Source organism: Mobula birostris, unplaced genomic scaffold (genome assembly GCF_030028105.1).
Source record: "Mobula birostris isolate sMobBir1 unplaced genomic scaffold, sMobBir1.hap1 scaffold_1677, whole genome shotgun sequence".
NCBI lineage: Eukaryota > Metazoa > Chordata > Chondrichthyes > Myliobatiformes > Myliobatidae > Mobula > Mobula birostris.
The window spans coordinates 14,654-84,761 of NW_027274722.1; the positions used below are offsets into that span (position 1 = coordinate 14,654).

The window sequence follows — 70,108 nt, forward strand, 5'->3', positions numbered from 1 at the left end:
GCCTTCCCTGTCTCCGTTTCCCATTCCCCCATCCCTTCACTGTCTCCGTTTCCCATTCCCCCAACCCTTCCCTGTCTCCTTGTCCCATTCCCCTCCACCCTTCCCTCTCTCCGTGTCCCAGTCCCCTCCACCCTTCCCAGTCTCCGTGCCCCATTCCCCTCCACCCTTCCATGTCTCCATGTCCCATTCCCCTCCACCCTTCTCAGTGTCCGTGTCACATTCCCCTCCACCCTTCCCTGTCTCCGTGTCCCAATCCCCTCCACCCTTCCCTGTCTCCGTGTCCCATTCCCCCACCCCTTCCCTGTCTCCGTGTTCCATTCCCCCACCCCTTCCCTGTCTTCGTGTCCCATTCCCCTCCACCCTGCCATGTCTCCGTGTCCCATCCCCTCCACCCTTCCCTGTCTCCGTGTCCCATCCCCGACACCCTTCCCTGTCTCCGTGTCCCATTCCCCCACGCCTTCCCTGTCTCCGTTTCCCATTCCCCCATCCCTTCCCTGTCTCCGTTTCCCATTCCCCCAACCCTTCCCTGTCTCCTTGTCCCATTCCCCTCCACCCTTCCCTCTCTCCGTGTCCCAGTCCCCTCCACCCTTCCCAGTCTCCGTGCCCCATTCCCCTCCACCCTTCCATGTCTCCATGTCCCATTCCCCTCCACCCTTCTCTGTGTCCGTGTCACATTCCCCTCCACCCTTCCCTGTCTCCGTGTCCCAATCCCCTCCACCCTTCCCTGTCTCTGTGTCCCATTCCCCGCCACCCTTCCCTGTCTCCGTGTCCCAATCCCATACACCCTTCTCTGTCTCCATGTCCCATTCCCCCACCCCTTCCCTGTCTCCGTTTCCCATTCCTGATACCCTTCGCTGTCTCCGTGTCCCATTCCCCCACCCCTTCCCTGTCTTCGTGTCCCATTCCTATCCACTCTTCCCTGTCTCCGTGTCCCATCCCCTCCACCCTTCCAAGTCTCCGTGTCCCATTCCGCTCCACCCTTCCCTGTCTCCATGTCCCATTCCTGACACCCTTCCCTGTCTCTGTGTCCCATTCCCCTCCACCGTTCCCTTTCTCCGTGTCCCATTCCCCTCCACCCTTTCTCCGTGTCCCATTCCCACACCCCTTCCCTGTCTCCGTTTCCCCATCCCCCACCCCTTCCCTGTCTCCGTTTCCCTATCCCCCACCCCTTCCCTGTCTCCGTTTCCCCATCCCCCACCCCTTCCCTGTCTCCGTTTCCCTATCCCCCACCCCTTCCCTGTCTTCGTGTCCCATTCCCCTACACCCTTCCCTGTCACCGTGTCCCATTCCCCCACCCCTTCCCTGTCTCCGTGTCCCATCCCACTAGACCCTTCCCTGTCTCTGTGTCGCATACCCCTCCACCCTGCCCTGTCTCCGTGTCCCATTCCTATCCACCCTTCCCTGTCTCCGTGTCCCATCCCCTCCGCCCTTCCCTGTCTCCGTGTCCTATTCCCCTCCGCCCTTCCCTGTCTCCGTATCCCATTCTCCTCCGCCCTTCCCTGTGTCCGTGTCCCATTCCCCTCCGCCCATCCCTGTCTACGTGCCCCATTCCCCTCCACCCTTCCCTGTCTCCGTGCCCCAATCCCCTCCACCCTTCCATGTATCCATGTCCCATTCCCCTCCACCCTTCTCTGTGTCCGTGTCACATTCCCCTCCACCCTTCCCTGTCTCTGTGTCCCAATCCCCTACACCCTTCCCTGTCTCCGTCTCCCATTTTCCCAACCCTTCCCTGTTTCCGTTTCCCATTCCCCCAACCCTTCCCTGTCTCCGTTTCCCATTCCCCCACCCCTTCCCTGTCTCCGTTTCCCATTCCCCCACTCCTTCCCTGTCTCCGTTTCCCATTCCCCCACTCCTTCCCTGTCTCCGTGTCCCATTCCTGACACCCTTCGCTGTCTCTGTGTCCCATTCCCCCACCCCTTCCCTGTCTCCGTGTGCTATTCCCCATACCCTTCCCTGTCTCTATATCCCATTCTCCTATACCATTCCCCGTCTCCGTGTCCCATTCCCCTCCACCCTTCCCTATCTCCGTGTCCCATTCCCCTCCACCCTTCCCTGTCTCCGTGTCCCATCCCCCTCCACCCTTCCCTGTCTCCGTGTCCCATCCCCCTCCACCCTTCCCTGTCTCCGTGTCCCATTCCCCTCCACCCTTCCCTGTCTCCGTGTCCCATTCGCCCTCCACCCTTCCCTGTCTCTGTGTCCCATTCCCCTCCACCCTTCCCTGTCTCTGTGTCCCATTCCCCTCCACCCTTCCCTGTCTCCGTGTCCCAATCCCCTACACCCTTCCCTGTCTCTGTGTCCCATTCCCTTCCATCCTTCCCTGTCTCCGTGTCCCATTCCCCTCCATCCTTCACTGTCTCCGTGTCCCATTCCCCATACCCTTCCCTGTCTCTATACCCCTTTCTCCTATACCATTCCCCGTCTCCGTGCCCCATTCCCCCACCCCTTCCCTGTCTCTGTGTCCCATTCCCCTCCACGCTTCCCTGTCTCCATGTCCCAATCCCCTACACCCTTCCCTGTCTCCGTGTCCCATTCCCCCACCCCTTCCCTGTCTCCGTGTTCCATTCCCCCACCCCTTCCCTGTCTCCGTGTCCCACTCCCCTCCACCCTGCCCTGTCTCCGTGTCCCATCCCCTCCACCCTTCCCTGTCTCCGTGTCCCATCCCCTCCACCCTTCCCTGTCTCCGTGTCCCATCCCACTAGACCCTTCCCTGTCTCTGTGTCGCATACCCCTCCACCCTGCCCTGTCTCCGTGTCCCATTCCTATCCACCCTTCCCTGTCTCCGTGTCCCATCCCCTCCGCCCTTCCCTGTCTCCGTGTCCTATTCCCCTCCGCCCTTCCCTGTCTCCGTGTCCCATTCCCCTCCGCCCTTCCCTGTCTCCGTGTCCCATTCCCCTCCGCCCATCCCTGTCTACGTGCCCCATTCCCCTCCGCCCTTCCCTGTCTCCGTGCCCCAATCCCCTCCACCCTTCCATGTATCCATGTCCCATTCCCCTCCACCCTTCTCTGTGTCCGTGTCACATTCCCCTCCACCCTTCCCTGTCTCTGTGTCCCAATCCCCTACACCCTTCCCTGTCTCCGTCTCCCATTCTCCCAACCCTTCCCTGTTTCCGTTTCCCATTCCCCCAACCCTTCCCTGTCTCCGTTTCCCATTCCCCCACCCCTTCCCTGTCTCCGTTTCCCATTCCCCCACTCCTTCCCTGTCTCCGTTTCCCATTCCCCCACTCCTTCCCTGTCTCCGTGTCCCATTCCTGACACCCTTCGCTGTCTCTGTGTCCCATTCCCCCACCCCTTCCCTGTCTCCGTGTGCTATTCCCCATACCCTTCCCTGTCTCTATATCCCATTCTCCTATACCATTCCCCGTCTCCGTGTCCCATTCCCCTCCACCCTTCCCTATCTCCGTGTCCCATTCCCCTCCACCCTTCCCTGTCTCCGTGTCCCATCCCCCTCCACCCTTCCCTGTCTCCGTGTCCCATCCCCCTCCACCCTTCCCTGTCTCCGTGTCCCATTCCCCTCCACCCTTCCCTGTCTCCGTGTCCCATTCGCCCTCCACCCTTCCCTGTCTCTGTGTCCCATTCCCCTCCACCCTTCCCTGTCTCTGTGTCCCATTCCCCTCCACCCTTCCCTGTCTCCGTGTCCCAATCCCCTACACCCTTCCCTGTCTCTGTGTCCCATTCCCTTCCATCCTTCCCTGTCTCCGTGTCCCATTCCCCTCCATCCTTCACTGTCTCCGTGTCCCATTCCCCATACCCTTCCCTGTCTCTATACCCCTTTCTCCTATACCATTCCCCGTCTCCGTGCCCCATTCCCCCACCCCTTCCCTGTCTCTGTGTCCCATTCCCCTCCACGCTTCCCTGTCTCCGTGTCCCAATCCCCTACACCCTTCCCTGTCTCCGTGTCCCATTCCCCCACCCCTTCCCTGTCTCCGTGTTCCATTCCCCCACCCCTTCCCTGTCTCCGTGTCCCACTCCCCTCCACCCTGCCCTATCTCCGTGTCCCATCCCCTCCACCCTTCCCTGTCTCCGATTCCCATCCCCTCCACCCTTCCCTGTCTCCGTGTCCCATTCCCCTCCGCCCTTCCCTGTCTCCATGTCCCATTCCCCTCCGCCCTTCCCTGTCTCCGTGTCCCATTCCCCTCCGCCGTTCCCTGTCTCCGTGTCCCAATCCCCTACACCCTTCCCTGTCTCCGTGTCCCATTCCCCGCCACCCTTCCCTGTCTCCGTGTCCCAGTCCCCTCCACCCTTCCCTGTCTCCGTGCCCCATTCCCCTCCACCCTTCCATGTCTCCATGTCCCATTCCCCTCCACCCTTCTCTGTGTCCGTATCACATTCCCCTCCACCCTTCCCTGTCTCCGAGTCCCATTCCTGACACCCTTCGCTGTCTCCGTGTCCCATTCCCCAACCCCTTCCCTGTCTCCGTGTCCCATTCCCCATACCCTTCCCTGTCTCTATATCCCTTTCTCCTATACCATTCCCCGTCTCCGTGCCCCATTCCCCCACCCCTTCCCTGTCTCCGTTTCCCTATCCCCCACCCCTTCCCTGTCTCTGTGTCCTGTTCCCCTCCACGCTTCCCTGTCTCCGTGTCCCATTCCCCCACCCCTTCCCTGTCTCCGTGCTCCATTCCCCCACCCCTTCCCTGTCTCCGTCTCCCATTCCCCTCCACCCTTCCCTGTCTCCGTGTCGCAGTCCCCTCCACCCTTCCCTGTCTCCGTGCCCCATTCCCCTCCACCCTTCCATGTCTCCATGTCCCATTCCCCTCCACCTTTCTCTGTGTCCGTGTCACATTCCCCTCCACCCTTCCCTGTCTCTGTGTCCCAATCCCCTACACCCTTCCCTGTCTCCGTTTCCCATTCGCCCAACCCTTCCCTGTCTCCGTTTCCCATTCCCCCACCCCTTCCCTGTCTCCGTTTCCCATTCCCCCACCCCTTCCCTGTCTCCGTGTCCCAATCCTGACACCCTTCGCTGTCTCTGTGTCCCATTCCCCCACCCCTTCCCTGTCTCCGTGTGCTATTCCCCATACCCTTCCCTGTCTCTATATCTCATTCTCCTATACCATTCCCCGTCTCCGTGTCCCATTCCCATCCACCCTTCCCTATCTCCGTGTCCCATTCCCCTCCACCCTTCCCTGTCTCCGTGTCCCATCCCCCTCCACCCTTCCCTGTCCCCGTGTCCCATCCCCCTCCACCCTTCCCTGTCCCCGTGTCCCATCCCGCTCCACCCTTCCCTGTCCCCGTGTCCCATCCCCCTCCACCCTTCCCTTTCCCCCTCCACCCTTCCCTGTCTCTGTGTCCCATTCCCCTCCACCCTTCCCTGTCTCCGTGTCCCATTCCCTTCCACCCTTCCATGTCTCCGTATCCCAATCCCCTACACCCTTCCCTGTCTCCGTGTCCCATCCCCCTCCACCCTTCCCTGTCCCCGTGTCCCATCCCCCTCCACCCTTCCCTGTCCCCGTGTCCCATCCCCCTCCACCCTTCCCTGTCTCCGTGCCCCATTCCCCTCCACCCTTCTCTGTGTCCGTGTCACATTCCCCTCCACCCTTCCTTGTCTCCGTGTCCCATTCCACTCCACCCTTCCCTGTCTCTGTGTCCCAATCCCCTACACCCTTCCCTGTTTCCGTGTCCCATTCCCCCAACCCTTCCCTGTTTCCGTTTCCCATTCCCCCAACCCTTCCCTGTCTCCGTTTCCCATTCCCCCACCCCTTCCCTGTCTCCGTTTCCCATTCCCCCACCCCTTCCCTGTCTCCGTGTCCCATTCCTGACACCCTTCGCTGTCTCTGTGTCCCATTCCCCCATACCCTTCCCTGTCTCTTTATCCCATTCTCTTATACCATTCCCCATCTCCGTGTCCCATTCCTGACACCCTTCCCTATCTCCATGTCCCACTCCCCTCCACCCTTCCCTGTCTCCGTGTCCCATCCCCCTCCACCCTTCCCTGTCTCCGTGTCCCATCCCCGTCCACACTTCCCTGTCTCCGTGTCCCATTCCCCCTCCACCCTTCCCTGTCTCTGTGTCCCATTCCCCTCCACCCTTCCCTGTCTCTGTGTCCCATTCCCCTCCACCCTTCCCTGTCTCTGTGTCCCATTCCCCTCCACCCTTCCCTGTCTCTGTGTCCCATTCCCCTCCACCCTTCCCTGTCTCTGTGTCCCATTCCCCTCCACCCCTCCCTGTCTCTGTGTCCCATTCCCCTCCACCCTTCCCTGTCTCTGTATCCTATTCCCTTCCACCCTTCCCTGTCTCCGTGTCCCAATACCATACACCCTTCTCTGTCTCCATGTCCCATTCCCCCACCCCTTCCCTGTCTCCGTTTCCCATTCCCCCACCCCTTCCTGTCTCCGTGTCCCATTCCTGATACCCTTCGCTGTCTCCGTGTCCCATTCCCCCACCCCTTCCCTGTCTTCGTGTCCCATTCCTATCCACTCTTCCCTGTCTCCGTGTCCCATCCCCTCCACCCTTCCAAGTCTCCGTGTCCCATTCCGCTCCACCCTTCCCTGTCTCCATGTCCCATTCCTGACACCCTTCCCTGTCTCTGTGTCCCATTCCCCTCCACCGTTCCCTTTCTCCGTGTCCCATTCCCCTACACCCTTCCCTGTCTCCGTTTCCCATTCTGCTCCACGCTTCCCTGTCTCCGTGTACCATTCCCCTCCACCCTTCACTGTCACCGTGTCCCATTCCCCAACCCCTTCCCTGTCTCCGTGTCCCATTCCCCTCCACCCTTCCCTGTCTCTGTGTCCCATTCCCCTCCACCCTTCCCTGTCTCCGTGTCCCAATCCCCTACACCCTTCCCTGTCTCCGTGTCCCATTCCCCTCCACCCTTCCCTATCTCCGTGTCCCATTCCCCTCCACCCTTCCCTGTCTCCGTGTCCCATTCCCCTCCACCCTTCCCTGTCTCCTTGTCCCATTCCCCTCCACCCTTCCCTGTCTCCTTGTCCCATTTCCCTCCACCCTTCCCTGTGTCCGTGTCCCGTCCCCTCCACCCTTCTCTGTGTCCGTGTCACATTCCCCTCCACCCTTCCCTGTCTCTGTGTCCCATTCCCCTCCACCCTTCCCTATCTCCGTGTCCCATTCCCCTCCACCCTTCCCTGTCTCTGTGTCCCATTCCCCTCCACCCTTCCCTATCTCCGTGTTCCATTCCCCTCCACCCTTCCCTGTCTCCATGTCCCATTCCCCTCCACCCTTCCCTGTCTCCTTGTCCCATTCCCCTCCACCCTTCCCTGTCTCCTTGTCCCATTTCCCTCCACCCTTCCCTGTGTCCGTGTCCCGTCCCCTCCACCCTTCTCTGTGTCCGTGTCACATTCCCCTCCACCCTTCCCTGTCTCCGTGTCCCATTCCCCTCCACCCTTCCCTATCTCTGTGTCCCATTCCCCTCCAGCCTTCCCTGTCTCCGTGTCCCAATCCCCTACACCCTTCCCTGTCTCCGTTTCCCATTCCCCCACCCCTTCCCTGTCTCCGTTTCCCATTCTGCTCCACGCTTCCCTGTCTCCGTGTACCATTCCCCTCCACCCTTCCCTGTCACCGTGTCCCATTCCCCTCCACCCTTCCCTGTCTCCGTGTCCCATCCCCTCCACCCTTCCCTGTCTCCGTGTCCCATTCCCCTCCACCCTTCCCTGTCTCCGTGTCCCATTCCCCTCCACCCTTCCCTGTCTCCGTGTCCCATTCCCCTACACCCTTCCCTGTCTCCATGTCCCATTCCCCCACGCCTTCCCTGTCTCCGTTTCCCATTCCCCCATCCCTTCCCTGTCTCCGTTTCCCATTCCCCCAACCCTTCCCTGTCTCCTTGTCCCATTCCCCTTCACCCTTCCCTGTCTCCGTGTCCCAGTCCCCTCCACCCTTCCCACTCTCCATGTCCCATTCCCCTCCACCTTTCTCTGTGTCCGTGTCACATTCCCCTCCACCCTTCCCTGTCTCCGTGTCCCATTCCACTCCACCCTTCCCTGTCTCCGTGTCCCATTCCCCTCCGCCCTTCCCTGTCTCCGTGTCCCAATCCCCTCCACCCTTCCCTGTCTCTGTGTCCCATTCCCCGCCACCCTTCCCTGTCTCCGTGTCCCAATCCCATACACCCTTCTCTGTCTCCGTGTCCCATTCCCCCACCCCTTCCCTGTCTCCGTTTCCCATTCCCCCACCCCTTCCTGTCTCCGTGTCCCATTCCTGATACCCTTCGCTGTCTCCGTGTCCCATTCCCCCACCCCTTCCCTGTCTTCGTGTCCCATTCCTGACACCCTTCGCTGTCTCCGTGTCCCATTCCCCCACCCCTTCCCTGTCTCCGTGTCCCATTCCCCATACCCTTCCCTGTCTCTATATCCCATTCTCCTATACCATTCCCTGTCTCCGTGTCCCATTCCCCTACACCCTTCACTGTCTCCGTTTCCCATTCCCCCACCCCTTTCCTGTCTCTGTTTCCCATTCCCCCACCCCTTTCCTGTCTCTGTTTCCCATTCCCCCAGCCCTTCCCTGTCTCCGTGTCCCATTCCCCCAGCCCTTCCCTGTCTCCTTGTCCCATTCCTTACACACTCCCCTGTCTCTGTGTCCCATTCCCCCACACCTTTCCCTGTCTCCGTGTCCCATCCCCTCCACCCTTCCAAGTCTCCGTGTCCCATTCCGCTCCACCCTTCCCTGTCTCCGTGTCCCATTCCCCTCCACCCTTCCCTGTCTCTGTGTCCCATTCCCATCCATCCTTCCCTGTCTCCGTGTCCCATTCCCCTACACCCTTCCCTGTCTCCGTTTCCCATTCTGCTCCACGCTTCCCTGTCTCCGTGTACCATTCCCCTCCACCCTTCCCTGTCACCGTGTCCCATTCCCCAACCCCTTCCCTGTCTCTGTGTCCCATTTCCCTCCACCCTTCCCTGTGTCCGTGTCCCGTCCCCTCCACCCTTCTCTGTGTCCGTGTCACATTCCCCTCCACCCTTCCCTGTCTCTGTGTCCCATTCCCCTCCACCCTTCCCTGTCTCCGTGTCCCAATCCCCTACACCCTTCTCTGTCTCCGTGTCCAATTCCCCTCCACCCTTCCCTGTCTCCGTGTCCCATTCCCCTCCACCCTTCCCTGTCTCCTTGTCCCATTCCCCTCCACCCTTCCCTGTCTCCTTGTCCCATTTCCCTCCACCCTTCCCTGTGTCCGTGTCCCGTCCCCTCCACCCTTCTCTGTGTCCGTGTCACATTCCCCTCCACCCTTCCCTGTCTCCGTGTCCCATTCCCCTCCACCCTTCCCTGTCTCCTTGTCCCATTCCCCTCCACCCTTCCCTGTCTCCTTGTCCCATTTCCCTCCACCCTTCCCTGTGTCCGTGTCCCGTCCCCTCCACCCTTCTCTGTGTCCGTGTCACATTCCCCTCCACCCTTCCCTATCTCTGTGTCCCATTCCCCTCCAGCCTTCCCTGTCTCCGTGTCCCAATCCCCTACACCCTTCCCTGTCTCCGTTTCCCATTCCCCCACCCCTTCCCTGTCTCCGTTTCCCATTCCCCCACCCCTTCCCTGTCTCCGTTTCCCATTCCCCCACCCCTTCCCTGTCTCCGTTTCCCATTCCCCCACCCCTTCCCTGTCTCCGTGTCTCATTCCTGACACCCTTCCCTATCTCCGTGTCCCATTCCCCTCCACCCTTCCCTGTCTCCTTGTCCCATTCCCCTCCACCCTTCCCTGTCTCCTTGTCCCATTTCCTTCCACCCTTCCCTGTGTCCGTGTCCCGTCCCCTCCACCCTTCTCTGTGTCCGTGTCACATTCCCCTCCACCCTTCCCTGTCTCCGTGTCCCATTCCCCTCCACCCTTCCCTGTCTCCGTGTCCCATTCCCCTCCACCCTTCCCTGTCTCCGTGTCCCATTCCCCTCCACCCTTCCCTGTCTCCGTGTCCCATTCCCCTCCACCCTTCCCTGTCTCCGTGTCCCATTCCCCTCCACCCTTCCCTGTCTCCTTGTCCCATTCCCCTCCACCCTTCCCTGTCTCCTTGTCCCATTTCCCTCCACCCTTCCCTGTGTCCGTGTCCCGTCCCCTGCACCCTTCTCTGTGTCCGTGTCACATTCCCCTCCACCCTTCCCTATTTCTGTGTCCCATTCCCCTCCAGCCTTCCCTGTCTCCGTGTCCCAATCCCCTACACCCTTCCCTGTCTCCATTTCCCATTCCCCCACCCCTTCCCTGTCTCCGTTTCCCATTCCCCCACCCCTTCCCTGTCTCCGTTTCCCATTCCCCCACCCCTTCCCTGTCTCCGTTTCCCATTCCCCCACCCCTTCCCTGTCTCCGTTTCCCATTCCCCCACCCCTTCCCTGTCTCCGTGTCTCATTCCTGACACCCTTCGCTGTCTCCGTGTCCCATTCCCCCACACCTTCCCTGTCTCCGTGTCCCATTCCCCATACCCTTCCCTGTCTCTATATCCCATTATCCTATACCATTCCCTGTCTCCGTGTCCCATTCCCCTCCACCCTTCCCTGTCACCGTGTCCCATTCCCCAACCCCTTCCCTGTCTCTGTGTCCCATACCCCCACCCCTTCCCTGTCTCCGTGTCCCATTCCCCTTGACCCTTCCCTGTCTCCGTGTCCCATTCCCCCACACCTTTCCCTGTCTCCGTGTCCCATTCCCCTCCACCCTTCCCTGTCTCCGTGTCCCATCCCCTCCACCCTTTCCTGTCTCCGTGTCCCATTCCCTCCACCCTTCCCTGTCTCCGTGTCCCATTCCCTCCACCCTGCCCTGTCTCCGTGTCCCATTCCCCTCCACCCTGCCCTGTCTCCGTGTCCCATTCCCCTCCAGCCTTCCCTGTCTCCGTGTCCCATTCCCCTACACCCTACCCTGTCTCCGTGTCTCATTCCCCTCCACCCTTCCCTGTCTCCGTGTCTCATTCCGCTCCACCCTTCCCTGTCTCCGTGTACCATTCCCCTCCACCCTTCCCTGTCGCCGTGTCCCATTCCCCCACCCCTTCCGTCTCCATGTCCCATTCCCCTCCACCCTTCCCTGTCTCTGTGTCCCATACCCCTCCACCCTTCCCTGTCTCCGTGTCCCAATCCCCTACACCCTTCCCTGTCTCCGTGTCCCATTCTCCTCCACCCTTCCCTGTCTCCGTGTCCCATTCCCCTCCACCCTTCCCTGTCTCCGTGTCCAATTCCGCCCCACCCTTCCCTGTCTCTGTGTCCCATTCCCCTCCACCCTTCCCTGTCTCCGTGTCCCAATCCCCTACACCCTTCCCTGTCTCCGTTTCCCATTCCCCCACCCCTTCCCTGTGTCCGTGTCCCAGCCCTGACACCCTTCGCTGTCTCCGTGTCCCATTCCCCAACCTCTTCCCTGTCTCCGTGTCCCATTCCCCATACCTTTCCCTGTCTCTATATCCCATTCTCCCATACCATTCCCCGTCTCCGTGTCCCATTCCCGGTCTCTGTGTCCCATTCCCCGTCTCCGTGTCCCATTCCCCCACCCCTTCCTTGTCTCCGTTTCCCTATCCCCCACACCTTCCCTGTCTCTGTGTCCCATTCCCCCACCCCTTCCCTGTCTCCGTGTCCCATTCCCCCAGCCCTTCCCTGTCTCTGTGTCCCATTCCCCCACCCCTTCCTGTCTCCGTGTCCCATTCCTGATACCCTTCGCTGTCTGCGTGTCCCATTCCACAACCCCTTCCCTGTCTCCGTGTCCCATTCCCCATACCCTTCCCATGTCTCTATATCCCATTCTCCTATAACATTCCCCATCTCCGTGTCCCATTCCCCCACCCCTTCCCTGTCTCCGTGTCCCATTTCCCTCCACCCTTCCCTGTTGCCATGTCCCATTCCCCCACCCCTTCCCTGTCTCCGTGTCCCATTCCCCTCCACCCTTCCCTGTCTCTGTGTCCCATACCCCTCCACCCTTCCCTGTCTCCGTGTCCCAATCCCCTACACCCTTCGCTGTCTCCGTGTCCCATTCCCCTCCACCCTTCCCTGTCTCCGTGTCCAATTCCGCCCCACCCTTCCCTGTCTCCGTGTCCCATACCCCTCCACCCTTCCCTGTCTCCGTGTCCCAATCCCCTACACCCTTCCCTGTCTCCGTGTCCCATTCCCCTCCACCCTTCCCTGTCTCCGTGTCCCATTCCCCTCCACCCTTCCCTGTCTCCGTGTCCAATTCCGCCCCACCCTTCCCTGTCTCCATGTCCTCCTCCCTCCACTGCACCCTGCCCCATCTCTATTTTCCTCTCTTTCCCCTACACCCTGCACTGTCTCTGTGACCCCCTCCAGCCCCTACATCCCTCACTGTCTCAGTAAACCCCTCCGGTCCCTTCACCACTCATTGTCTCTGTAACCCCCTCCAGCCCCCACACCTCTCCCCGTCTCTGTGACCTCTCTCTGAACAAGATCCCTCAGGAGAGGCTGACCCAATAGATTATTAAGCATCGTGAATTGCTTGTTTGGGTTGAGGGTTGGCTTGCCCATGGAAGGGCTCTGAGCTCTGTGATTGGGGTGTCCACAGGGATTGGGGCTGGGACCGTGGCTCTTTGTACGTACAGTACCGCGCAACAGTCACATCTATCGCTGGGGCGCCTTAGACTTTTGCACAGTGCGGTATTTGTCAACGTGGAGCAGAGAGTGAGTTTGCAAATACTTTATACTTTATTGTCGCCAAACGATACTAGAGCGTACAATCACCACAGCGATATTTGATTCTGCTCTTCATGCTCCCTGGAGTACAAATCGATAGTAAATATTAAAAATTTAAATTATAAATCATAAATAGAAAATAGAAAAGGGAAAGTAAAGTAGTGCAAAAAAACCGAGAGGCAGGTCCGGATATTTGGAGGGTACGGCCCAGATCCGGGTCAGGATCCGTTCAGCAGTCTTATCACAGTTGGAAAGAAGCTGTTCCCAATTCTGGCTGTACGAGTCTTCAAGCTCCCGAGCCTTCTCCCGGAAGGAAGAGGGACGAAAAGTGTGTTGGCTGGGTGGGTCGTGCCCTTGATTATCCTGGCAGCACTGCTCCGACAGCGTGCGGAGTAAAGTGAGTCCACGGACGGAAGATTGGTTTGTGTGATGTGCTGCGCCGTGTTCACGATCTTCTGCAGCTTCTTCCAGTCATGGACAGGACAACTTCCATACCAGGTTCTGATGCATCCTAGAAGAATGCTTTCTACGGTGCATCTATAAAAATTAGTGAGGGTTTTAGGGAACATGCCAAACTTCCTTAGCTTCCTCAGGAAGTAACGGCGCTGGTGGGCCGCCTTGGCAGTAGACTCTGCTTGGTTGGACCAAGTCAGGTCATTTGTGATATTGACCCCGAGGAACTTGCTTTTGACCTGTTCCACTTGTGCACCACCGATGTAAATGGGGTCGTGCAGTCCGCTGCTGCTTCTGAAGTCAACAACCAGTTCCTTCGTCTTGCTGACGTTGAGGGATAGGTTATTGTCCTCGCACCATGCCACCAGGTTCTTAATTTCCTCTCTGTACTCAAACTCATCAAAATCTGGCAAGAGCAAAGGGTGTTAGGAATGGTGAGGGTGGTGTGTGGGACAGGTGGCAGAGGAGGAGTGCCAGGGGTGTGTCAGATGCACCCAGTCCTGTTCACCAGACAAGGTCATTTGATTCCAAACAAGTGATTACAGAAGGTCTCTCCGGTGCTTCCCACTCCCTGCTCCCTTCCCCTTTTCCCAATCATTATTGCCTCTCCTTGCCCCCTTCTCACTCTCAGTCCACAATAGATACTCATATCAAAATTAGGTTTATCATCACTCGCACGTCATGAAATTTGCTTTTTTGCAACAGCAGCAGTACAGTGCAATACATAAAGTTACTACAGTACTGCAAAAGTCTTAGGCAGCCTAGCTATATATCGTTGCAAGAAAATGTTTGTGAAACCTTTGCAATTGCCTGGTTCTCTGCATTAATTACCCATAAAATGTGGTCTGATTTTCATCTAAATCACAATAATAGACAAACACAATCTGCCTAAACTAATAACACACAGACAATTGTACTTGTCAATACTGAGTCCCCCATTAAAACAATCACACTCGAGGTTCAAAACAGTTTGTGAACCTCTGGGGTCATGCCTTCTACAAAAGCTATTTGGAATCAAGTGTTGCAATCGATGAGATGAGATTGGAGGTGTGGGCTGTAGAGGTGCCCTGCCCTATAATTTAAAAAAGAGACACAGAAAGTCAGGTTACTGACAGGACCTGCTCTTCTTAAGAAAGATCTGTTTATGTTCACCATGCATCAATCAAAACAACTTTCAGAGGACCTTAGAAGAAAAACTGTAGAGATGTATGCTGGAAAAGGCAACAAGGACATTTCTAAGACCTGAGTGTTCATCAGTCCACGGTAAGAGAAACTGTCTACAAATGGAGGAAATTCAGTACTGTTCCTACCCTCCCTAGGAGTGGGCATCCTGCAAAGATCACACCAAGAGCACAGCGTGCAGTGCTGAAGGAGGTGAAAAAGAACCCATGGGTAACAGCCAAAAACCTGCAGAGGTCCCTAGAACTTCCTAAAGTCTCTGTTTACATGTCCACTACAAGAAAAACACTGAACTAGAATGGTGTTCATTGAAGGACACTACAGAGGAAACCAATGCTCCCCAAAAAAACAGGATTGCAAAAGAACACCTAGATGTTCTACAACGCTTCTGGGACAATGTTCTGTGGACGGCTGAGACAAAAGTTGAACTTTTTGGCGGAAATGCGCACTGCTACGCTTGGAGGAAAAAGGGCACTGCAGACCAAAAACCTGCTCCCAACCGGGAAGCCTGGTGGAAGGAGCATCATAGTTTGGGGCTGTGCTGCTGCTTCAGGGCCTGGGCCTTGAGACAACAATGAATTCATAACTGTATCAAGACATTTTGCAGAAGAATGTCAGGGTAGCAGTTCATCACCCGAAGCTTAATAGAAATCGTGTAATGCAACAAGACAATGATCTGAAAATCAGCAACAGATTGGTTTGAAAAGGGAACTCGTAAAATGAATAAAGGAATCCGGTTAGGCACCACACCCACTCATGAGACTAGACAGGTCAAGGTCGCTATGTACGGGAGGCAATATGACACCGAGCCAATAAGGGTCCCCATATTCTCTCAAATGTATTCTGTGTATTGGGTTTGTGCAGACACAGTCTTTCCATTTGTATAATAGACAACATCTGCTTGAGCCAGTGTGCGAAGGTGGATGGAGTAGTAGACTTCAAGGTCAGAAGAATAAGTTTCTTAACCACCACCATTCCGAGATGCAGAGCAATCTGCATGGCGTGTGGCAACTCAAGAGGCTCTGCAGAGCATCCAAAGATGGCGAGGTCATGATTGGGCTGAATGTCTCCAGAATAGAGGGAAAAAAAAGAGAGCTCGTGGTTTGGAATGGCCGAGTCAAAGTCCTGAGCTTAATCCTATAGAAATGCTGTGGAAGGACCTGTAGCAAACAGTTCATGCAAGGAAGTCCACCAACATCCCAGAGTTGAAGCAGTTTTGTGAGGAGGAATGGCCAAAAACTCCTCCAAGCTGATGTGCAGAACTGATCAACAGTTACTGGAAATGTCTGGTTGAAGTTATTGCTGTACAAGGGGGGGGTCACACCAGTGACTGAAAGCAAAGGTTCACACACTTTTTCCAACAAATAATGAAATATTGGATCATTTTTCTCAATAAATAAATGAAAAAGTATAATGTTTCTGTGTTATTTATTTAGGTGGTTTTAGGACATACATTTTCATCACATTTTAAGTCATATTTCTGCAGAAATAGAGAAAATTCCAAAGGGTTCACAAACTTTTTAGAACCACTGTATGTGCCTGAGACAATTGCATAGTGTCAGTGGTTTGGGTGAAAAAGTAGGTGGCTGGGTGATAAAGTCTGCAGATGACCCCAAAGTTGGGGTTGATGTGTACAGTGTCGAAGGATGTCAAAGGATACAGTGAGCTTTACCCTCTCTGCACCCATGACTCTGTGATTAGGTTCTTCCCCTCTGCAATCTTATATATAAAGCGACATATATATTTGCCCTACCAGTCATGAGATACCCAGCTGCAAAAGTGCACTGGTCAAGGAACCCGCTGACATTGAGACCCAGAAACCACTAACGATACATGGAGGATTCCATCCAAAGTCCAACTTTGAGCGACTGTACACCTGCTGGAATAAAGGAGGACGGGGACTTGGAAATGTCAAGGCTGGAATAAATGTGAAACATCCGTGAGTGTGTCAGGAAGATGGCCCCCTGGGATGACCTGCTCGAGAATACAGAGGCAGGGGACGTGGAAATGGAAGTGGGTGAAGCAGAGCCAGAGGACCAGAGGTCATGGCAGGACAAGCCACTGCACGGGACGTCCCATGGCCAGATATCAGAGGTGGCTGACGGAAGAAAGTCCTGGAAATGGCAGGGCTGAGGGACGGCACAGAGGCACTGCTCATGGCTGCACAAGATCAGGCGCTGACCACAACAGCAATAGAAGCAGGGGTCTGTCACACCAGACAAGACCCAAGATGCAGACTGTGCAAGGAATCTGCTGAAACCATCCAGCACATAGTAGCAGGGTGCAAGATGCAGGCAGGGACAGCACACACTGAATGGCACAACCAAGTTGCAGGAATTGTGTACAGGAACATCTGCGCTGAGTGTGGGTTGGACACTCCCCAGTCCGGATGGGAAACTCCCGAGAAGGTCGTGGAGAATGACAGAGCTAAGAGAGTGTGGGACTTCCACATACAGACTGATAATAAGGTACTAACCAACCAGACATCATAATACTGGACAAGGAACTGAAGAAAGCAATAGTAATAGATGTGGCAATCGCAAACGACAGGAACATCAGGAGGAAAGAATGAGAGAAGCTGGGGAAATACCAGGGCTTGGAAGAGCAGATAGACAGGATGTGGAGGGTTAAAGCCAGAGTAATCCCAGTGGTGATAGGAACACTTGGAGCTGTGACACCTAGACTGGGAGGTGAGTCGTCTGCACAGCAGTTCACTCCTCCATTCCTGCTAAGATAAGACTAATGACCTTATCATTACCTCTACGACTCTTAACAACCCTCATGTGACTGCTATACCTTTAAACAACTCCCAAAGTTCATTAGCCGGAAAGCTACCCACCATGGATCAGAAGCCTCTCGGATGAGTGGTGATACGGCTTCTAGACAACACAGCAAGCCCAGTGCCTTGATTTACTACTGCTTGACGCACAAGGGTTAAGACGATGCGCCGGCAGAACAGGGAGCAGCCACTTTTGACAGCCCGTGCTGAGTGGGGGCCACAGACAGGATGATAAGCTAGTGGAGACTGTGTGCAGACACCCAGGCTGGACACAGCCATCGAAAGCCTCACCCCACTTTATACAGCCTTTCAGTTCGAATCTGGGAACCAAGATCTGAGAGGATAGGGACAAGATAAAGATGCAAACATAAGATTCTAGGATAATACTTACTATTTACCAACTTTCTAGTATTATTCAGTTTAATTTGGCTATTAACACCTGAAATATGTCTTAATACTGGTACTTGAATATGCAAACGATGAGATTTATGGGCAGCAGGGTAGCGTAACACTATTACAATGCTAGCAACCTGAGTTCAATTCCCGCCGCTGTCTGTAAGGAATTTACACATTTATACATTCTCCCTGTGACTGCATGGGTTTCCTCCAGGATCTCCGGTTTCCTCTCCAAGGTTAAGTGGTCAAATTGGCTCATTGGGCCGGAAGGACCTGTCACATAGTCATAGTCATACTTTATTGATTCTGAGGGAAATTGGTTTTTGTTACAGTTGCACCATAAATAATTAAATAGTAATAAAATAGTCCAGGACCAGCCTGTTGGCTCAGGGTGTCTGACCCTCCAAGGGAGGAGTTGTAAAGTTTGTTGGCCACAGGCAGGAATGACTTCCTATGACGCTCTGTGCTGCATCTCGGTGGAATGAGTCTCCGGCTGAATGTACTCCTGTGCCCACCCAGTCCATTATGTGGTGGATGGGAGACATTGTCCAAGATGGCATGCAACTTGGACAGCATCCTCTTTTCAGACACCACCGTCAGAGAGTCCAGTTCCATACCCACAACATCACTGGCCTTACGAATGAGTTTGTTGATTCTGTTGGTGTCTGCTACCCTCAGCCTGCTGCCCCAGCACACAACAGCAAACATGATAGCACTGGCCACCACAGACTCGTAGAACATCCTCAGCATCATCCGGCAGATGTTAAAGGACCTCACTCTCCTCAGGAAATAGAGACGGCTCTGACCCTTCTTGTAGACAGCCTCAGTGTTCTTTGACCAGTCCAGTTTATTGTCAATTCGTATCCCCAGGTATTTGTAATCCTCCACCATGTCCACATTGATCCTGTTGTATTTCTATGTTGTATTATAATAATAATAATAATAATTCTGCACTCCACTGAGCATATGCGATTCTGATATGAAGTATACACCACTAAACTTGTGCACGACATCCTGGTACGAGAGGGAAAGCAGCCAGAGGTCGTGATACATGTTGGTACCAACGACATAGGCAGGAAGAGGGATGAGATCCTGAAGTGTCAGTTTCGGGAACTAGGCAGAAGGCTGAAGAACAGGACCTCAAGGGTGGCGTTCTCAGGATTGCTGCCAGTGCTACGTGACAGTGATGGTAAGAATTGGAGGAGATGGCAGTTGAATGCGTGGCTGAGGAGTTGGTGCAGGGGGCAGGGTTTTAGATTTTTAGATCATTGGGATCTCTTCTGGGAAAGGTGGGACCTGTACAGATTGGATGGGTTGCACCTGAACTCGAGGGGGAGCAATATCCTTGCAGGTAGGTTTGCTAGCATAGTCTGGGAGGGTTTAAACTAATTTGCAAGGGGGATGGGATCCGGAGCGATAGGGCAGTGAAAGAAGTGCACGGATTAAAGCCAGATCTAACATACAGAGAGGCTTTGAGGAAAGAGAAGCAGAATAAAGGGTGTAAAGGTAGTAAGGTAGAAGGGCTGAAATGTGTGTACCTCAATGCAAGAAGCATCAGGAACAAAGGTGATGAACTGAGAGCTTGGATACATACATGGAATTATGGTGTAGTGGCCATTACCGAGACTTGGCTGGCACGAGAGCAGGAATGGATTCTCAATATTCCTGGATTTCAGTGCTTTAAAAGGGATGGGGGGGGAGGGGAGGAGGGGTGGCATTACTGGTCAGGGATAATATTACAGCTACAGAAAGGGTGGGTAATGTAGCAGGATCCTCTTTTGAGTCAGTATGGGTGGAAGTCAGGAACAGGAAGGGAGCAGTTACTCTATTGGGGGTATTCTATAGGCCCCCTGGTAGCAGCAGAGATACAGAGGAGCAGAATGGGAAGCAGATTTTGGAAAGGTGCAAAAATAACAGGGTTGTTGTCATGGGTGACTTTAACTTCCCCAATATTAATTGGCACCTGATTAGTTCCAAGGATTTAGATGGGGCCGACTTTGTTAAGTGTATCCAGGATGGATTCCTGTCACAGTATGTGGACAGGCAGACCAGGGGGAATGCCATACTAGATCTAGTACTAGGTAACAAACCGGGTCAGGTCACAGATCTCTCAGTGGGTGAGCATCTGGGGGACAGTGACCACCACTCCCTGGCCTTTAGCATTATCACGGAAAAGGATAGAATCAGAGAGGACAGGAAAATTTTTAATTGGGGAAGGGCAAATTATGAGGCTAGAAGGCTAGAATTTGCAGGTGTGAATTGAGATGATGTTTTTGCAGGGAAATATACTATGGACATGTGGTCGATGTTTAGAGATCTCTTGCAGGATGTTAGGGATAAATTTGTCCCGGTGAGGAAGATAAAGAATGGTAGGGTGAAGGAACCATGGGTGACAAGTGAGGTGGAAAATCTAGTCAGGTGGAAGAAGGCAGCATACATGAGGTTTAGGAAGCAAGGATCAGATGGGTCTATTGAGGAATATAGGGAAGCAAGAAAGGAGCTTAAGAAGGGGCTGAGAAGAGCAAGAAGGGGGCATGAGAAGGCCTTGGCGAGTAGGGTAAAGGAAAACCCCAAGGTATTCTTCAATTATGTGAAGAAAAAAAGGATGACAGGAGTGAAGGTAGGACCGATTAGAGATAAAGGTGGGAAGATGTGCCTGGAGGCTGTGGAAGTGAGCGAGGTCCCCAATGAATACTTCTCTTCGGTATTCACCAATGAGAGGGAACTTGATGATGGTGAGGACAATATGAGTGTGGTTGATGTTCTGGAGCATATTGATATTAAGGGAGAGGAGGTGTTGGAGTTGTTAAAATACCATAGGACGGATAAGTCCCCGGGGCCTGATGGAATATTCCCCAGGCTGCTCCACGAGGCGGGGGAGGAGATTACTGAGCCTCTGGTTAGGATCTTTATGTCCTAGTTGTCCACGGGAATGGTACCGGAGGATTGGAGAAAGGTGAATATTGTCCCCTTGTTCAAAAAAGGTAGTAGGGATAGTCAGGGTAATTATAGACCAGTGAGCCTTACGTCTATGGTGGGAAAGCTGTTGGAAATGATTCTTAGGGATAGGATCTATGAGCATTTAGAGAATCATGGTCTGATCAGGGACAGTCAGCATGGCTTTGTGAAGGGCAGATCATGTCTAACAAGCCTGATAGAGTTCTTTGAGGAAGTGACCAGGCATATAGATGAGGGTAGTGCAGTGGATGTGATCTATATGGATTTTAGTAAGGCATTTGACAAGGTTCCATACGGTAGGCTTATTCAGAAAGTTAGAAGGCATGGGATCCAGGGAAGTTTGGCCAGGTGGATTCAGAATTAGCTTGCCTGCAGAAGGCAGAGGGTCATGGTGGAGGGAGTACATTCAGATTGGAGGATTGTAACTAGTGGTGTCCCACAAAGATCTGTTCTGGGACCTCTACTTTTCGTAATTTTTATTAACGACCTGGATCTGGGGGTAGAGGGGTGGGTTGGCAAGTTTGCAGACGACACAATGGTTGGTGGTGTTGTAGATAGTGTAGAGGATTGTCGAGGATTGCAGAGAAACATTGATAGGATGCAGAAGTGGGCTGAGAAGTCGCAGATGGAGTTCAACCCGGAGAAGTGTGAGGTGGTACACTTTGGAAGGACAAACAAAAGAGTACACAGTAAATGGCAGGATACTTGGTAGTGTGAAGGAGCAGACGGATCTGGAGGTACATGTCCACAGATCCCTGTAAGTTGCCTCACAGGTGGATAGGGTAGTTAAGAAAGCTTATGGGGTGTTAGCTTTCATAAGTCGAGGGATAGAGTTTAAGAGTTGCGATGTAATGATGCAGCTCTATAAAACTCTGGTTAGGCCACAATTGGAGTACTGTGTCCAGTTCTGGTCGCCTCACTATAGGAAGGATGTGGAAGCATTGGAAAGAGTACAGAGGAGATTCACCAGGATGCTGCCTGGTTTAGAGAGTATGCATTATGATCAGAGATTAAGGGAGCTAGGGCTTTACTCTTTGGAGACAAGGAGGATGAGAGGAGACATGATAGAGGTGTACAAGATAATAAGAGGAATAGACAGAGTGGATAGCCAGCGCCTCTTCCCCAGGGCACCACTGCTCAATACAAGAGGATATGGCTTTAAGGTAAGGGGTGGGAAGTTCAAAGGGGATATTAGAGGAAGGTTTTTTACTCAGAGAGTGGTTGGTGCGTGGAATGCACTGCCTGAGTCAGTGGTGGAAGCAGATACACTCGTGAAGTTTAAGAGACTACTAGAGAGGTATATGGAGGAATTTAAGGTGGAGGGTTATATGGGAGGCAGGGTTTGAGGATCGGCACAACATTGTGGGCCGAAGGGCCTGTAATGTGCTGTACTATTCTATGTTCTATGTTCTATAAACTTAAATGAGTGCAAAACCCATGAGGCAGTGAGACAGGGAAAGGCTGGCAGGGTACTGGAACCGTTGTGTACAAAGGCTGTTGTAAATCTAGTCAAGAAGAAAAGAAGACCTTACAAAAGGTTCAAAAAACTAGATAATGATAGAGATCTAGAAGATTATAAGGCTAGCAGGAAGGAGCTTAAGAATGGAATTAGGAGAGCCAGAAGGGGCCACGTGTCATGGTCTGGTCCATGAAGTTCGCATTCTGGTTCACGGTCCGGTCCGTGGACTCATGACTCCGGGTCTTCCAGCTGTCTCTTGTTTCGGTTGGGTTAATCATAGGCACCTTGGGGCTTGGAATATAAGTAGCCTTGGGGTCGAGTGTGGGTGGCTAGTTTGTCTTGTCAAGATCTGCCGGTGGAAGGCTAGAGCAGCCACTTGCCATCTTTAGGCCGCGTTGGGGAACCATCGCTTCATGGAGCCTTGCTGTCAGTAGTTGGAGCTGTCTTTATGGTATGGAGTTGGCCATTTCCCGGGCCAGCTGAGTGGCTGTCAGTCACTCCAAGCTAGGTAGGGATATGGCTGTTTCCGTAGCCAGCCGAGGTTGCTGGCTGTAACTGCGACTTGGAGCTACCCCGGAGCAGAGATGGAACTGTCTGTCATTCTTCGGTGTTTGTCTCTTCTTGTCCTCGCCTCCGTGGGGTAAGCCAGGCCGTTCTGCCGTTACCCTTCAGTTGGATCTGTCTTCTCTTGTCCTCACCTCCGTGGGGTAAGTCAGGCCATTCTGCTGTTGCCCTGCGGGGGAGATCTGTCTTGTCTTGTCTTTGCCTCTGTTGGGTAAGTCAGGCCATTGTGCCGTTACCCGACGGATGGACCTGTCCCACCTTGGTGTGGAGATAAACCTGAGTCCCGGCTTGTCTAAGGATAAGTCCCGGCTCTATGTCTATGTACTGTCCAGTCTCATGTTAGTGTCATGTTAAAGATGAGTCCCGGCTTTTAGAAAGATAAGTGCTCGCTCTATGTTGATGTACAGTTCCCAGTCTGTCTCTGAGCTCCAGCCTCCGAGTTATCAGCCTCCACATTCCAAGACCCCAGCGTCCAGCCTCAAGCCTCAAGACCCCAGCTCCCAGCCTCCAACCTCCAGCCTCCAGCCTCAGGACCCCAGCCTCAAGATCCCAGCCCCAGCCTCCAGCCTCAAGACTCCAGCCTCCAGCCTCAAGACCCTAGCCTCCAGCCTCAATCCTCATCCAGTCTGTAGCCATGTCATATCCTTGCCTAGTTCTGGGTTCCGAGCCTGAGGCAAGACCCAGGTTCTGGGTCCTTGTCCAGTCTCTGGCTCGGTGTCCAAGCCCAGGCTCCTAGTTCATAGTTCCTTGTCCGGGTTCCCTGTTTCTTGTCCATGTCCTAACCCAGGTCCTGCATCCTAGTCCTATTCCTAGTACTTCAGTGTCTGTGTCTTGCATTTGGGTCCATTCCCAACGCGTCCCTCTTGTGACACCGTGAGAAGGCTTTGCTGAACAGGATTAAGGAAAACCCCAAGGCATTCTACAAGTATGCAAAAAGCAAGAGGATAAAACGTAAGAGAATAGGACCAATCAAGTGCGACAGTGGAAAAGTGTGTATGGAACTGGAGGAGATAGCGGTGTTACTTAAAGAGTACTTTGCTTCAGTATTCACTATGGAAAAGGATCTTGGCGATTGTAGGGATGACTTACAGTGGACTGAAAAGCTTGAGAATGTAGATATTTAGGAAGAGGATGTACTGGAGCTTTTGGAAAGCATCAAGTTGGATAAGTCACTGGGACCAGATGAGATGTACCTCAAGCTACTGTGGGAAGCGAGGGAAGAGATCACTGAGCCTCTGGTAATGATCTTTGCATCATCAATGGGGACGGGAGAGGTTCCGGAGGATTGGAGGGTTGCGGACGTTGTTCCATTATTCAAGAAAGGGAGTAGGGATAGCCCAGGAAATTATAGACCAGTGAGTCCTACTTCAGTGGTTGGTAAGTTGATGGAGAAGATCCTGAGAGGCAGGATTTATGAACATTTAGAGAGGTATAATATGATTAGGAATAGTCAGCATGGTTTTGTCAAAGGCAGGTCGTGCCTTACGAGCCTGACTGAATTTTTTGAGGATGTGACTAAACACATTGATGAAGGTAGAGCAGTAGATGTAGTGTATACGGATTTCAGCAAGGCATTTGACAAGATACCCCATGCAAGGCTTATTGAAAAAGTAAGGAGGCATGGGATCCAAGGGTCATTGCTTTGTGGATCCAGAACTGGCTTGCCCACAGAAGACAAAGAGTGGTTGTAGATGGGTCATATTCTGCATGCAGGTTGATGGCCAGTGCTGTTCCTCGGGGATCTGTTCTGGGATCCCTACTCTTCGCGATTTTTATAAATGACCTGGATGAGGAAGTGGAGGGATGGGTTAGTACATTTGCTGATGACACATAGGTTGGAGGTGTTGTGGATAGTGTGGAGGGCTGTCAGAGTTTACAGCAGGACATTGATAGGATACAAAACTGGGCTGAGAAGTGGCAGATGGAGTCCAACCCAGATAAGTGTAAGGTGGTTCATTTTGGTAGGTCAAATATGATGGCAGAATATAGTATTAATGATAAGACTCTTAGCAGTGTGGAGGATCAGAGGGATCTTGGGATCCGAGTCCATAGGACACTCATAGCTGCTGCACAGGTTGACTCTGTGGTTATGAAAGCATATGGTGCACTGGCCTTCATCAATCATGGGACTGAGTTTAGGAGCCAAGAGGTAATGTTGCAGCTATATAGGACCCTGGTCAGACCCTATTTGGAGTACTGTCTTCAGTTCTGGTCACCTCACTGAAGGAAGGACGTGGAAACTATAGAAAGGGAACAGGGGAGATTTACAAGGATGTTGCCTGGATTGGGGAGCATGCCTTATGGAAATAGTTGAGTGAACTCGGCCTTTTCTCCTTGGAGCGACGGAGAATGAGAGGTGACCTGATAGAGGTGTACAAGATGAGAGGCATTGATCGTATCGATAGTCAGAGGCTTTTTCCCAGGGCTGAAATGGCTAGCACAAGAGGGCACAGTTTTAAGATGCTTGGAAGTAGGTACAGAGGAGATGTCAGGGGTAAGTTTTTTTACGCAAAGAGTGGTGAGCGTGTGGAATGGGCTGCTAGCGACGGGGGTGGAGGCGGATATGATAGGGTTTTTTAAGAGACTCCTGGACAGGTACATGGAGCTCAGAAAAATAGAGGGCTGGGGGTAACCCTAGGTAATTTCTAAGGTAGGGACATGTTCGGCACAACTTTGTGGGCCGAAGGGCCTGTATTGTGCTGTAGCTTTTCTATGTTTCCATGTTTCTAGCCGTGTGTGTGTGTGTGTGTGTGTGTGTGTGTGTGTGTGTGTGTGTGTGTGTGTGTGTATGTGTGTGTGTGGGGCCTCTGTCAGTCGTGGTCAATGATGAGTTCTGCGCCTCTGGTCGAAGCTGGAGTGAAGCTGGAGTGGCCTCTCCAGGGCGCAAGCCAGGGCAGAGTTGATATGGAGATCCGTCTGTAGCCCATGCAGTGGGACCCCCCCCCCTCCATGCTGATGACAAGTCCAAAGGTACGACGAAGGTCGGTACAGTTTGGTGCCAGCAGCCTCGCAGGAGTTACCGTGCGGGTGCTGGGCACAGCAGTCAGCCGCCAGTTAACCCAGTAAAATGAAGGAATTATCGTCGTTGAAGAAAAAGTTAACCAATAGAAGAGCATGACCCTCCATGGAGGACATCTCCATGATCTGTGCAGACTGGATGTCAACAAGGAAGCGTTGAAGTCCTGGTTATCTTTAGGTTTCAATTTTTTTAATACAGTAAATTTCTGTTGCTGTTCAGTCGTTTAGTCGAGTCTGACTCTTTGTGACCTCATGGACCACAGGGTCCACAGGGTTTTCATGGCAAGATACAGAAGTAGATCGCCGGGCCTTTCTTCCGCACAGATACTGCTGATGCCCGGGTTGGGACCCGGCTGGCTTTGAACTCGGGACCGTCTGCCTCGAAGTCCAGTGCTGATGCCACTACACCACCAGCCGGAAATTTAAAGATACCTAAAACTCCAAGGGATACAGGTGCAGTTGACACACTTACACACCAGCTCAAATCCTATTTATTCAAACTTGCTTTTAACTAACATCTCCTCATCTTTTATTTCCACATTTGCACTTTACCCGTCGTAAAGCAGTTTGAATGGCACTGTTTGTATTGGGGTGTGGTGGACAGCGAGGAAGACTATCACAGCTTGATGTGGGATCTGGACCTTTGGAAAAATGGCAGATGGAATTTCATGCAGACAAGTGCGAGCTGTTGCACTTTGGTAGGACCAGCCAGGGTGGGGCACTGTGAACGGTAGGGCACTGAGGAGTGAATTAGAACAAAAAGGTTTTGTTAATACAGGTCCATGATTCGTTGAAAGTGTTATCACAGGTAGATAGGGTTGTAAAGAAAGGTTTTGGCTCATTGGCCTCCATAAATCCAAGTATTGAGTACAGGAGATGGGATGTGATGTTGGTGAAGCTTAATTTGAAGCATTGTGTGCGGTTTTGGTGACCTACCTACAGGAAAGATGGAAGTAAGATTGAAAGAGTACAGAGAACATCTACAAGGATGTTGCTGGGTTTGGAGGCCCTGAGTTATAAGTAAGATTGAATATCCCTTGGAACATAGAAGATTGAAAGGAGAATTGATTGAGGTATACAAAATTATGAGGGGTATGGATAGGGTAAATGCAAACAGGCTTTTTCCACCGAGGTTGTTTGGGACAACAACGAAAGGTAATGGGTTAAGGATGGAAGGTGAAAAATTTAAGGGGAACATGAAGGAAAACTTCTTCACTCAGAGGGCTGCGAGAGTGTGGAATGAGCTGCCAACGCAGGGGGTGCATGTAGATTCGATTTCAGCTTTTAACAGAAGTTTGGAGAGGTACGTGGATGGTAAGGGTACAGGGGGCTATGGTCCCAGTGCAGGTTGTTGGGAGTAGGCAGTTTAAATGGTTCAGCATGGACGAGATGGACTGAAGGGCCTGTTTCTGTGCTGTACTTTCCAATGACTCTGTGTGCCGTGGAGAGCATTCTAACTGGACGCATCGGCGCCTAGTATGGAGGGGCCACTGCACAGGGCCAGGAAAGGCTGCGGGGAGCTTTATTCCCAGCCAGATCCATCACGGGCACTCGCCTTCCCACCGCCCAGGACATCTTCGAGAGGCGGTGCCCAAGAGGATAGCGTCCATTGTGAAGGACCCTTATCATCCAGGACATGCCCTGTTCTCATTGAACATAAGAAATAGGAGCAGGAGTAGGCCATCCAGCCCATCGAGCCTGCCCTGCCATTCAATAAGATCATGGCTAATCTGTCCGTAAACTCAGCTCCATCTACCTGCCTTTTCCCCATAAACCCTTAATTCCCTTAGTATGTAAAAACCTATCTAACTGTATCTTAAATATATTTAGTGAAGAAGCCCTGGGCAAAGATTCACCACTCTCTGGGGAAAAACAATTCCTCCTCATCTCCATCCTAAATCTTCTCCCCTGAATCTTGAGGCAATGTCCCCTAGTCTCACCTCCCAACGGAAACAACTTTCCTACTTCTATCTTATCTATCCCTTCCAAAATTTTGTATGTTTCTATAAGATCCCCTCTCATTCTTCTGAATTCCAGAGAGTGCTACCATCATTGCCTGGAGTCCCACACTCAACAATTCAGGAATTGGCTTCTTCCCCTCCATCATCAGATTCCTGAATCATCCGTGAACAATACCCATCTATTCCTTTCTTTGCACTGTTTTTATATATAATTTATATATTTTTTGTCTCTAAACAACAAAGTTCACATCCAAATAAACCCATTTCTGATTCTGGACTGCCAAGTACCAGAGGGCATGCACTTCAGGCAGGGGTTCCTGGCCTGGGGTCCACAGCCTCCTTGTGTAATACTATTGGTCAATGGCATTAAAACAAGAGGATGGGAAGTCCTAATTTACAGTGAGAGGGGCAAAGTTTAAAGGAGATGCATTGGGCAAGAGAGTGGTGGGTGCTTGGAATATGCTGCCAGGGGTGGGGTCATTTACAAAGTTGTTAGATTAGGATGTATGGAATGTCCAGAGTACTTCTGGTCAAGGGCTTGTTGTGTCCATGTTTCTCATCTGTCTTCTTTACAAATCCAAACACTGTTCATCTTAATTCCACATCCAGATGAAAGATACACCTTAATCTGCATTCGATCATCCAAAACCCTCCACTTCTGTTCTGCTTGTGCATTTGCATTTGCTTCAATTCATAAGACTGAATCCATGTTCACAGTCAGCACTCGAAGCTTGAAATGTTCCAATGATTAGATTAGATTAGATTATGAGGACACGCAGTCCTCTTTTATTGTCATTTAGTAATGCATGCATTAAGAAATTATACAATACAGGTATTCCTCTGGTGTGATATCACAGAAACACAGGACAGACCAAGACTGAAAAACTAACAAAAACCACATAATTATAACATATAGTTACAACAGTGCAACAATACCGTAACTTGATGAAGAACAGGCCATGGCACAGTAAAAAAGTTCAAAGTCTCTCGAAAGTCCCACATCTCATGCAGACGGGAGAAGGAAGAAAACTCTCCCTGCCATGCCTGACCACATCCGAAAACTTCAAGCTCTGATCAGCCCTCTGACACCGAGTACCAAGCACCATCTCTGCCGAACGCTTTGACCACCAACAGGCAAAGCCGGGAATTTTGGGGCCTTCCCTCCGGAGATTCTCGATCGCACAGTAGCAGCAGCAGCGAACCAGGCATTTCAAAATTTCTCCAGATGTTCCTCTGCTTCTCACGTCTGTCTTCATCAAATCAGAATTGTACATGGCATCCTACTTACAAATATGATATCATTTCACCAGAGAGGCTACGCGCGCTGCGTCATGCCGCCATCTTCTCCTCCCGCCTCTTAAACAAGATGTCAACAAGAATTCTTCGTTTCTAAAAACATAGCTCAACACATCAGTGAATGTCTTAACTGAATCAGTCTTAACCTTCTCAGCAGGCTGGCAGTTTATTAACATTGAGCTACTGACTTCCATTCTGTGTTTATTGTTGCAATTTGTAACTGTGTTGTAACCTGAAACACTAAATATGTTGAAGCTCTGAAATGTTTCAAAGTAAAGGTTGTGGTACATGCATTATTTAGAAAATTTATGGATTAAATTCATTAACACATAATTAATTAGAAGGTAATTCACAATTGGGGTGCATGGGGTGACCAGGGAGGGTGAAAGGGCTTGTTGTGTTGATTCTGGGGCAGCTCACTCACCTCTGGTCCCCACAGGACACTCAGCTCTCACCTGTAGCTCTATGTAGGTGTTTGCATATGACACCGAACACAGGTGGGCTAGACCAGGTGAGAGTAGCCAGCGGACCTCATACTCTGGTGAGATAGGGGCAAGCCTGTCGAAGCATGTGAATTCAGCCCTGGTAGACTGGGTGGATGAGGTCTACAGTGAGATCGAACAATAAGGAAGGTGGTCCTGTAACGTTCCATGGAGAGTGAAGGGCAATACAGGGCACAGAAAATGTCATAAGACCATAAGATATAGGAGCACAATTAGGCCATTTGGCCTATCGAGTCTGCTCTGCCATTTCATCATGGCTGATCCATTTCCTTCTCAGCCCAGTCTCCTACCTTCTTCCCGTACTGTATCGCTTCATGCCCTGACCAATCAGAATCTATCAACCCCTGCCTTAACTATACCCAACGACTTGGCCTCCACAGCTGTCTGTGGCAATTCATTCCACAGATTCAGCAACCTCTGTCTAAAGAAATTCCTCCTCATCTCCATTCTAAAAGGGCACCCCTCTATTCTGAGGTTATGCTCTCTGGTCCTAGACTCCCCCACTATAGGAAACATCCTCTCCACATCCACTCTATCAATGCCTTTCAACATTTTATAAGGTTCAATCAGATATCCCCCTCACTGTTCTGAATTTCAGCGAGTACAGGCCCAGAACCATCAATTGGACCTCATATCGTAACACTTTCATTCCTGGAATCCTTGTCATGATTCTCCTCTGAACCCTCTGCAATGCCAGCACATCCTTTCTTGGATAAGGGGCTCAAACTGTTCTCAATAGTCCAAGTGAGGCCTCACCCATGTCTTATACAGCCTTGCTTTTATATTCTAGACCTCTCGAAATTAATCCTAACATTGCATTTACCTTCCTCACCACCATACAAGTTAACCTTAAGGGAATCCCACATGCGAACTCTCAAGTCCCTTTGCACCGCTGATTTTTGAAGTTTCTCTCCATTTAGAAAATAGTTTATGCTTTTATTTCTTCTACCAAAGTTCATCAGGGGGGTCACCAGGGAGTGCGTCAGTATTTACAGGGGGTCCCGGCGAGTGTGTCAGTATTTACAGGGGGGCCCGGGGAGTGTGTCGGTATTTACAGGGGGTCCCGGGGTGTGTGTCAGTATTTACAGGGGGTCCCTGGGAGTGTGTCAGTATTTACAGGGGGTCCCGGGGAGTGTGTCGGTATTTACCGGGGGTCCCGGGGAGTGTGTCGGTATTTACAGGGGGTCCCGGGGAGTGTGTCGGTATTTACAGGGGGTCCCGGGCAGTGTGTCAGTATTTACAGGGGGTCCCGGGGAGTGTGTCGGTATTTACAGGGGGTCCCGGGCAGTGTGTCAGTATTTACAGGGGTCCCGGGGAATGTGTCAGTGTTTACAGGGGGTCCTGGGGAGTGTGTCAGTATTTACAGGGGTCCCGGGAAGCTGATCGATATTTATGGAGGGGTCTGTGTGTCGGTATTTGCAGGGGACCTGATGGAGTGCACATGTATTGACAGGTGGTCCTCAAGGAGCGTGTAATAACTCACAGAGCGTCCTCAGGGGTGCGGCTGTGGGGCGGACAAATATGTAAGGGGGACGTGCAGTGTTGACTTGGGTTCTCCCTGCCTGTGTCAGTATGTTTCAGAGGCCTCCTATTATCAGCCGCTCCCCGGGAATATCCAGCAGCGCCCAGAAGGGCTGCTAGTCTGCATCGATACAGCTCCCAAGGGTTCCGGTGTGGCGACTGCACGAAAGAGAAACCAAAAGAGTGGAGCCCTTGTTGCGATTCCGACGTCGCAGGCGTCACCGTTTCGGTCTGCAGAGTCGACAGGAAGTTCGGGTGGGCGGCGAGCGGGACCCAGGACTCGCGACGACCCGTCGGTAAATCTCGCTCCGCCACCGAGGCCGAGAGTCGCGACAGGTAAAATAAAACACACTTTAGTTATTGCCGGAGCGCGGCCGGCTGTTCGTGATCTAAAGCCTGAAGTTGCCGCTTTGTAACTTGTAGTCGACAGTGATACTTTGATACTGCGCAGTTGATACTTTGTAACATGTAATTGCCAAGGTGGAAACTGACATGTTGCTTCGTAGATATTTACACTGCGCGTTCCATTTCTCTGCGGAGGGTTCGAATCCGCCCGGGCCGCGTTCTATTGTCCACGGGGAGCGTTCCATTTCTCCCGACTAACTGGACGTGGGGTAGATTGCAGCCCGTTGTGATGAAACAGATCATATCTATCTCTCCCTCTCTCTTCTCTGTGCTCCTTCCGGGTTCCCAGTCCTCTACCTCCTCCGGCGCTGTTTCCCTACGAAGGCCTCTCCGGTTCAGTGTTTGTAACCTGTAACGGCCCCTTTCCCCGTTTCTTCTTTTATATGAGGCTGACGCAAGGGCGAAAGAGTTAGAGGAGAGGGTGATCGCAGGTAATCGGCCGGTGCGAAAATTTCGCCTCTTTCTGCTTGTTCGCACAAATTTAACGGGGGGGGGGAATTAAATAAAACGAAAGGACATGTTCTCGGCAGGACACATCCGAGGACGGTGGGGGGTGGGGGGCAGCAATTTGGGACAGACGCCGATTAATCGCTGGGTGGCACGTTGTGTTGTAAAGACTCAGTGTTTTGGCTTTAAGGGGGCAGAAGTTCACAGGGCCCGCAGTGGTTCACATGACCAGGACCTCCACCGGACACGACTCTGAATGAACGGGTGGTTCGATTACTTCCCTTCTCCTCCTTACATCGCTCCTCTCTCCCTTCCCCTCATCCCTTTCCTGCCCCTTCCCCGTACCCTCTTTCCGTCTTTCTTGCCCTTCCCCCTCCCCCTCCACTCCAACCCTCCCCTCCCCCCTCCCCTCCACTCCCCCCTCCCCCCTCCCTCCACTCCCCCCTCCCCCTCCCCTCCCCCTCCCCTCCCCTCCCTCCACTCCCCCTCCCCTCCCCTCCCCCCCTCCCCTCCCCCCCTCCCCTCCCCTCCCCCCTCCCTCCCTCCCCTCCCCTCCCCTCCCCTCCCCTCCCCTTCCCCCTCCCCCCCTCCCCCCCTCCCCCTCCCTCCCCCCCCCCCCCCCTCCCCTCCCCCTCCCCCTCCCCCTCCCCCTCCCCCTCCCCCCTCCCCCTCCCCCTCCCCCTCCCCCTCCCCCTCCCCCCTCCCTCTCTCCCTCTCTCCTCCCTCTCTCCCCTCCCCTTCCCCTCTCTCCCCTCCCCTCTCCACCCCCTCCATCTCACCCTCTCTCCCCCCTCCCCTCTTGCCCATCTCACTAATGTTCTCTCTCCCCTCAGGTTCCACGCCCACCCACTCCAGTTTCCAACGCGCCTCTACGCCTCCTGCCCCCCACGCCACCACCACCCCATGTCTCGGGGCCAGGGCTCCCCGTGACAGCCCATGGTACAGCCCGGCGCACTGGTGGACGGCGACCCGGAGACGATCGCCGGGGAAGGCCTGCTGACCGCCCGTCCTGTCGGTGGAGTGACCCCAGTGACCCCTGCCGACCTCAGCACCATGGAGACGCTGGTCCAGGCCAATCGGCACCTGCATCGCGAGAAACGTCAGCCTCCGAGGTGAGTCAGGACGTTGGGGGCAGTTGCTGGTTGGAGTGTGTATGTGAGTATACGTGAGGCACAGACAGAATCTTTTGACGTGGGTTGAAATGCCTAATACTAGTGGGCATGCATTTAAGGTTTGTGGGGGTAAGTTCAAAGGAGACGTGGGAGGAAGTTTTTTCACACAGAGAGTGGGTGGGGGTGCCTGGAATGCACTGCCTGAGGCAGGTACATCAGGGATGTTTAAGGGACATTTCGATAGGAGCAGGATTGTGTGAAAATGGACACTGTGTAGGCAGAGGGGATTTGTTTAGCTGGCCACTTGATTACTAATTTAACTGGTTCAGCACAACGAAGGGCTTGATCCTGCTCTGGGAACTGTTCTACGTACTGTGGACCGTGCTGACCAAAGCCCCCACTGAAGCTCGTCCCAGATGCCCGCGTTGGGCCTGTATGCCTCTCAACCTTTCCAATCCCTGTACCTGCCTTTCAAATGTTACAGTAACCTGCCTCTAGCACTTTCGCCAGCATCTCGCTCCATGCGTGGACCACCCCCTGGGTGAAGAAGTTACCTCTCAGGTTTCTATTGAATTTCTTCCCTCTCATCCCAAAGCCCTGTCCTCCGGTTTAGAGTCACAGAACACCACAGCACCTTTGGCCAGTAGTCTGAGCCAAACTATTATTCTGCGCACTCCCTCCGTACCCCTCCCATCCACGTGCACATCCAAACTTCTCTTGAATCAAACCCACACCCACCACTCGCACTGGCAGCTCGTCCCACCCTCTGAGTGAAGAATCTCCCCTGAAACATTTCACCTTTCACCCTTAACCCATGATCTCTAGTTCTACTCTCACCCAACCTCACTGGAAAAAGCCTGCTTGCACTTACCCCTCATAATTTTGTATGCCTCTATCAAATCTCCCCTAAATCTTTTATGTTCGAAAGAGTAAAGTTCTAACCTATTTAACCTTTCCTTATAACTCAGGTCCTCAAGTCCTGGCACCATTCTCGTAAATTTTCTCTGTACCCTTTCAATTTTATTTACATCTTTCCCGTAGGTAGGTGACCAAAACTGCACACAATACTCCAAATTAGGCCTCAATGACGTCTTATAAAACTTCAATATAACATCACAACTCCTATATTAAATACTCTGATCTACGGAGGCTAATGTGCCAAAAGCTTTCTTTATGACCCTGTCTACAAACCCCATTTCCAGAAAAGTTGGGATATTTTCCAAAATGCAATAAAAACAAAAATCTGTGATATGTTAATTCACGTGAACCTTTATTTAACTGACAAAAGTACAAAGAAAAGATTTTCAATAGTTTTACTGACCAACTTAATTGTATTTTGTAAACATACACAAATTTAGAATTTGATGGCTGCAACACATTCAACAAAAGTTGGGACAGAGGCATGTTTACCATTGTGTTACATCACCTTTCCTTTTAATAACACTTTTTAATCGTTTTGGAACTGAGGATACTAATTGTAGTAGATTTGCAATTGGAAATTTTGTCCATTCTTGCTTGATATAAGACTTCAGTTGCTCAACAGTCTGTGGTCTCCGTTGTCTGATTCTCCTCTTCATGATGCGCCATACATTTTCAATAGGAGATAGATCTGGACTGGCAGCAGGCCAGTCAAGCACACGCACTCTGTGTCTACTAAGCCACGCTGTTGTGGCCCGTGCAGAATGTGGTCTGGCATTGTCCTGCTGAAATAAGCATGGACGTCCCGGGAAGAGACGTCGCCTTGATGGCAACATATGTCTCTCTAAAATCCTAATATACGCCTCAGAGTCAATGGTACCTTCACATACATGCAACTCACCCATGCCGTGGGCACTGATGCACCCCCATACCATCACAAACGCTGGCTTTTGCACCTTTCGCTGATAACAATCTGGATGTTCGTTTTCATCTTTGGCACGGAGAACTCGACGCCCGTTTTTTCCGAAAACTAGCTGAAATGTGGACTCATCCGACCACAGCACACGGTTCCACAGTCTTTCGGTCCATCTGAGACGAGCTCGGGCCCAGAGAACTTGCCAGCGTTTCTGCATAGAGTTGATGTATGGCTTCCTCCTTGCGTCAAGTTTCAAGTTGCATTTCTAGATGCAGCAACGGACTGTGTTGAGTGACAATGGTTTTCCAAAGTACTCCCGAGCCCAGGTGGCTATAATTGTCTCAGTAGCATGACAGTTTCTCAGGCAGTGCCGCCTGAGGGCTCGAAGATCACGCGCATTCAACAGTGGTTTCTGACCTTGCTCTTTACGCACTGAGATGTCTCTGAATCTTTTCACAATATTATGTACTGTAGATGTTAAAAGACCTAAATTCTCTGCAATCTTGCATCGAGAAATGTTCCTTTTGAACTGACTAACAATTCTCTCACGAATTTTGGCACAAACGGGTGAGCCACGACCCATCCTTGCCTGCAAAGACTGGGCCTTTGATGGACGCTACTTTTATACCCAGTCATGATACCTCACCCGCTACCAATTAGCCTGCTTAACGTGGAGTCTTCCAAACCGGTGTTACTTGAATGTTCTGTGCACTTTTCAATCTTATTTTAACTCTGTCCCAACTTTTGTTGAGTGTGTTGCAGCCATCAAATTCTAAATTTGTGTATGTTTACAAAATACAATTAAGTTGGTCAGTAAAACTATTGAAAAACTTTTCTTTGTACTTTTGTCAGTTAAGTAAAGGTTCACGTGAATTAACATATCACAGATTTTTGTTTTTATTGCATTTTGGAAAATATCCCAACTTTTCGGGAAATGGGGTTTGTACCTATGGTGCTATTTTCAAGGGATTCTGGGACCTGTAGTCCCAGATCCCTCTGTTCCTCCACATTCCTCAGTGCCCAACCACTCACCTGCAAGACCTACCCTGGCTGGTTCTCCCAAAGTGCAACACCTCACACTGGTCTGCATTGAATTCTATCTGATATTTTTCCGAATCAGAATCCGGTTTGATATCGCCGGCCCATCTTTGCGTTTGCTATGTTGTCCCGCTGAACCTTGTGGGCTCATTGTGTTGGCACAGGGGGTGTGTGGCGACACCGTTGGCACAGGGGGTGGGCGGTGAGACCGTTGGCACGGGGGTGTGTGGCAACACTTGCAGGCTGCCCCCCAGTACGCCCTTGGGTGGTGTTGGATGCATTTCACTGTCTGTTTTGATGTACAGCTGATCAAGTCATCAAGCTGAATCTGTCGTTGGGCTGCTGTGTGGCTGGGACGGCAACTTCCCGAGGGTGCTGCTCCCACCCCCACCGTCCTCGCAGCTGGTAGAAATGTTGCATCTGGAAAGTGCTGACGAAGGAGTCTCGGTGATTTGCCACCGTGTGTCCTGTAGACGTGGTGGGGAGAGGGAACGGGTGTGGGTGGGGCGGTATCAGGTGGGCTGCTGTGTGTCAGGCAGTATCAAGCTCCTCGCGAGTTGTTGGAGCCACACTCTCCCCAGGCAAGTGAAGAGTGCCCCGTCACACTCCTGACCTGCACACGGGGAGAGAGGTGATGTGGCGGATGTGGAGTGCATGGACCAACTCCACCCAGTGGTGGAGAGAGTGAACGGTTGTGGGTGGGGTGATATCAGGTGGGCTGCTGTGTGTCCTGTGGCTGTGGTGGAGAGAGGGGACGGTTATGGATAAAGTCCTAATTGTCCAGCCTCTTTCTATAACTCAGTCCCTCGAGTGCTGGCAGTGGTCTAGTAAATCTTCCTCTGCACTCCTGTCAGCTTCCTGGCACCTTCATCGTAGCAGGGTGAACAGACCGAACACGATACCACAGGAGTGCCTTCTACAACTGCAACAAAACGTCCCAACTCCTGCACTCGGTGCCCTATCTGACGGAGGCCAGCGTTCCTCACACCTGCTTCACTGCCCTCTCTATCTGTGATGACACTTTCAGGAAACAATGAGACATAGGAACAGAATTAGACCATCCAGCCGTTCCATCATGTCCAATTTATCATCCCTCTCAACTCCATTCTCCTGCCTTCTCCCCGTCTCCTTTGACACCCTGACTAACATCAACCTCCACCTTAAATATACACAACGACTTGGCCTCCACAGCTATTTGTGGCAATAAATTCCACATATTCACCGCCCTCCAGCGAAAGAAATTCGTCCTCATCTCCTTCTAAGTGGACGTCCCTCTATTCTGAGGCTGTGACCTCTGGTGTTAGACTCCCCCCACTACAGGAAACATCATTCTAATATTCAATAGGGTTCAACACGAACCCCCCCCCCCCAGCACCCCTGTAACGTGAGAGAGCAGGTTTGAGGATCCAGTGGGTGAAACAGGAGGCACAGAGTTTAAAATGGGTATGTGAGGTAGTAATTTATGAACAGAGAAACATTAAACTAGGTGTCCAGCTAAACCAATGTTTGTCTGAGCTACCCAAAACCACTACACTGTTACCCTTTAAATACTTTATACTTTATTGTCGCCAAACAATTGGTACTAGAACGTACAAACATCACAGCGATATTTGATTCTGCGCTTCCCACTCCCTGGATTACAAATATTAAATATTAAAAATAGTTAAAATTAGTAAATATTAAAAATTTAAATTATAAATCATAAATAGAAAAATGGAAGGTAAGGTAGTGCAAAAAAACCGAGAGGCAGGTCCGGATAGTTGGAGGGTACGGCCCAGATCCGGGTCAGGATCCGTTCAGCAGTCTTATCACAGTTGGAAAGAAGCTGTTCCCAAATCTGGCCGTACGAGTCTTCAAGCTCCCGAGCCTTCTCCCGGAGGGAAGAGGGACGAAAAGTGTGTTGGCTGGGTGGGTCGTGAATGGATACTCTGCTACACCTCCCCGATTTATAAAACCCAAGATGTAAGCATGCCACAAGCGGATACTTAACCAAACAGTGGGCACCCCGTCTGTGTCTGCAATGCTCTCTCTCAGTGGTTCTTCAGGACTGACGTCAAGCCCCACGGGTGGCAGGGAAGAAAGAGAGTGAACCCTCTGTACGTGGGCTCCTTTGCTCCTTTACATCAACCAATGGGAAAAGAACTTTGCAAACTTTAAAGGAACCATTGAAGCTCTTTCAAACAGAATAAGGCACACCCTCGAGAGGAGACCCCCCCTCATTCGTCCAATTACTGGCTCAGAGCCACCAAATGCTCCTTAGACATTAACACTCTCTCTCCAAAGATCATTCTTGTTAAATTTTGTTGGACTCTCTCAAATGCCAGCACATCCTTTCTTAGACAAGGGGCCCAAAACTGCTCACGATGTCCCAAGTGCGGTCTGACCAATGGCTCTTAAAACCTCAGTGTTATGTCCTTCCTTCTGTGTTCTCATCCTCGTCCTCTTGAAATAAATGCTAACTTTCCATTTACCTTCCTCATCACTGACTCCACCTGCAAGTTAACCCTCAGGGAATCCTGCACGATGACCCCAGTCCCTCTGTGTCGCTGATTCCTGAATTTTCTCCCCAATTAGAAAACAGTCTACACCTTTATTCCTTCCGCCAAAGTGCATGAACATATGCTTCCCGACACCGTATTCCCTCTGTCGCTTCCTCCCTCTTTTCCCAGTCTGTCCAAGTCAGCCCATGATTGAGTGGCAGAGCAGACTCGATGGGCCGAATGGCCTTTTTCTGCTCCTATATCTTATCCTGTTATAAATCCTTCTGCAGATTATTCTTCTTCCTCAACACTACCAGCTCCTCCACCTACCTTCACATCATCTGCACACTTGGCTACAAAGCGATCAATTCCGTCATCCAAATCATTGATATATAGTGTGAAATGAAGTCAGCCCTGTGGACACCGGCAACCAGCCAGAAAAGGCCCCCCCCGCCCCTTATTCCCACTCTTTGCCTCCTGCCGCTCAGCCAATTTTCTATCTATGCCAGTGTCTTTCCTGTAATACCATGGGCTCCTATCTTGTTTAGCAGCCTCATGTGAGCCACCTTGTCAAAGACCTTCTGAAAATCCAAGTAAACAACATCCACTGATTCTACTTTGTCTATCCTGCCTGTTATTTCCTCAGAAGAGTTCCAACAGAGTTGTCAGGCAAGATATTCCCATGAGGAAACCACGCTGACTTTGTCAAGTGCCTCCAAAACCCTGAAACTATATCCCTAATAATGAACTCAAACGTGTCATCAGCCACTGAAGTCAGGGTAACTGGCCTACAAGTTTCTGCTGTCTTCCTCCCTCTTTTCTCAAAAAGTGGAGTGACATCTGCTATTTTCCAGTCCTCTGGAACCATGCTAGAATCTAGTGATTCATGAAAGATCATTGCTAATTCTCTTCACAAGCATATACCTCAATCTCTAGGTATCTCAACACTACCCAGGGCCCTGCCATTTGCTGTGAAATCCTTCCAAAAATGCAATACCTAGCACTTGTCTAAATTAAACTGCATCTGCCATTTGTCAGCCCGGCTGATCAAGAACCCTGGGCAAATAAGCATAATCTTCGCTGTTTACCACAACAGCCTTTTTTAAGATAAAGATTTAAAGATGAGCTTCATTTGTCACCGACATGTGTCATGAAATTTTTTGTTTTGTGGCAGCAGTACAGTGTAATACATAAAACTATACTATAAATCATAATAAGAAATGTACACTTCATCGTACCACTTTATTTGGTACTCCCTGTACCTAACAAAGTGACCGCTGTGTGTATGTCCGTGGTCTTCTGATGCTGGCGCCCATTCACTCCGAAGTTCGACGTGTTGTGCATTCAGAGATGCTCTTCTGTGCACCACTGTTGTAATGTGAGGTTATTTGAGTTGCTGTCGCCCTCCAGCTTGAACCAGTCTGGCCATTCTCCTCTTGACTTCTCTCATTGACAAGGCATTTTCTACCACAGAACTGGTGTTTTTTTTTTTTTGCACCATTCACAATAAACTCTCAAGACTGTTGTGTGCGTGAAAATCCCAGGAGGTCAGCACTTGCTGGGATACTCAAGCCACCCCATCTGGCACCAACAACCATTCCGCGGTTAAAGCTGCTTAAGATCACATTTCTTTCCCCCATTCTGATGTTCGGTCTGAACAACAACTGAACCGCGTGACCGTGTCTGCATGCTTTTATGTACTGAGTCGCTGCCACATGATTGGCTGATCAGCAGGTGCACCTGATAAAGTGAGAACTGAGTGTAGATGTGCGGGAATTAAATAAATATTGCAAAGCAACAGTGGAAGTAGCAAAGTAGTCTTCATGGGTTCATTGTCCGTTCAGAAATATGATGGCGGAGAGGAAGGGGCTGCTCTTGAAGTGCTGAGTGTGTTCTAACACCTTGCTACTCAAAACGCAGGATGAAGTTTGTCACTTACACGTCTAAATGTGTCATGTTTCCTGTTTCCTGTTTCCGCTTCCCTCTGTCTCCCCGCCACCCTCACCACCACCACTCCCCACCCCCAACACCGGCTACCGGCAACCCAGAGGCGATCCGTCAGAGTAACCAGGCGCTGCGGGAGCGCTGCGAGGAGCTGCAGGAATTCCAGGCGCGGAACAGGAGGGAGAGGGAGTTCGTGATGAGCCGGTTCCGGGAGGCCAGGCAGCTGGTCGAGCAGCTGAGGGCCGCCAACGGGCAGCTGCAGCGCAGGGCGAGCGAGGTGGGTGCAGACGTCAAGGTGAACCGGGGCCCTGTCCCCATTCCACTCTCCTGCTTGGCCCTCTGCTCTCTCCTCTGCCCTGCACTCATCGACTCCTTGCTTCCCCCTCTCTCACTCTACACCCCCTCTCCCCCTCTCACCTGCACCAAACCCCCCTCCTCTCCGAACCCCCCTCCCCCTCTCGGGACCCCACCATCCCTCCCCCCCTCTCGAGACCCTCTCCCCCTCGGGACCCCTACCACTCCCCCACCTCGGGACCCCCCACCCCTCCCCCCCCCTCAGCCCTCTCCCTCCCCTCTCGGGACACCCCCCCAACCCTCCCCCTCCCCTCGGGGACCCCCCTAGCCCTCTCCCTCCCCTCTCGGGAACCCCCACCCCTCCTCCCCCCTCTCGGGACCCCTCCCGAGACCCCGCCCCCTCTCGGGACCCCCCCCCCCTCAGCCCTCTCCCTCCTCTCTCGGGACACCCCCCTAGACCTCCCCCGTCTCGGGAACCCCCACCCCTCTCCCCCACCTCTCGGAACTCGGAACCCCCCTCTCGGGACCACCCCACCCCTCCTCCCCCTTGGGACCCCCCCACCCCTCACCCCTCTAGGGACCCCTCCCTCCTTCCCCTCTCACCCTCCCCTTCACCCTCCCCCTCCCCCTCCCCATCTTTCCCCCTTCTTTCCCCCACACCCTCTTCCCCACCCCACACACCCTCCCCCCCACACCCTCTGCCCTCGCTCCCCCTCTCTCCACATTCTGCATTGGATACAGTCTCGATGTGATGGTGGGGAGAGAGAGAGAGAGAGAGAGAGAGAGACCATCTTGCCGCTGACTTCTACCCCCTCCCTGTCTCTCTTTCCCTCTCTCGGCAGGGGATGGCGGTAGGAAGCCCCTCCCATGATGCCTCCGAGAGTGCAGAGAGCTCCCTCGCCTCCTATACCACCATCACCCAGAGCATGTTTAACCTCCCCGCCGCACAGCAGCCCGAGGATGCCAGGGGTCAGGTGAGTGGACAAACGGGGGTTGTTTCCGCTGGCAAAATGAAGGCTGACGGGTGACCAGATAGAGGTTTATGACGTTAGCGGGACAGACACGCAGCGGCTTCTTTATTTAGTTCCTCCCGTTCCTAATAAAGTGGCCACTAATTGTACGTTCCTGATATAACGCTGCTGTAGCCCGTCCACTTCAAGGTTCGACTTGCTGTGCATTCAGAGACACTCTTCTGCACACCAGTGTTGTAACGTGTGGTTATTTTGAGTTACTGTCAGCTTGAACCAGTCTGGCCATTCTCCTCTGACCTCTCTCAGTAACAAGGCATTTTCTCCCACAGAACTGCTGCTCGCTTTTGCTCTCACACCACTCTCTGAAACCTCTAGAGACTGCTGTCCATGAAAATCCCAGGACCATAAGATGTAGGAGCAGAATTAGGCCATTTGACCCTTCTAGTCTGTTCTGCCATTTCATCATGGCTGATCCGATTTTCCTCTCATCCCCACTCTCCTGCCTTGCCCCCGTGTCCCTTCATGTCCCGACCAGTCAAGAAGCTGTCAAACTCTGCCTTAAAAGTTGGCCTCCACAGCTGCCTGTGGCAACAAATTCTACAAGTTGGCCATTCTCTGGCTGTAGAAGTTCCTCCTCATCTCTGTTCTATAAGGACACCCCTTCATTCTGAGGCTGTGCCCTCTGGTCTACACACTCCCACCATAGGAAACAACATTTCCACGTCCACTTTATCAAGACCTTTCACCATTCAATAGGTTTCAATTTGGTCACCTTTCATTCTTCTGAATTCTAGTGAATACAGGCCCAGAGCCATCAAACGCTCTTCATATGACAAGCCGTTTAATCCTGGAATCATTTTCGTGAGCCTCCTTTGAACCCTCTCCAGTTTCAGCACATCCTTCTCTGCAATAAGAGGTCCAAACCTGCTTACAGTTCTCCAAGTGAGGCCTCACCAGTGCTTTATAAAGCCTCAACATTACATCCTTGCTTTTATATTCTAGTCCTCTTGAAATGAATGCTAACGTTGCATTTGCCTTCCTCACCACAGACTCAACCTGCAAATTAACCTTTCGGGAATCCTGCACAAGGACTCCCAAGTCCCCGTGCGCTTCAGATTTTCGTATTTTCTCTCAATTTGGAAAATAGTCAACTCTTTCATTTCCTCTACGAAAGTGCATGACTGTACACTTCCCGACACTGTATTCCATTGGTTATTTCATTGCCCATGCTCCCTATCTAAGTCCTTCTGTAGCTTCTCTATTCCTCAAAACTACCTGCCCCTCCACCTATCTTCATACCTTCTGCAAAATTCACAACAACGCCATCAAGTCCATCGTCCAAATCCTTGACATGTAACATAAAAAGAACCAGTCCCAACACAGATCCTAGTGGAACACCACTATTTTCCGACAGCCAGCCAGAAAAGGCTCTCTTCATTCCCATTCTTTTTCTCCTGCCAGTCAGCTATGCTGTATCCAGTCTAGAATCTTTCCTGTAATACCATGGGCTCGTAGCTTTTTAAGCAGCCTCACGTGTGACACCTTGTCAAAGGCCTTCTGAAAATCCAAGTATACAACATCAACCAATCCTCCTTTGTCTATCCTGCTTGTTACTTCTTCAAAGAATTCCAACAGATTTGTCAGGCAAGATTTTCCCTTGAGGAAACCATGCTGACTGCAGCCTATTATCATGTGCCTCCAAGTACCCCAAAACCACATCCTTAATAATCGACTCCAACATCATCCGAACCGCTGAGGTCAGACTAATTGGCCTATAATTTCCTTTCTTATGACTCTCTCCCTCCTTGAAGAGTGGAGTGACATTTGTAATTTTCCAGTCTTCTGGAACCATTCCACAATCTATTGATTCTTCAAAGATCATTACAAATGCCTCCACAATCTCTTCAGAACCCTGGGGCATACACCATCTGGCCCAGATGACTCATCTACCTTCAGACCTTTCAGTTTCCCAAGAACTTTCTCCCCGGTAATGGTAACTTCACACACTTCATGCCCCCTGACACCTGGAACTTCCATCATACTGACAGTGTCTTCCACAGTGAAGACTGATGGAAAATACTTTTTCAGTTCATCCGCCATTTCCTTGCCCCCCATTACTACCTCTCCAGCATCGTTTTCCAGCGGTCTGATATCCACTCTCGCCTTCCAAGTGTATCTGAAGAAACTTTTGGTATCCTGTAGCTTACTTTCATACTCTACTTTACCTTCTTAATGACTCTTTAATTGCCTTCTGTTGGTACTCAAAAGCTTCCCAATCTTCTAACTTCTGACTCATTTTTGTTCTATTTTTGTCTCTTTGGCTTTTATGCTGGTTTTGACTTCTCTTGTTAGCCACAGTTATGTCACCTTTCCCTTAGAATACTTCTGTCTGTTTGGAATGTATATATCCCGTGTCTTCCAAATTCCAGCCCTTGCTGCTCTGCCGTCTCCCCTGCCAGTGTTCTTTTCCAATCAATTCTGGCCGACTCTTCTCTCATGCCTTTGTAATTCCCTTTAGTTCACTGTAATACTGATAGATCTGACTTTAGCTTCTCCTCAAATTTCAGAGTGAATTTAATCCAATTATGGTCATATACCCTTAAGGGTTTTTTTTTACCTTAAGCTCTCGAATCAATTCTGGTTCATTGCACAACACCCAATCCAGAATAGCTGATCACCAAGCGGGCTCAACCACAAGCTGCTCTAAAAAGCCATCTTGCAGGCATTCTAGCCATTCCCCCTCTTGGAATCCAGCACCAACCTGATTTTCCCAATCTATCTGCATGTTGAAATCCCCCGTGACTCTTGTAACATTGGCCTTTTGACATGCATTTTCTATCTTGTAGACCCAGGGGGGTCCCCAACCTTTTTTGCACTGTGGACCAATTTAATATTGACAACTTGTGGACCGGCCGACCGGGGTAGTGGGGGTGGTGTTCAAGTAGGGTTAAACTCACCTCAACAACGGGGTAGTGGGGGTGGTGTTCAAGTAGGGTTAAACTCACCTGTTACAGTTAGGGTTGCCAACTTTCTCACTCCCAAATAAGGGACAAAAGTAGCAGTCAAATCCTGGCGTCACACATCAAAGTTGCTGGTGAACGCAGCAGGCCAGGCAGCATCTCGAGGAAGAGGTACAGTCGACATTTCAGGCCGAGACCCTTCGTCCTGAAACGGACTGAAACGTCGACTGTACCTCTTCCTAGAGATGCTGCTTGGCCTGTTGCGTTCACCAGTAACTTTGATGTGTGTTGCTTGAATTTCCAGCATCTGCAGAATTCCTGTTGTTCGCGTAGTCAAATCCCAGGACACTTTACCCCAGGAAAGACTACCATGACCATGAAGCCTTGCGCGGGCACCTGTGTGCGCATGTGCGTACGTGCCGATTTTTTTTCTCCCCACAAATCGCTTTTCCCTTCATCTTCCCGACTACACTGTACATACATTATTTCTACTTTATATAGGCTGTGTATTTATCATATCATTCCTGCTTTCACTATATGTTAGTGTTGTTTTCGGTTTTATGTGTTATTTGGTATGATTTGGTAGGTTTTTTTTGGATCTGGGAACGCTCAAAAATGTTTCCCATATAAATTAATGGTAACTGCTTCTTCGCTTCACGCCATTTTGGCACGAAAGGTTTCATAGGAACGCTCTACCTTAGCAGGGGGAAATACGGGACAAGGGCGGTCCCGTATGGGACAAACCAATTTAGCCCAATATATGGGATGTCCCAGCAAATACAGGACAGTTGCCAACCCCATGTTCAAGTTCAACAGTGCGTGACAGGGAATGAGGAAAGGTGCAGCTGACTCATATCGTTTCCTCATGGCCCAGTAGAGGTCCACGGCCCAGTGGTTGGAGACCATTGTTGTAGACCACATCCATATTATGTCTGAGGGCCTATATGTACCTTTGTGGTTCCTTAGCTCTTTGCACAATGATTTAACACTTTCTGACCCCAGATCCCCTCTTTCAAATGATTTAACTTCATTGCTTACCAACAGAGTAACACCCCCCCCCCCCCCGCCTTCCTGCCTGTCCTTTCGATACTGTGTGACACTTGGACAGATGCATGAACAGGCAGGAATGCAGGGTTTAAATTAGCACCGGGTCTGGCACAGACACGAAGGGGTTGTGCTTGTGCCGAACCGTTCTGCGTGCCTGCAGGCAGGGTTTGCTTTGCGCCTGGGCAGACACAAACTTGTACGGTGCTGTGCAATAAGTCTCAGGCACGCGTCTGCAGCTCGGGTAGTTGTCAACGTGGAGCGGGGTTTGTAAAGTTGGCGGGAGCAAAGGTTGTTGGGAATGGTGTGGGCCAGGTGGCGGAGAAGGAGTGCCGGGGGGAGGGAAGTGGAGAGAATGCAGACGCACCCAGCCCTGAGACACCGGGCAAGGTCATTTGATTCCAAACGATTGACTTATTGAGAACTACAGAATGTCTCTCTGGTGCTTCCCTCCGCCTTCCCCTTTTCCCAAACCTGATTCCCCTCTCCCTGTCCTCTTCCCACTCTCAGTCCACAGTAGAGACCCATATCAGAATCAGGTTTATCATCGCTCACATGTCATGAAATTTGTGTTTTGTTTTTGTGGCAACAGTACAGTGCAGTACATAAAATGACTACAGTCCTGAGCAAAAGAGCGAAAATGACTAGTGTCAACAGGCATAACTTTAAGGTGGTTGGAGGAAAGAATCTGGAGGGAGGGGGGAATCATAAAAGGTCGGCTTTGACACAGAGATTCGGGCAGGCGGGTCTCATCAGCCTGGGACGGCAGCCCGCCTAGGAGAAGGAAAACCCTGATTTTAAACCTCCGCTGCCTTGCGGCCATACCGACCCACGGGAAAGGCTTCGGGAGTAAACCCCGAGGAGGAAATCCAGAGCCGGGGGTCCCTAAGTGAGTTTGATGGTGCTTACAACTTCACCCTGGCAATCTCTGCCAGGACACTGGTGCCAAGCTGTATCAGTGCTTGCCCTTCCCTTGGACTGCATCAGTGACGTGGAGAGGTGCATGGGCAACAAATCTTCCTGCCCTGGAGAGGACACAGTCCACCAGGGGTGCCAACCCATGATCCCCCGGGATCGACGGCTGCCTACTACTACACAGGGAGCGGTGGGCATGTGGAATGCCCTGCTAGATACATTAGGGACATTTAAGAGACTCTGGATGATAGAAACATGGAGTGTTACGTGGGAGGGAAGGGTTAAATTGACGGTGGAGTGGGTTAAAGGTCGCCACTGCATTGTGGGCTGAACTGTGCTGTACTGTTCCAGCTTCTATGTGTCACTGATAATAGATTTGATTCAGACAACGTGGCAAATCCCAGTTATCAGAGCCAGAGAGGGCGTTAAAATAATGTCCCTGCTCGCCGACGAGGCGGGGAGATGTTCCGGGTGGCGGCGGGGGGGGGAGGGTGCGGGGGGTGGGGGAGGGGGGAGCACTGCCACTCAGCCCTGCCTCTGCGCCATGTCCAGGCGGAGATCCCGGAGTACGTGCGTCTCCTGAAGGAGCGGAAGGAGGAGCTGGAGGACGACCTGCGGGTCATGAGGACCGAGAACCAGCTGCTGCGGCAGCAGTTGGCGCAGACCGGGACGGCGCAGGTGGTAGGGCGGGAAGAGGTAAGGGGCGGGCTGCGAGCTTGTGTAGCGGGAGTTGTGCTGGGGGGGGGGACGGTGCCTTACTGCCCTGCGGGCCGACATGCCCTCTGCCTCATCTCTCCTCCCACCTGCCGTCCTGCGCCTCCGTGACGCTCACTCATTCGCAGCTCTGCCCCCCCCTCAGAACTCCCTCCCTCCCTCGCTCCCACACCCCCCTGTGGCGGACCTCCCCCCTGCACAGGGGTCAACACAACGCTTCTCAGTGACATCATTTGGGGTTCAATTCCCGCCGCTGTCCGTGACGAGTTTGTACGTTCTCCCCGCGACCGCGTGGGTTTCCTCCGGGAGCTCTGGTTTCCTCCCACGCAGTCCAAACCCGTACGGGATCGGGTTAGCGAAATGTGGGCTTGCTGTGTTGGTGCCGGGAGCGAGACGGCTCTTGCGGGCTGCGTTGGTCGTTGACGCAAGGCATACGTTTCACTGTTTTGATGTACGTGTGACAAGCTGATCTAATTGCTCCTCCCCCACCACACTGCCAACACCATCCACAATGGTGCTCGTTCCCTCTCTCCTCCATAGGCTTGTCCCACTCCCTCATGCTCCCTCCCTCCCTCTATCTCGTCCACGACCCTCCCTCCCTCTCTCCCGTGGCACTCGGTCCCTCCCTCCCTCTCGCCCGCGAGCTTCCCTCTCGGAGGACCGTAGACTGAGAGAAGCTGTGTGCGTCTGTTCCAGGTAAAGGCACCGAATGAGGAAGCTACCGGCCAGTCGCCAGTCAGGTATATAGAACGCTGATCCTCGAGTCCTCCCAGTCTCCGTGATCCTCTCCCTCCCCTTCACCCCCTTTCCGGCCCTGGCCCCCTCCCCGACTCCATGACCCCCTCCCTCCCCTCCACCTCTCCCATCTCTGTTGACCCCCTCCCTGTCTCTGTGACCACTCCCTAGATGTGACCCTACACCCCTCCCCGTTTCCATGACCCCCCTGCCTCCCCTACACCCCTCCCTGTCTCCGTGAACCCCTCCCTCCGCAACTCTCTGACCTCCTCCCTCCCCTACAACCTCTGTCTCTGTGAAACACTCTGTCTCCATTGATCTCCACCCTCCCCTACACCCCTCCCTATCCCTGACTCTGTGATCTCCACCCTCATCTACAACCTCCATCGCTGTGAAACCCTCCCCGTCTTGTAGTCCCCTCCCTCCACTACAACCTCCTTGTCTCTGTGAACCCCTCCCTCCCTGTCTCCATGATCTCCACCCTCCCCTACACCCCTCCCTGTCTCCGTGATCTCCACCCTCCCCTACAACCTCCCTGTCTCCGTGATCTCCACCCTCCCCTACACCCCTCCCTGTCTCCCTGATCTCCACACTCCTCTACAACCTCCCTGTCTCCGTGATCTCCACCCTACCCTACACCCCTCCCTGTCTCCGTGATCTCCACCCTCCCCTACACCCCTCCCTGTCTCCGTGATCTCCACCCTCCCCTACACCCCTCCCTGTCTCCATGACCTCCACCCTCCCCTACACCCCTCCATGACTCTGTGATCTCCACCCTCCCCTACATCCCTCCCTGTCTCCGTGACCTCCACCCTCCCCTACACCCCTCCCTGACTCCGTGATCCCAACCCTCCCTGCACCCCTCCCTGTCTCCGTGACCTCCACCCTCCCCTACACCCCTCCATGACTCCGTGATCTCCACCCTCCCCTACACCCCTCCCTGTCTCCGTGATCTCCACCCTCCCCTACACCCCTCCCTGTCTCCGTAATCTCCACCCTCCCCTACACCCCTCCCTGTCTCCGTGATCTCCACCCTTCCCTACACCCCTCCCTGTCTCCATGATCTCCACCCTCCCCTACAACCTCCCTGTCTCCGTGATCTCCACCCTCCCCTACACCCCTCCCTGTCTCCCTGATCTCCACACTCCTCTACAACCTCCCTGTATCCGTGATCTCCACCCTCCCCTACACCCCTCCCTGTCTCCGTGATATCCACCCTCCCCTACACCCCTCCCTGTCTCCGTGATCTCCACCCTCCCCTACACCCCTCCCTGTCTCCATGATCTCCACCCTCCCCTACACCTCCCCCTGTCTCCGTGATCTCCACCCTCCCCTACACCCCTCCCTGTCTCCGTGATCTCCACCCTCCCCTACAACCTCCGTCTCCGTGATCTCCACCCTCCCCTACACCCCTCCCTGTCTCCGTGATCTCCACCCTCCCCTACAACCTCCCTGTCTCCGTGATCTCCACCCTCCCCTACACCCCTCCCTGTCTCCGTGATCTCCACACTCCTCTACACCCCTCCCTGTCTCCGTGATCTCCACCCTACCCTACACCCCTCCCTGTCTCCGTGATCTCCACCCTCCCCTACACCCCTCCCTGTCTCCGTGATCTCCACCCTACCCTACACCCCTCCATGACTCCGTGATCTCCACCCTCCCCTACACCCCTCCCTGTCTCCGTGATCTCCACCCTCCCCTACACCCCTCCCTGTCTCCGTGATCTCCACCCTCCCCAACACCCCTCCCTGTCTCCGTGATCTCCACCCTCCCCTACAACCTCCCTGTCTCCGTGATCTCCACCCTCCCCTACACCCCTCCCTGTCTCCCTGATCTCCACACTCCTCTACAACCTCCCTGTCTCCGTGATCTCCACCCTCCCCTACAACCTCCCTGTCTCCGTGATCTCCACCCTCCCCTACACCCCTCCCTGTCTCCCTGATCTCCACACTCCTCTACAACCTCCCTGTATCCGTGATCTCCACCCTCCCCTGCACCCCTCCCTGTCTCCGTGATCTCCACCCTCCCCTACACCCCTCCCTGTCTCCGTGATCTCCACCCTCCCCTACACCCCTCCCTGTCTCCGTGATCTCCACCCTCCCCTACACCCCCCCCTGTCTCCGTGATCTCCACCCTCCCCTACACCCCTCCCTGTCTCCGTGATCTCCACCCTCCCCTACACCCCTCCCTGTCTCCGTGATCTCCACCCTCCCCTACACCCCTCCCTGTCTCCGTGATCTCCACCCTCCCCTACACCCCCCCCTGTCTCCGTGATCTCCACCCTCCCCTACACCCCTCCGTCTCCGTGATCTCCACCCTCCCCTACAACCTCCCTGTCTCCGTGATCTCCACCCTCCCCTACACCCCTCCCTGTCTCCGTGATCTCCACACTCCTCTACACCCCTCCCTGTCTCCGTGATCTCCACCCTACCCTACACCCCTCCCTGTCTCCGTGATCTCCACCCTCCCCTACACCCCTCCCTGTCTCCGTGACCTCCACCCTCCCCTACACCCCTCCCTGACTCCGTGATCTCCACCCTCCCTACACCCCTCCCTGTCTCCGTGACCTCCACCCTCCCCTACACCCCTCCATGACTCTGTGATCTCCACCCTCCCCTACACCCCTCCCTGTCTCCGTGATCTCCACCCTCCCCTACACCCCTCCTTGACTCCGTGATCTCCACCCTCCCCTACACCCCTCCTTGACTCCGTGATCTCCACCCTCCTGTACACCCCTCCCTGTCTCCGTGACCTCCACCCTCCCCTACACCCCTCCCTGACTCCGTGATCTCCACCCTCCCTACACCCCTCCCTGTCTCCGTGACCTCCACCCTCCCCTACACCCCTCCATGACTCTGTGATCTCCACCCTCCCCTACACCCCTCCCTGTCTCCGTGATCTCCACCCTCTCCTACACCCCTCCCTGTCTCCGTGATCTCCACCCTCCCCTACAACCTCCCTGTCTCCGTGATCTCCACCCTCCCCTACACCCCTCCCTGTCTCCGTGATCTCCACACTCCTCTACACTCCTCCCTGTCTCCGTGATCTCCACCCTACCCTACACCCCTCCCTGTCTCCGTGATCTCCACCCTCCCCTACACCCCTCCCTGTCTCCGTGATCTCCACCCTACCCTACACCCCTCCATGACTCCGTGATCTCCACCCTCCCCTACACCCCTCCCTGTCTCCGTGATCTCCACCCTCCCCTACACCCCTCCCTGTCTCCGTGATCTCCACCCTCCCCTACACCCCTCCCTGTCTCCGTGATCTCCACCCTCCCCTACACCCCTCCCTGTCTCCGTGATCTCCACCCTCCCCTACAACCTCCCTGTCTCCGTGATCTCCACCCTCCCCTACACCCCTCCCTGTCTCCCTGATCTCCACACTCCTCTACAACCTCCCTGTCTCCGTGATCTCCACCCTCCCCTACAACCTCCCTGTCTCCGTGATCTCCACCCTCCCCTACACCCCTCCCTGTCTCCGTGATCTCCACCCTCCCCTACACCCCCCCCTGTCTCCGTGATCTCCACCCTCCCCTACACCCCTCCCTGTCTCCGTGATCTCCACCCTCCCCTACACCCCTCCCTGTCTCCGTGATCTCCACCCTCCCCTACACCCCTCCCTGTCTCCGTGATCTCCACCCTCCCCTACACCCCCCCCTGTCTCCGTGATCTCCACCCTCCCCTACACCCCTCCGTCTCCATGATCTCCACCCTCCCCTACAACCTCCCTGTCTCCGTGATCTCCACCCTCCCCTACACCCCTCCCTGTCTCCGTGATCTCCACACTCCTCTACACCCCTCCCTGTCTCCGTGATCTCCACCCTACCCTACACCCCTCCCTGTCTCCGTGATCTCCACCCTCCCCTACACCCCTCCCTGTCTCCGTGACCTCCACCCTCTCCTACACCCCTCCCTGACTCCGTGATCTCCACCCTCCCTACACCCCTCCCTGTCTCCGTGACCTCCACCCTCCCCTACACCCCTCCATGACTCCGTGATCTCCACCCTCCCCTACACCCCTCCTTGACTCCGTGATCTCCACCCTCCTGTACACCCCTCCCTGTCTCCGTGACCTCCACCCTCCCCTACACCCCTCCCTGACTCCGTGATCTCCACCCTCCCTACACCCCTCCCTGTCTCCGTGACCTCCACCCTCCCCTACACCCCTCCATGACTCTGTGATCTCCACCCTCCCCTACACCCCTCCCTGTCTCCGTGATCTCCACCCTCCCCTACACCCCTCCCTGTCTCCGTGATCTCCACCCTCCCCTACACCCCTCCGTCTCCGTGATCTCCACCCTCCCCTACACCCCTCCGTCTCCGTGACCTCCACCCTCCCCTACACCCCTCCATGACTCTGTGATCTCCACCCTCCCCTACACCCCTCCCTGTCTCCGTGATCTCCACCCTCCCCTACACCCCTCCCTGTCTCCGTGACCTCCACCCTCCCCTACACCCCTCCCTGACTCCGTGATCTCCACCCTCCCTACACCCCTCCCTGTCTCCGTGACCTCCACCCTCCCCTACACCCCTCCATGACTCTGTGATCTCCACCCTCCCCTACACCCCTCCCTGTCTCCGTGATCTCCACCCTCCCCTACACCCCTCCTTGACTCCGTGATCTCCACCCTCCCCTACACCCCTCCTTGACTCCGTGATCTCCACCCTCCTGTACACCCCTCCCTGTCTCCGTGACCTCCACCCTCCCCTACACCCCTCCGTGACTCCGTGATCTCCACCCTCCCTACACCCCTCCCTGTCTCCGTGACCTCCACCCTCCCCTACACCCCTCCATGACTCTGTGATCTCCACCCTCCCCTACACCCCTCCCTGTCTCCGTGATCTCCACCCTCTCCTACACCCCTCCCTGTCTCCGTGATCTGCACCCTCCCCTACAACCTCCCTGTCTCCGTGATCTCCACCCTCCCCTACACCCCTCCCTGTCTCCGTGATCTCCACACTCCTCTACACTCCTCCCTGTCTCCGTGATCTCCACCCTACCCTACACCCCTCCCTGTCTCCGTGATCTCCACCCTCCCCTACACCCCTCCCTGTCTCCGTGATCTCCACCCTACCCTACACCCCTCCATGACTCCGTGATCTCCACCCTCCCCTACACCCCTCCCTGTCTCCGTGATCTCCACCCTCCCCTACACCCCTCCCTGTCTCCGTGATCTCCACCCTCCCCTACACCCCTCCCTGTCTCCGTGATCTCCACCCTCCCCTACACCCCTCCCTGTCTCCGTGATCTCCACCCTCCCCTACAACCTCCCTGTCTCCGTGATCTCCACCCTCCCCTACACCCCTCCCTGTCTCCCTGATCTCCACACTCCTCTACAACCTCCCTGTCTCCGTGATCTCCACCCTCCCCTACAACCTCCCTGTCTCCGTGATCTCCACCCTCCCCTACACCCCTCCCTGTCTCCGTGATCTCCACCCTCCCCTACACCCCCCCTGTCTCCGTGATCTCCACCCTCCCCTACACCCCTCCCTGTCTCCGTGATCTCCACCCTCCCCTACACCCCTCCCTGTCTCCGTGATCTCCACCCTCCCCTACACCCCTCCCTGTCTCCGTGATCTCCACCCTCCCCTACACCCCCCCCTGTCTCCGTGATCTCCACCCTCCCCTACACCCCTCCGTCTCCGTGATCTCCACCCTCCCCTACAACCTCCCTGTCTCCGTGATCTCCACCCTCCCCTACACCCCTCCCTGTCTCCGTGATCTCCACACTCCTCTACACCCCTCCCTGTCTCCGTGATCTCCACCCTACCCTACACCCCTCCCTGTCTCCGTGATCTCCACCCTCCCCTACACCCCTCCCTGTCTCCGTGACCTCCACCCTCCCCTACACCCCTCCCTGACTCCGTGATCTCCACCCTCCCTACACCCCTCCCTGTCTCCGTGACCTCCACCCTCCCCTACACCCCTCCATGACTCTGTGATCTCCACCCTCCCCTACACCCCTCCCTGTCTCCGTGATCTCCACCCTCCCCTACACCCCTCCTTGACTCCGTGATCTCCACCCTCCCCTACACCCCTCCTTGACTCCGTGATCTCCACCCTCCTGTACACCCCTCCCTGTCTCCGTGACCTCCACCCTCCCCTACACCCCTCCCTGACTCCGTGATCTCCACCCTCCCTACACCCCTCCCTGTCTCCGTGACCTCCACCCTCCCCTACACCCCTCCATGACTCTGTGATCTCCACCCTCCCCTACACCCCTCCCTGTCTCCGTGATCTCCACCCTCCCCTACACCCCTCCCTGTCTCCGTGATCTCCACCCTCCCCTACACCCCTCCGTCTCCGTGATCTCCACCCTCCCCTACACCCCTCCCTGTCTCTGTGATCTCCACCCTCCCCTACACTCCTCCCTGACTCCGTGATCTCCACCCTCCCCTACAACCTCGCTGTCTCTGTGAACCCCTCCCTATCACGATAGCCCCCTCCCTCCACTACAACTCTCACCGCCTCCCAGACCCCTTCCACTCCTACTGCCTTTCCTGTCTCTGTGCGTCTTCGCCTCACCCTATGCCCTTCCCTCCCCGTCTGTGACCCCGACCCTCCCCGTCTGTGACTCCGACCCTCCCCCATCTCTGTGACGCCACCAGTACGATCCCCAGGGGTCGGTGAGCCCTCACCACCCACTCAGCGTGCGGGCAGCTCTCACAGGGTGGGTACCACCCCCTGCAGGAGGCCAGAGTCACAGGAGGGGCCCCCCGGGCCGGAGAGACCCCCGGCACAGCTGGAACAGCTGGAGCAGCGGCTGAAGAAGCAGGAGGCAGAGTTCGAGGCCAGGGTGCAGGGCCTGAGCCGCCAGGTCGAGGTGAGGGGCCGTGCCTGAGTGTTCTGTCTCTGTGTGTGTGTGTGTGTGTGTGTGTGTGTGTGTGTGTGAGAGTGTGTGTGTGTGTGTGTGTGTGTGAGAGTGTGTGTGTGAGAGTGTGTGTGTGTGTGTGTGTGTGTGAGAGTGTGTGTGTGTGTGTGTGTGTGTGTGAGAGTGTGTGTGTGTGTGTGTGTGTGTGTGTGTTTGTGTTTAGGACGGATCGGACTGTGTTGACAGAGAGTGTGTGTGTCTTACAGCAACTGTCCGACGACCGAACTTCGCTGAAAGCTCAGGTCACCTCGCTGCTGGCCGAGCTGATGGACAGCCAGAGAACAGTGGAAGCCCTGAGGACACGGAGCGTCGGCCTGGAGGACAAGTGGGTGCCCTGCTGGCGGTGGGAGAGTGCTGGGATCCTCGATAGGGGCAGTCAGGGAGAAGGGGAGGGAGCAGAGGTCGCGGAGATGAGCAGGGAGGGGGTCACGGAGACAGGTGTGTAGGGGAGGGAGAGGGTCACAGAAGTGGGGAGGGGTGTAGGGGAGACGGGGGTCTCAGAGACGGGGGAGAGGATTTTAGGAGGGAGGGGGTCTGAGAGATGGGGAGGGGTGTAGGGGAGGGAGGGGACAATGGAGACAAGGAGGGCTGAGGTGGAGGGAAGGGGTCTTGGAGATGGGCAGGGTGTAGGGGAGGGAGGGGGGTCACAGAAGCATGGAGGGATGTATGGAGGAAGGGTGTAGGGGAGGGAAGGGGTCATGGAGACACGTAGTGGAGGGTAGGGGTCTTGGAGACGGGGACGTGTGTAGGGGAGGGAGGGGTTTCCCTGAGACGGAGGGTCAGAGTCACAGAGATGGGGAGGGGTGTAGGGGAGGGAGGGAGTCATGGAGACAGGGAGGGGCATAGGGGTGGGAGGGGTTTCACTGAGACAGGGAGGTGTGTAGGGGAGGGAGGGGTTTCACTGAGACGGAGGGTCAGATTCACAGAGATGGGGAGGGGTGTAGGGGAGGGTAGGGGTCTTGGAGACAGGGAGGTGTGTAGGGGAGGGAGGAGGGTCTCAGAATTGGAGAGGGGTATATGTAGGGAGGGTGTCACAGAGACGGGGAGGGAGGGTGGGGTAAGAGCAGTTGTGGACATTCTCTCCCACCTTGCCACCCACAGGTGCCAGGCGTTGGAGGAGAGGCTGAGGGTGCAGGAGAAAGATGCAGAGGCCCAGAAGAAACAGTCAAGTGTCACCATCGACCAGCTCCGGATCGCAGTCCACAACTCGGAGTCTGCCCTGAAGACGGAGAGACAGAATGCATCGGAGGACAAGTCAGTTTGGAACCTGAACCCCTGCATTAAAGCCTGGCCTGTAACCCACTCCCAGAGATCTGGTATTCTATATATAAACCCCCGAACCCCTGGATCAGATCCCAGCCTGTAACGCACTCCCAGAGATCTAGTATTCTATATTTAAACCATCCAAACCCCTGGATTAGATCTCAGCCTGTAACCCACTCCTGGGGATCTGACATTCTATATATAACCCCTGATACCTGGATTAGATCCCAGCCTGTAACCCACTCCCAAAGATCTGTTATTCTATATATAAACACCCTGAACCCCTGGATTAGATCCCAGCCTGTAACCCACTCCTGGGGATCTGTTATTCTATATATAAACCCCCCAAACCCCTGGATTAGATCCCAGCCTGTAACCCACTCCCGGGGATCTGATATTCCATATATAAGCACCCTGAACCCCCGGATTAGATCCCAGCCTGTAACCCACTCCCGAAGATCTGTTATTCTATATATAAACCTCCAAACTCTTGGATTAGATCCCAGCCGGTAACCCACCGTAATTCCATGTGGAAATCCTGACTGTAACACAGTGCACATTATGCTGCAGAAATGAATCCAATCTCGAATGTCGATTGCTTTCTCTCCTTCCCTTCTCGACAGGCGGAAACTGGCCCAGTTACAGGCTGCCTACCATCAGCTGTTTGCCGAATATGACCACACAGTCAGGGACGGCAAGAGGAACAAGGTAAAGAGCGGGGGGGGGCGGGTTCTGTCCTCTCTGCAAGACATTGATAACTACATATGTGTCCCCCTTCTCCCTCTCGCCCCATCTCACACAACAACCCCCCCTCGTGCCCATCTCCCCCTCCATCCCCTCTCCCTCCCTCTCTCCCCCTCTCCCCTATCTCACACCCCTCACCCCATAATGCACAACAACCCCCTCCCACCTCCCTCGCGACCCTCTCAACCTCCATCCCCCTTTCCCTCTCGCTCTCTCCCTTACCCTCTCGCCCCATCTCACACAACCCCCCCTGCACCCCCGCGCATCCCACCTCCTCGTACCCCTCTCTCCTACCTCCTCACCCCTTCTCACGCCCCTTGCCCCATCTCACACAACTCCCCCTCCCGCCCCCCTCGTGCTCTCCCCCTCTCTCCCCCTACCCCCTCACCCCTTCTCACACCCCTTGCCCCATCTCACACAACAACCCCCCCCCCCCAGCAGTCCCCCCCCTCCTCCTCCCCCGCCAGCCCACTCCCCTGACCGTGCCTGGTGTTTCCTCCCCCTCAGGGCCAAGCAGAGGACATTGCTGATCAGCTGAAGGAGGCCGAGGCGGCCCTGGCCATTAAGCAGGACCTGATCGACAAGCTGAAGGAGGAGGCCGAGACCATGAAGGCGGAACTGGAGACGGTTCCTGTCCTGAAAGCCCAGGTACGGAGCCGCGAACGTTGCCTGAAGCCCCTCCCCGTTTCCTCCAGTCTGTGCCTGCAGATCCCAGCGTCTGTCATATCAGCCCCTCCAGATCCCCGTGTCTGCCTCGAACGCTCCCCGGTTGCCTGGTGGAGCGAGTCACAGTACCTCTCCCCGCTAGCTAGCAGTCAGGCTGGTGCTGCTCTGTCGGCGGGAAGGATTTTGTGGAGCAAGTTAGCAGGGGGATTGGCGGAGTCACAGTGACGTAACGGAGAGAGCTGCTGTCTCACTACCCTGGAGATCCAGGTTCAATCCTGAACCCACCAACTGGCCACAGTAAATCAGGGTGTGGGTGAGGGGCAGAATTTGCGGGAAGGGTGGACGGGAGTCCGGAGGCTGGTGGTGGGGGGGTGTCGCAGGGAATTCTTCGGTTGAGATTCAGGTGAGCAGGCCCCGTGCTGGGGGGGTGAGTGGGGGCACGCCTGCCATCCTGACCGGCTCTCCCCTACCCGCTCCCCCCCCCAGGCCGAGGTTTTCAAGGCAGATTTTCTGGCGGAGCGGGCGGCCCGCGAGAAACTGCACGAGCAGAAGGAGCTGCAGCAGGAGAGGATGAAGGCACTGCAGGCCGAGTTCGATAAGCTGCGGGCAGAGCACGACATGGCCACCAGGTGGGGACGGGGACGGGGGGGAGGGGAGAGGAGGAGGGAGGGCCAAGATGAGAGCGAGGAGAGGGGTCCAGGAGGGAGAGGCAAGGCGAGGGGTGGCGGAGTGAAGAGACTCAGGAGGGAGGCCAAGCGGGGAGGGAGAGGGGAGGTGAGAGTGAGGGGTGGCGGAGTGAAGAGACTCAGGAGGAAGGCCAAGCGGGGAGGGAGAGGCGAGGTGAGGATGAGGGATGGCGGAGGGAGGGGGAGAAGCAGGGAAGAGGTTGCACTCACTCACACTTGCAGAAATGTGTGCACCCTCGCTGTGGCACTCATGCAAAAATGCCATCAAATGAGACAGGATAGGATGGTAAGGACTCGGAGTGACGAGCCTGATTCTGTGTTCGATGTGTGATTCCACCAGAGAGTGAGAGAGAGACCGACTGAAAGAGAGTCTCATAGTCGCATACAAGCACAGAAAGATACCAGAACACACACAAAGAGAGAAAGCCTTGCACACAGATAGAGACAGACAGATACGCACATTCGAGTTGAAGTCTGTCACGAGCCTTGCGGCCCATCAGGCCGGCGTTTATGCCAGTTTCCGTGGCGTGAAGCCACTGAGAGTCCGAGACTCCCCCCCGGATAGGACGCCAGTCTATCACGAGGTGAACCCTCAGCATTTACCGGTACCCATTTTCAGCTGGGTGGACTGGAGCAGTGTGTGGTTAAGTGCCTTGCTCATATAGAGAGAGAGAGACACACACAAGGGACACAGAGAAAGAGACAGGCGGACAATCTGACACACAGACATACAGTCAGAGCCAGTCTCACCTTTGGGCTTCCTAGCGACCCACTCAAAGCTCTTATTTTATTCAGAGGGTATGGTGTGTGATGAGTTTTCAGGTCTCACTGTGCGGAGGTGGAAAGGGGTCTGGAGGGGTTAGGCAGAATGAAACAGACCCCCCCCCCCCCTCTGATGGGACAAACTAACATGCCATCCCTCCCCCTCCCCCGACCAGGGCTCATATCGAGGAACTGCAGCGGCGACACAGCGACAGCCTGCGCACGCCCATCGGCGGCCAAGGTGAGTGTGGCAGGAGGGACGGCATCTCGGGTGGGGTGCGAGGTAGATGGCGTCTACTGAGTAAATGACGGAAGTGGTCTCGTTCTCTCCCCTCGCAGGCCCGTCGCATCCAGGTAACTTCTACCCGAACGGCAGCACCATCCCATTCAATGTGCCCTCGGAGCCGGGCCTGCGGCACATGTTCCCGGACGAGCAGCCGGATTTCCGATGCCCCAAGTGTCAGTACCAGGCTCCGGACATGGACACCCTGCAGATACACGTCATGGACTGCATTCAATGAAACGTTCCCCCCCCCACCCCCACCACCCCAGCTCGCTCGCTCTCTCTCTCATACGGGTGGGGACCCTGAGAGAGATGTGTCCCACTTCATGGGCTCTGTGGCCAAGGTGCAAGAAATCATTTCCTGGATGGGCTGTTAGAGGAATGGGGAGGGGAGGGGTGCCCCCGAGGGTTTGGGACCCCCCCGTCCCCTCCCCTTGCCGCTCACCCCTGAAGTCCCAGATCCTAACGTCTGTGCCAGTATCCCATTCAGGGGGAAGGGGATAGGACCAACCTCTATGCATCACTTTTTTTTGTGTGTGTGTGTATCCTCGTCTGTCAAGAGTACTGGAGAGCGATCCCGTGATCCCTGATTTAATCAGTCAGGGTCATTGGGGTGCAGGACTCACAGACACAGACCTCCTCCTGTCACAAGGACCGCTCCATAACAGCATAGTGGACCGTGTGTGTGTGTGTGTGTCTGTAGACCAACCTGACCGTTCCCACTCACCCTATACCGAGGGGGTAGATTACACCCAAAACAATAGTTGTTTAATATTCTTCACTCCATTCCGCTTGGAGGGCGAGGAACATTCTTTCCCTCTTCCGCCATTTGAGCCCTGAACCCACAGGTCTGAAGACCTCCACCGGGCCATCTCCGGATTTCTCCCCGCCGAACCCTTGCAGCTGGTGGATCTCTGAGGGGAGGTGCACTGGGTTTGTGAGATTGAGCCCCGCGCCTTCCAAAGAGTCGTGCTGCAAGTTCCACCCCACCCCCAGCGACTGGGTAAGTGGGCCGGTGTGTGTGTGTGTGTGAGAATTTGCCCCCATCCCCCTTTGGCAACTGGTTAAGTGTGCGTGCATGAGAGGGACAGAGCGCAAGAGGGACACCCAGACAGACAGAGAGAAACAGGGAGACCGTGAGGGGGGGACAGGGGCAGAGAGAGAAGAGGGAAGGAAGATTAGCAGGTGGTTTGCCTAGATAAGATGGGCCAAATGGCTGCCATGTTCAGCTGAGGAGACTGTGTTGCTCAATATACCACTACTTTCAAAGGCAAGCTGGTAAATATATATGCATTCACACCAAGGTGCATTTATTCGCGGGTCTCCAATGGGAGGGGAGGGGAGGGGGCTGAACTCATTGTCACCAAGGTTAAGCCAGTGATAACCCTACCGCAATGCCTCCACTCCTCGAACTCTGAGCGAAGGGCAGCGGCAGAGATCGAAGGCTTTGGATCGTTGCCTCCGCATAGGGAAGGGAGGAGCAGGGAGGGCTGATTGGGATCCTAATGTGACAGGGAAGTGGGGCGGGTGGAATGACTTCAAAAAACAGTCTTAAACGACTTTTGGTAATTCCCTGGATCTTTCCCCGCCCCACCTACAACTACTTCTACTCTGTGAGCTACTCCACAATAACAGACAGCCTTTGCTGTCTGCCTAGTTAATTAATCAACCTAATTAATTAATTTTTCTCCATGTGTTAATAAATCTATGTATTATTTTAATAAAATAAAAGTGTCCCTGGTGATGTTTGCAATGGCTCAGGGGGAGATCTGTACACTGACCAGTGTCTCTCTGTCCCTCTTTCTCAGAGGGAGATCTCTATACTGACTGGTGTCTCTCAGTCCCCCTCTCTCAGGGGGGAGATTTGTACACTGACCGGTGTCTCTTAGTCCCGCTCTCTCAGGGGGGAGATTTGTACACTGACTGGTGTCTCTTAGGGGGGAGATCTGTACACTGACCGGTGTCTCTCAGTCCCCCTCTCTTAGGGGGGGAGATCTGTACACTGACCGGTATCTCGCTGACCTTTGTGACCTCTCAGCCTCCACTCCAGGGAAAACAGATCCAGCCAGTCCTCGTAATTCAATCCTTCCTGTCCCAGTAACCAGTGAATCTCTCCCAGCTTAACAACATCCCTCCTATGGCTGGTTGACCAGAAATGCACACATTACCCCAAGTGTGGTCTCACCAACATCTTGTACAACTGCAACATAATCTCCCAACTCCGAACCCCGATTTCCTTCTGCACCTTTCTGTGTACCCTTCATGTTCAGGGAACCACGTACCTGCACCCCTTCAGTATCCCTTTTCTACAAGACTCTCCAGGGCCCAGCCATTTACTGTGCAAGTCCTGCCTTGGTTTAACTTCAGTAAGAGTGCAGATGGAGTTCAATCTGACCGGGATTCCTTTTTGAAGATTGAGATTGAGGGCAGAATACAGGGTATTCTGAATACAGAATACAGAAGATTCACTAGAATGATTCCAGGAATGAAAGGGTTAACATATGAGGAACATTTGTCTGCTCTTGGACTGTATTCCTTGGAGTTTAGAAGAATGAGGGGAGACCTCATAGAAACATTTCGAATGTTGAAAGGCATGGACAGAGTGGATGTGGCAAAGTTGTTTCCCATGATGGGGGAGTCTGGTACGAGAGGGCATGGCTTAAGGATTGAAGGGCGCCCATTCAGAACAGAAATGCAAATGAATTTTTTTAGTCAGAGGGTGGTGAATCTATGGAATTTGTTGCCACGGGCAGCAGTGGAGGCCAAGTCATTGGGTGTATTTACATCAGAGATTGATAGGTATCTGAGTAGCCAGGGCATCAAAGGTTATGGTGAGAAGGCGAGGGAGTGGGACTAAATGAGAGAATGGATCAACTCATGATAAAAATGGCGGAGCAGACGATGGGCCGAATGGCCGACTTCTGCTCCTTTGTCTTATGTTCTTATTGGTAGGATTTGGGACAGTGTGGAGGAACAGATGGATCTTGGGGTCCACGTCCGCAAGTCGATAGGGTGGTTAAGGTGTTGGGTTGCTTGACCATTAGTCAGGGGTTGGAGTTCAAGAGCCACAAAGTAATGTTGAAGCTCTATAAAACCCTTGGAATACTGTTTTCAGTTCTGGTAGCCTCATTATCCTTCTGAAGCTTTAGAGAGGGTGCAAAGAAGATTATCTGATGCTGACAGGATTGGGGATTATGTCTTGGGGGCAGCATGGTCATGTAGTGGTTAACACAACACTTCACAGTGTCAGCAACCTGGGTCCAATTCCTGCCGCCACCTGTAATCAGTTTCTACGTTCTCCCTGTGACCACGTTTACAGTCCAAAGACGTGCAGGTTGGTAGGTTGCAAATTGTCTCGCGATTAGGCTAGGATAAAGTCAGGGGATTGCTGGGCAGTGTGGCTCGAACAGCCGAAAGGGCCAATTCCATGCTGTATCTCGATAACTAAACAAATCTAGTTAATTAATGAGGAGAGGCTGAGCGAGCTAGGGCTTTTCTCTTGGGATGAGAAGCGACTTGATAGAGATATAAATACAAGATGACAGAGACATTTTCCCAAGGCAGAAATGGCTAATACAAGGGGACGTAACGTTAAGGTGATTGGAGGGAAGTATAGGGGGATGTCAGAGGTTTTTTTTCACACAGATAGTGGTGGGTGTATAGAAACAGAAACATTCAGAACATTTAAGAGACTCTTAGGTAAGGCTCATGGACGGGAGGGAAATGGAGAGCTATGTACTTTGTACTTTATTGTCGCCAAACAATTTGTACCTGAACGTACAATCATCACAGCGATATTTGATTCTGCACTTCACACTCTCTGGATTACAAATATTAAATATTATAAATATTAAAAATAGTTAAAAATTAGTAAATATTAAAATTTTAAATTATAAATCATAAATAGAAAATAGAAAAGGGAAAGTAAGGTAGTACAAAAAAAACCAAGAGGCAGGTCCGGATATTTGGAGGGTACGGCCCAGATCCGGGTCAGGATCCGTTCAGCAGTCTTATCACAGTTGGAAAGAAGCTGTTCCCAAATCTGGCTGTACAAGTCTTCAAGCTCCTGAACCTTCTCCCGGAGGGAAGAGGGACGAAAAGTGTGTTGGCTGGGTGGGTCGTGTCCTTGATTATCCTGGCAGCACTGCTCTGACAGCATGTGGTGTAAAGTGAGTCCACGGACGGAAGATTGGTTTGTGTGATGTGCTGTGCCATGTTCACGATCTTCTGCAGCTTCTTTCGGTCTTGGACAGGACAACTTCCATACCAGGTTGTGATGCTTGCTAGAAGAATGCTTTCTATGGTGCATCTATAAAAATTAGTGAGGGTTTTAGGGGACAGGCTAAATTTCTTTAGTTTTCTCAGGAAGTAAAGGCGCTGGTGGCCTTTCTTGGCAGTGAATTCTGCTTGGTTGGACCAAGTCAGGTCATTTGTGATATTGACCCCAAGGAACTTAAAGCTTTTGACCTGTTCCACTTCCGCACCACTGATGTAGGAAGCAAGGGTTAGATCAGAGGTTCCCAACCTAGGGGCTACAGACTCCCTGATCAATGGTATTGGCCCATGACATAAAAAAGGTTGGGAACCACTGACGAAGGGTCTCGGCCTGAAACGTTGACTGCACCTCTTCCTAGAGATGCTGCCTGGCCTGCTGCGTTCACCAGCAACTTTTATGTGTGTTGCTTGAATTTCCAGCATCTGCAGAATTCCTGTTTGGGAACCACTGGGTTAGATTAATTTTCGAGTAGGTTAAAGGGTCAGCACGACGACGTGGGCTGCAGTGTACAACATTGTGCTGTACTCCTCTATGTTAGACCATTAGACATGGGAGCAGAATTAGGCCATTCAGCCCATCGAGTCTACTCCATCATTCCGTCATGGCTGATTTATCACCCCCCTCAACCCCACTTTCCCGCCTTGTTTTAAAGGCATTTTGCAGTTTGCATTGCGCCATAACAGTGCCAGTAACCCGCGTTCAGTTCCTCCGCTGTTGGGCACGTTCTGCCCGTGGCAGCGTGGGTTTCCTTGCACATTCCAAAGACGCATCAGTTCATAGGTTATTTGCTCACACGGGTGTACTAGCGCGGTGTGGACTCAAGGGCCAGAACAGCCTGTTACCGTGCTGTATCTCGAAATAAAATAAATATTATCGACGTTGGAAATGATTGCTCAAAGTCAGCATGTGTTTGGGGAGGAGGAAATTGTGCCATTCGCTCAAAGAACTCAATCAGGAAACAGAGCAGTTTCGTGGCCAAGTAACTTAACAGGAAGTTGTGTGGCTTTTTTTTTGGAATGCTTTTAATGGAATTCTCAGGGATTCCCCTATCCGGTGATTTAGTAATCCAGCGGGATTGGTGTTCAAGCAAGAATCAGGTTTATTGTGACTGACGTACGTATACACTCAGTGGCTACTTTATTAGGTACAGGAGAGGAACCCAGTGAGTTTTTTTGGGGCTGTGGCCCAATCTCTTCAAGGCTTGACGCACTGTGTGTTCAGAGATGCTCTTCTGCACACCACTGTTGTAACGCGTGGTTATTTGAGTTGCTGTCACCTTCCTGTCAGCTTGAACCAGTCTGGCCATTCTCCTCTGACCTCTCTCATTAACAAGGCATTTTTCACCCACACTGGATTTTTTTTGTGTGTGTTTTTGCACCACTCTCTGTAAACTCCAGAGCCTGTTGGACGTGAAAACCCCAGGAGGTCAGTAAATTCCACTGCCAGAGTCACTTAAATCACATTTCTTCCCCCTTCTGATGTTTGGTCTGAATAGCAGATAGTAATGAAACCAGTCAGAACGCACTCCATCGTACATCTGTACAAATTCACAAGGGTTTTTGGCAACATAATGAATCTCTTCAAACTCATAATGAACTGAGCCAGAAACATGCCTTCTTTGTGATTGCATCAACATATTGGACTCAAGGTAGGGCCTCTGAGATGTTAATGCCGAGGAGCTGGAAGCTGCTCACAAGGTTGTTTGTGGTGACGTGTATGTACTCTGATCATTTTTACTTTGAACTGTGAGGTAATATTACAGCTATTATAAGACCTTTGGTCACCTCACTACAGGAAGGATGCGGATGCTACAGAGAGTGCAGAGGAGATTTACAAGGATGTTGCCTGGATTGGGGAGCATGCCTTATGAGAATGGGTTGTGTGAACTTGGCCTTTTCTCCTTGGAGTGACGGAGGATGAGAAGTGTATAAGATGACGAGAGGTTACCATTAACCTTACCAGAATTGTCTGTAGGCCTGGGCCTAGAATCATCCTCTTCCATCTCACACCACCTCTTCAAAAATTGCCACACTGGACCATCTTTAGAATGAAAATTTCCCTCCAATATATTACTACACTGGAAGTTTGTTCACTCGCATTAGTAAGTCGGTGGCGCACAAGAGGAAGTTGGGGGAGGTAATTCAGTAAGCAGAGGCTGATGTCACAGCCCAAATAGGGCCAGTCCATTCAATGCTCGGAAACAACCTTCAGCTCATCAGCCCCTCCATGCAATACAGCACCCACCAATTATCAGCCTGCCATCCTCCCCTCCATGCAGTACAACGCTCACCAATCATCAACTGCCTCCCCTATCTCCTGTCCAAAACTGACAGCGGACTCAAGCAAACACAGTCCTACTGTGCACTGCCAACCTGGGCTGAGAGACCGCTAACAGATTGCTAATGGGGCTGCTCTGTCACTCCCCACCACTGCGAGCACATTGTGCTTAGATCAAATAACACTTTTTTTATCATGATCTCTCACAGAGGAACTCTGCTTTAGGGTGATATGGTCCAAGTGACACGAGTGTGGATGGGAATCTTGGCCAGTGTACAGATAGGCCGAAGCGTTCACTTCCATGCCGGAAAGGAGTCCTCAGCCCAAAGGCTGACACAGTTCCCCTTCCCTCCAGAGACGCTGCCTGACCTGCCGAGTGTTTTCAGCATTCTCTGATCTCGCAGAAGGAGGCGGTGCTGGATATCTCAACTAGGAACTGGAATGCAAAGCATGTCAGCAGCACTTGTAAACAAGATGTGAAATGGAGGCAGATCAGAATGATTAGAAAATAAGTTTCCGATTCCTGGATTTCAGAAGCAATCAGCTGATAGCCTGCACCCCATCCGCCTGTTAAGAAAGGGCTTCCATTCGGCCCCTCCCCCTTCCACAGACCCCTCCACCGCAGATGCTGCCTGACCCGCCAAACGATCCTCGGCTGTTTTGTTGCTGTTCCTGCGCTGGGAAAACTGGACTGGCTTGTTATCTGAAACGTCTGAGACTCAGCAGCCAGCACCCTGCTCGATGCCCTGAGGGTTGTGAACCGCACCTGGGTAGATGCTGCACTTCTGGGATTAAGTTCTGTTGAACCAGGGTGTGGAGGTGTGAGGGGAGAAAGTATCAGAATTAAAGTCACATTCCTAAAATGAATTTAAGTAGCGGATCTCCAACGCAGAGGGCAAACCTCAGGGAGTCACCAGCTTCAGGTAACCTGCCAATCCAGTTTGTTATTGGGCATGAAAGCCAGGAATGTTGGAAGTGTCCAAGTGGCATGTTAGGCAAAGGGCTGGCAATTCAATTACTTTCCAGACAAAATGGAATGGGAGGAATGAGGCAGTCATTGGTTTGAAGAAAAAGGAAATCATGGTTGCCACCTGGTCTGCTGGACATTTCCAGAACTTCCAGTATCTATGTATTGTTTCTGTCCATCTTGCCATCCCCAGCTATACACACCCCACCCCCCCCATCTCCTGGCACATTTCAATATGATGTCAACCGAGATGCCAGCATTATTTTTAGTTCCCCTCTCCACTCTTGTTCCCTAGACAAACTTCCTCAAACAAGACATCACAACCCTGTCAGTATCGCTAGGCGGCATCCATTTCCCATCACTCTCCAATGTATTGCACATCAACCAGGCTCTTGAGAACTCCCACTTCCCTCCAAGTTAAAACATGCCAGAGTTTCATAAATATTCCCAGTGCTGTCAAGGTCAATCAGCCAAAAACAGTTCCACTGTCCACTGATGCTGCCTGTCTCTCTCTCTTGATGGGAAATCTATACACAGACCAGTGTCTCTCAGGGGGAGATCTGCACCCTGACCGGCCTCTCTCAGTCCCTTTCTCCTGATGGGAAATCTACACACAAACCAGTGTCTCGCAGTCCCTCTCTCTCAGGGGAGATCTGTACACTGACCGATGTCTCTCAATCCTTCCCTCTCAGAGGGGGCAGATCTGTACACTGACTGGAGTGTCTCAGTCCCTCTCCCTCAGAGGGAGATCTGGACACTGACCGGTGTCTCTCAGGGGGGAGATCTACACACTGACCAGTGTCTCTCAGTCCCTCTCTTGCAGTGGGCAGATCTATACACTGGCCGGTGACTGACTGATGTTTCTCATTCTCTCTCTCTCTCTCACTGACTGGAAGAGATAAGTGACTTTAATCAGTTGAGGCTTTTGGTTTAAGGTGGCACTACTGAAGATGGGTGTCAGCTTACTGGTGGTTCATAAAGCAAGAAACACAACTAAATACTTTGCTAATGACACTTTTTCTGTGGAAAATTGTTGTAAACGATCACCGCAAACAATAAAGAGGTCACCAAAGGCGACGTGGTCTTGAAAGCCAAGGCGTGCTGGTACAATTGTAAGTCGAAGAAAGGTCGAGGCACATTCGCAACAGAGTTGGAGTGGAGGAACTCCAGAGTCCCAGCACTGAAACCGGGAGCAAGACTGGATCGATCTAAGTGCCAGGACGATTTGGGAAGGTTGGGCATGGACTAGAACATGACCGCAGGGTCCAGTCCCAAAGTGTATTGATGCGGTATGGCCTGGGTCTGAGCTGATGTTTGGACCATATAAACGCCGGGCCAGATCTGAAAAGGCAATGCGAGGGTTGGGCCGGTTCTGCTTGCTGCTTTGTGATGTACACTCGTTCTCCGTAGCACTGAAACCGAAACTGAAGCTATGTCCTGCTCCAGGCTTTGTGTCTGCAAGGTCCACGATGACATGCACGGCTGTGTGATGAACTGAGGCTGTGGGTCTGCTCTGGGCTTTGTGTCAAAAGACTCACTTTCGTTCTGAATGCTGCTGTTTGCTTTACTGTTTGCACAATTTGTTTCTCTTTCCCGGTCTCTGCACATTGGACTTTAAATGTTTTTTTTAAATTGGGTTCTTTCAAGTTTCTTGTTTTGTGGCTGCCTGCAAGGAGATGAATCTGAAGGTTGTAGAATTTATCCATATTTTGATAATAAATGTATTTTAAAACACCCCAGTTACATGGCTACCCACACATTTCAGCAGCAAGAAACACAAACTCGGGAGATTATATAAAAAATTCATTTATTGGTCCGTTACTTTGATTGACAGTAGTAGGGCAAGTACCCATGGCTGTTGATACGCAGGCCTGGACGTACCCCAGCCCTCTCGGCTCGCCGTGTCGGCCATCCTCCCAGCCCCCTGTCGCCAGGCGGGCTTTGCGGGGGTCGGCTTCATTCGCAGAGGGGCTTGGCTGGCGTCCAACGGGTCTGCGGGTCAACGGCAGGCGGGTTGTGCCGCCCGCAGGCGATCCCCCTCCCGCCCTTCCCTCACCCCCTGCCCCTGCTGCTCAATCAAGGGCAAGGAACGAGGGGTGGCGGGTGGGGTGTGGGGGGGGGGGGTGGAAAGGAAGCAGGGAGCGCCTACGCTGCAGAGGGCGGCGATGTGGGGGGTTTAGAGGGAAGGGAAAACGCACACTGCAGCAAACTAATTGGTGGGGTATTTTTCTTTTGAACAACAGAACCCTGTACAATTATCAGAAAACCCTGATTTCAAATTCACACCTACACATAATTAACTCTGCACTCTACGGTTAAATCACTGTCAGCCTATTGAAGGGGATCACCGGTGTAGTTACTCGGCTTGGGGAAGGCGGGGTGGGGTGGGGTGCAGGGAAAACGAGGCCGAGAAAAGAAAAAGAGGGCGTCAGTCTCTTTTGCTTTAAAACCCAGGATCCCAGAGCTGGACCCTGTCCTCGGTTATACCGAGGGTAGTGGGGAGGGAGAGACAACTTCTCCCCCTTTGCTGGAGAGTCACCTCAGGTGTCTGCGGGAGGAGGCAGGGAAGAGAGGTATGGCTGTCTGAAGGACAGGGAGGGGGTGGGCTCAGATAATCCCCAACACTACTAACACAAGGAAGGAGGGGAGCCCGATGTCCAAACCTAGACCCCAGGAGGAAGGGGCTGCAGAGGGACTTGCTCTTTTAAGTGAACACAAAGCCCAGCTTCCCACACTCGTGAAAACACATTCAACCCCTCTCTGTCCCCCAAACTCCCTCACGGCCCGGCGAGAAGGAGCCGAGTCTGAGGCTTGAGGTAATTTGGGCTCTCCGTCCCCGACACGCCCTCTCCGCACATAACTGAAGGAAGATCCTCGGGGGGAAATTGTGAACACAGAAGATGCACGCTATGGCGGCTGTGTGGGTCTCTGCTGCACTCCCCTCTCTCTCAGCTGGCTGGCCCCCCCTTTGAGCCCCTGGGGGAGGGGGATGTGTGTGGGGTCTTACAATACAGAAAACAGAGGGAAATAGAAACAACAGGGTAAAAGGAAGGCTCACAAAGGGGAAACCCTTGCTCTGGCATTCAGTCGCTTTGAGGAGGGAAGGCCAATGGTTTTAAAATAAAAATTTCAGGCAGTAGGAGGGATCTGAGTGTCAAAGGGAAGGGCAGAGGGAGGTGCAACCACGAGGGACAGGGACTCACCCTGCAGGTCACCGCCCACTCCCTCCCGCCGCCCCCCCTTACGAGGGGGTCTCAGGGCTGGCGCTGGCATTGTTGTCCTGGGGCGAGGCAGCGCCACGGGGTGCCACTTCGATGATCCTGGGCTTGTCGATGATGCGCGCTGCCCGGTTGCCCTTCTCCACGATGCCGATGATCCAGGCCTGGTGGCCCTCGCCGTACTTGGGCGACTTGATCTCGGCGCAGAAGCGAGCCGCCTGCTCCCGGGGCAGGCAGATCAGCAGGCCGCCTGCGCTCCCGGAGGGGAGAGGAGAGAAAGATGGAGCCATTAGAATGTGGCGACGCTCAAGGACCCCAGCATCTGCCCCACGACCCTCCTCCACAACTCGTTCACAAAGTCCGTGTCAGCTTATTCCCCCGCCCCACCCCCATAGACTTTTGTGCTTCATGGAGACCTGGCTGACGGAAGAGATACCGGCACGTGCCATCAAGCCCCCTGGGTTCTCCCTGTTCTGGTCAGACAGGTTGAAAAACTTCACTGGGAAGAGTAAAGGAGGAGGGGTCAACAATGCTTGGTGCGACCCCTGGACTTTGCATGCACTCAAATCCTTCTGTTCCCCAGACC

The 70,108-nt window shown here is 53.2% G+C and overlaps 1 protein-coding gene across 5 annotated transcripts; it reads left to right on the forward strand.

Annotated features, from left to right (window-relative positions):
• The first annotated feature begins 30,722 nt into the window (after nucleotides 1-30,722).
• ikbkg (inhibitor of nuclear factor kappa B kinase regulatory subunit gamma) lies at nucleotides 30,723-60,533 on the forward strand. 5 transcript variants are annotated; one of them, XM_072250129.1, is made up of 14 exons: nucleotides 30,724-30,949; nucleotides 32,299-32,577; nucleotides 39,978-40,150; nucleotides 41,010-41,141; nucleotides 46,610-46,753; nucleotides 47,468-47,511; nucleotides 54,200-54,332; nucleotides 54,587-54,705; nucleotides 55,482-55,634; nucleotides 56,267-56,351; nucleotides 56,895-57,035; nucleotides 57,540-57,682; nucleotides 58,678-58,742; nucleotides 58,841-60,533. In XM_072250129.1, the coding sequence occupies exons 3-14, from the start codon at nucleotides 40,070-40,072 to the stop codon at nucleotides 59,020-59,022; spliced, it is 1,422 nt and encodes a 473-aa protein (XP_072106230.1). In that variant the 5' UTR covers nucleotides 30,724-30,949; nucleotides 32,299-32,577; nucleotides 39,978-40,069; the 3' UTR covers nucleotides 59,023-60,533. The 5 variants fall into 5 exon arrangements, with proteins under 5 accessions (XP_072106233.1, XP_072106230.1, XP_072106232.1 ...); XM_072250132.1 differs by lacking the exon at nucleotides 58,678-58,742 and having other exon boundaries at nucleotides 30,723-30,949; nucleotides 58,841-58,954; XM_072250131.1 differs by lacking the exon at nucleotides 46,610-46,753.
• The last annotated feature ends 9,575 nt before the right edge of the window (nucleotides 60,534-70,108 follow it).

What these genes read in the sequence shown, in the direction of transcription:
- ikbkg (XM_072250129.1), top strand. Translation starts at nt 40,070, where the DNA reads ATGAGCCGGTTCCGGGAGGCCAGGCAGCTGGTCGAGCAGCTGAGGGCC. An exon ending in AGGTGGTAGGGCGGGAAGAG is followed by an intron (nt 46,754 to 47,467) that starts GTAAGGGGCGGG and finishes CGTCTGTTCCAG; the next exon opens with GTAAAGGCACCGAATGAGGA. An exon ending in GAGCACGACATGGCCACCAG is followed by an intron (nt 57,683 to 58,677) that starts GTGGGGACGGGG and finishes TCCCCCGACCAG; the next exon opens with GGCTCATATCGAGGAACTGC.